Source organism: Ranitomeya variabilis, chromosome 6 (assembly GCF_051348905.1).
Source record: "Ranitomeya variabilis isolate aRanVar5 chromosome 6, aRanVar5.hap1, whole genome shotgun sequence".
NCBI lineage: Eukaryota > Metazoa > Chordata > Amphibia > Anura > Dendrobatidae > Ranitomeya > Ranitomeya variabilis.
Window position 1 is genome coordinate 265,993,186 of NC_135237.1, and position 72,089 is coordinate 266,065,274.

The following is a 72,089-nucleotide window of genomic DNA, read 5'->3' on the forward strand; positions in this document are numbered from 1 at the left end:
TGCTCCCTCTGGCTCCATCCCTCCTGGATCCTCATCTGGTCAGGCTGCTCCATCTGCCTCCGTCCCACACCCTGAGGACCCACATTTTGCCTCTTCTGCAGCACCACCACCTAGCCAGGATGACCCTGGAAATAGCAGCAGCCCAACTGTTGCCCTGGCTCCATCCCCACAGGCTGCAGGCAGACCACAGCGTGCACGCCGCAGAAGAGAATTGCTCCAAAGGCGCCAAAACGTGGATGCTGGGGTCCTGAGCTACTTGGCCCGTGTTCGAGACGATGATGGGGAGGAGGGATTTACCAGGAGCATGGCCCATTACTTAAGGTCCCTAGAGCGTGAGTTAAGGCTTCGTGTGAGAGGGTGTTTTCAGATCCTTGTTGACGCATGCACCCCCCCAAATAACCCATACAATCTCATGCATATGATTGAACAGTGGCAGATGTCACCAGAAAATCTTCTGCGGCCTCAGAGATTACAAGGCCTGCCAGCTCAATAAGGATCTGAAGCACCCCCTCCACGACAGCCAACACCTCAGCCCCAACCCCCATCAAACACACAATGGCCACCTCAGCAACATATGGCGGGATATCTTCAACCATCCCAATATGGCCACTTGTCCACACCCAGTGCTGGAGGCTGGTCCCAACCTGGGTTTGGACAATATGGTCATTTTGGGTTGGGTTATGATTCCCGGCAATATGGTTATCACCAGCAGGGGTATCTACCAAATCCTCGCCCCACTCTTCCAAGTTCCCAGCATCATAGCTTGGCAAATGTCCCTCAGGCCACTACAACATCTGCACAGGGTGCTGGACAGTTGGCCGTACAAATGCCACCTGATGCAGATAATGAGCAAGCTACTTCTCCTGCCCCAACCTACCAGGACTTATAATTTGGTTTTTTTGTGTTTTAATGTTATTTTAACCTTTTTTTTTTGTTTTTAAAATATGATTTGGATACAATATTTAGGCTTGTATTGTCACTACAGAGCATGTTTTACTGTGGTTGTTTACGCTATTTTTGTTAAAAAAGAAAAATAGGCCTTTAGAAGGCCAAAAAAAGGTTTGGAAAAAAAACAAACAAAGAAAGTAAAAAAAGTTATTCAGTAAAACGTTTTCTTACTACCAGTCACCGTCTGTATGCGCTGGATTCATTCTTCCATCACACACACATGATATGCTGATAACCATATGTGAAATAAGAAAATAAAACACACACAGCTGGAAACTTGATTAACACATACTTTATAGAGCTAATTAATTACACATGCAAAAATGCATAGTCTTGCCAGGGAGTAGCACCTTGAGGAGACATAAAATAATTTGTAAAGATATCACGAACTCTCAGTCCAGAAAGTGGCCGACGCGGAGGAGGGACATATGGGGTAGGCCTAGGAACATTGGTCATGAGGTTATCTTCAAAATTTGTAGAGGAACAATCATGTATTCTTGTGAAATTATGGAGAATGACACAGGCTTTGATCACCTCATTGATTGTAGCCTCACTCAGCTGGATGGCAGACTGAAGAACACGCCATTTGGCCACAAGAATCCCAAAGGCGCACTCAACCAGTCTCCGTGCCCTGGCAAGTCTCAAATTAAACACCCTCCGCCGGTGGTCAAGGTTGCGCCTGGGGTAAGGCCTCATGACGTGGCTCGACAGTTGGAAGGCCTCATCTCCCACAAAAACAAAAGGCACTGCTTCCGCATTGGAGCCTGGGAGTTGTTGTGGTGGTGGGAGGTTCAACAGGTTGTCACGTAGCCGCCGACCCATTATGGACGAATTGAAGACCCTAGAGTCTCCAGTTCGCCCATAGGCCCCAATGTCTACAATTACAAACCTGTAGTTACTGTCAGCAACTGCTAACAGAACTACAGAGAAAAACTGCTTGTAATTGTAGAATTGGGAACCAGAGTTCGGCGGCTTACGCACCCTGATATGTTTCCCATCCACAGCTCCAATGCAATTAGGGAAGTCACAATTATTTCTGAAACCTGTGGCGATTTTAAGCCAATCGTCCTGTTTTGGCTCCGGCAACACAGCTTCATGTAGTTTCTGCCAGATTTGGGAACAGGTTGTCCTAACAATGCCTGAAATGGTCGACCGCCCAATCAGAAACTCCATGTGTAGACCCGCATAGGACAATCCTGTCGCCAGGAAGCTGCAATACAACAAAAAGGGAAAAAAAAACAAACATGAGGACGATGAACAAAGGAATAAGCCAAAGTGTATATTTCATTTACTATTAAATTATTTACAGTATACAAATTTACAATTGACAAAATAACTAGACTAGAAAATTGGCAAAAATCTTTGATATGTGCTTGTGGCTTCATGTCAAAGTGAAGTTAATTAAACCTAGTAGGACAACACACATTTGGAAAGAACCCCCCAAAAAAACCAGTATTGGAAAATGTGGAATACATACCGTAAGGTTAGGAGCAGACGCTCCTCAGCAGAGATGGCTTTTCTCATCCAGGTGTCCTGAAAGGTGAGCCCAGGACGTAAGATCTCCAACAACATGTCAAAAGTCCGGATGGACATTCGAGTATACTGGTAAAACTTCTCTGGATGTGCCCTCAAAGCTGAATATAGTCTCTGGAAATGGCCTTTACTCTGGCGTTGGGTCAATAGAGGATGTACCCACAATCTTCGTCTCCTCCTTCGCGGATCCACATTGACCGGATATGGCTGGCCAAAGCGCCGAGACAACACCCAGTGAAGCAACACCCGCTGAGTTGTGCTTAAATACACAGGGCCAGACATGTTTGTAATCTCAAAGCAACACAGCCAAAATATGCTAGACAACATATAGGGCAGATGGGAGGGCTCCACCTGTTGTAGAGGTCTTAAATAGTGTTGTTAATGATGGTTTAAATGATTTGCAGGCCTGAAAACCGTTAAATGTCCATTTTGTGATGGTGCGTGCTAAATACGCCATACGGATCACATACGGATTACACACGCACAAGCACATGCGCAAAATACGCGACCACACCTAAGCAACGCAGGAACTACGGAAGTCGCTTACGGAGACATTTTGGCGTATTGAACGCGTAGTACGGACGTATAATACGTGGCGTATTGTCTTACGCCATGTGTGACCCCAGCCTAAGGCGTATCGGGGGTCGTTAAGGGGTTATATTAATCACTTACTGCAAATAGATAGACTGATAGTACAATAATTTTCAGACTACAAGATGCACTTTTTTCCTACAAAATTTTGAAGGGAAGTGTCGTATGTGTCTTATAGTCTCGATGTACCTTAGATCGGCTGTGGCCGTGGGGTGGAGCTATGGAGCAGCGGGTCACAGGAAGCAGGAGGCAGTAGCTACTGCTAACACGTGTGTCCACTGTTAAAATGAATGAATATTCACTGCTCGCCACAGCCATAGTCCCTCCCACCTCTATGCACTGAAGTCAGCGCTGAGAGGTGGGGAGACTATAATAATGGAGAGCAGTAAATATTCATCTTCTTTAGTAGCAGGCACACTGTTATCTGCAGCCACCGGCTTCCTGCAGCAGGAATGAATATTCACTGATCTGCACTCCTATAGTCCCTCCCACCTCTTGGTGTCAGCTTCAGTTTATAGAGGTGGGATGGACTGTGGGCATAAGGAGCAGGGGATATTCATTTTCTTTAATAGCATGCACACATGCTCACCCAGATGCTGCAGGAAGCTGGCTGCTGTGGCTAACATAGTGCCTGTTATTTAAAAACATGAATATTCACTGCTCTCCACTCCCATAGTCCCAGGTATGGGAAGCAGTGAATATTTGGACAGTTGATCTTGTTGTGTGAGTGCGCATAGCAGCGATGTCATGCGCTGATTACACGCTAAAATCAGCTGCTGGCATCAGCACAGGATGCACATGGAAAGTAAGTAGCATTGCTTATAATTGTTTATTTTTTTAATGTGTACACCGTAATGGGGGCCATGTATACCAGGATGGGGATGAGCGGACCATATATACCAGGATGGGAATGGGGTCATGTGTACCAGGATGGGGATGAAGGGACCATGTATACCAGGATTGGGATGAGGGGACCATGTATACAAGAATGGGGAAGGGGGCCATGTATACCAGGATGGGGATTAGAGGACCATGTATACCAGGATGGCGATGAGAGGGCCATGTATACCAGGATGGGGAAGAGGGGACCATGAACACTAGAATTGGGATGGGGAACCATGCATACCAGGATGGGGAAGGGGGCCATGTACACCCGGTTGGGGTGTATACCAGAATGAGGAGCCATATATTCCTGGATGAGGATCATATATACCTGGATTGGGACATATATATCAGGATGGGGGCCGTATATATTAGGATGGGGACATAAAAGGATGGGGGATATTAGTACAGAGTTGTGGAACATTAACCCTATAACAGTGTCAGCCGCAGATCCCACCCCATAAGAGGCCCCCCTTCATGACCAAATTTTTTTTATTCATTTTTTTCTATTTTCATCCACTAAAACATAGCTGCGTCTTATGGTCCGGTTCTTCTTATAGACAAAAAAATATGCTAATCATTATTTGATGTGTGATGCAAAATTGATTTGTTTTTGTTTTGTATGTAACATTTTAAATCAAAACTTGTTTTATCCAACTGATTATGTGTCATGATACTGGTGCATATGCCTAATGTATATTGACTTGTATATTTTGGAAATGTCTTTGCATGAACATATGAATATACAGTATGCACATGATATCTTGCAACACTCATGCATATATGCACATCCAATACTTTGAGCATATTATAGAGTATTTATGGTTTTTCTACTTGAGTTTTCTGAAGAGGAAAGTATGAACATTTGTTGCATTGAGTATTTAGTAAATGCTATTTATATAAAAAAAATATCTTTTTGTCCTAAAACATTTTGCAAGGATAGGGTTTAATGAGCAACCGTGACTAGTGTAGATTTCATTTTCTGGCAAACAAGCAGCTCATGATTGCAATAAATGTATTAGGAAACATAAACTTACTAATCTTACTTCAGCAGCCTATGAAATGTCAGCCTTAATAATTCCTCCCAATATCCTTTGTTGTTTTGCTCTAAGTGATGATCTTCGTAGATGTGTACTGTATTTTTTGAATTATAAGACGCACTTTTCTCCCCCAAATTTGGGGGGAAAATGGGGGTGCATCTTATAATGCGAATATACCATATTGGTACCATTGCTGCAGGCCGCAAGCTGGGATGAAGGGGTGTCTGCGGTGCTGCGGGTGTCTGGCGCTGTTAACCAGTGCTCTGCGGGTGTCTCCGGTGCCCGACGGTGCTGCAGTGGTGTCCGGCATTGCTGCTGCGGGTGTCCGATGCTGCTACCCGGTGCTCAGCTTGTGTCTCCGGTGCTGCGGGTGCATGGCCGGCGCTGCGAGATGCTGCTGTGGTGGTCTCCGGTGCTGCCAGTACTCCTGGAAAATAGTTGCGGGGCGGGGCAGCACATGAGCAGATGGAGATGTCGGCACCAAGATCTCGGGAGATGAGATTTCAGCACTGATATCTCATCTCCCGAAATTTCAGTACCGAGATCTCCAACTGCGCATGTGCCGCTCCCCCAGTGGCCATTTTTCCGAAGTCCACCGCGCAGGAAATCAAGGGACTGCCGGGGCTCTGGCCTTTTACAAATTGTCGGCAGAGCACTGGAGACTGCCGCAGCAGCATCGGGCAGCAGAGCCAGACACCAGCAGCACTGCCGGACACCCCTTCATCCCAGCCTGTGGCCTGCAGCATCACCCCACTCCTGCCTCCTCCAGCAGCATCCCTGGGTCCCCGCTTCACTGCAGCCACCACCCCTGGTAAGCAATAAGACGCACCACCATTTTATTGAAAACATTTTTTTCACTATTTTTCTCCTCAAAATTTGGGGTGCGTCTTATAATCCGGAGCATCTTATATAGCGAAAAATATGGTATTTAACTGAAGTATTGTGCATTCAGTGAACATAGCATTCTCTGCATCCACTTTGGTGGTAAATGTTGCTTCTGGTAGTTGACACTGTTGCTTGCTACCCTCCTAGCTATAAACTTTCTTTACACATTATTCTGTAATCTTATAGAGCGCCAACATATTCCAAAATACTTTACAGACGTTACCATCACTGTCCCCGTTGGATCTCATAACCTGCATTCCCTATGTGTATGTCTTTGGAGTTGTAGTAGGAAACCCAGGCAAACATTGGGAGGACAAACTCCATGTTTCCATGTTGTCTTTGGTGGGAATTGAACTCAGGCCTCAAGTGCTGAAAAGCAACAGTGCAATCTATTGAGCCACTTTTTTGACCTAAACTTACATTCCTATTATAAAAATATTTAATATAATGATCTGGCTAAATCAATAACAATAAAAAGACTTCACTTGTGATATGGAATTAAAGTTATATGAGATTTCAAAATTATTCAGCAAGCTATATTGTTTTTTTGACAGTTTGTCCATAATTTTTATATACGGTATGGAAAAAAAAAAATATTTTTATATGGTATATGGCTTTGTCTGCTGAAAGTTGCCTATTGAATTTTGCATGCCCATTGTAGAAGATGTATTTGCTTGTCTGGCAGAGGAGTCATTCTGATCTGTTTCTGGTACTTCAGCACCGTCACTCACTGTTACCTGTACTCACACTTTTTGTAAATTTTGCTTGTTTGCCATCTGTCCAGTAGGCCTCCACAGAGAACTGCTGCTTTAAGTCAGTCCAGTAATTGTCCTCATTCTCTCTTAACTGACTAAGTTGATGCTGATCAAACTGAATCATAATTTTTTTGACTACTAGTGATGAGCGAGCATTCTCATCACTACTCATTACTCGCTCGAGCATTAGTGTGCTTGAGATGCTCGTTACTCGGCGAGTATTTTTTTAATATTCAAGTGGGAGCTCAACTCCCCGCCCTGCATGTCTGGTGCTTTACAGACAGCCATTGAACATGTGGGGAATGCCTGACAGCACTGTAATGCTGTAGCCATGTTGCATGCAGCATTGCTGTGATTGGCTGGCCGCATAGTGTCATCAGGTCTAGACCCATGACGCCATGCTCGGCACACTGTACCCAGGACCCAGGAATCGTAAGGGGAGGTGCTGTGATAGAGGGACAGAATTGTAGATGTGTATTAGCCAGGGATTGAACCACATTTATATTTCTGTGAAGTGCAACAAAAGCCCATCTTAGGGCTAATTATAATCATCAGTAATACTGATGTTAGCAGCACTTAGGGAGAGATTGAAACTGAAGGGATCGTGTTGGACAGGATAGTAATGCAGTCTTTTTTTAACCTGTGAAATTTTAGACGGCATTTGGCATGCTACAGTTAGGCCCCTAGCTCCCATAAAAATAAATTATTTGCTCAAAAAATCGCATATTGCTGTATTTATACTGCAGTCTCATACATCTGTCTGAGGTGTGCAAATTTGCCAGGCATTGCAATACAGAATTTTTTTGAGCTGTGAAATTGTATACTACATTTATCGTGCTAGATTGGGGCATCAAATGCCCCCCCAAAAAAAGTTTGTTAAAAACAATTGTATTGTGGTACAGTCTTATTCCTCCATCTGAAATGGGCAAATTTTGTTGACATTGTAATACAGCCTTTTTTCGATCTCTGAAATTTTATACGGCACTTAGCATGCTGAAGTTGAACCGCAAACTCCCATCCCCCAAAAAATAAATTGTTAAAAAAATTGCATTGCTATATTGATACTGCAGTCTGATACATCCGTCTGAGGTTTGCAAATTTGGCTGGCATTGTAATACAGACTTATTTTTGACCAGTGAAATTGTATGCACTACTTAGCATGCTACAGTTGGGCCTCAAAACCCTCAAAAAAGAAATTGTTAAAAAAAAATGCATTGCTATATTTATACTGGAGTCTCCTACGTCAGTCTGATGTGTAGAAATTTGGCTTGCATTGTAATATAGCCTTTTTTGAGCTGTGAAATTTTATATGGCATTAATCGTGCTAGAGTTGGGTCTCAAAACAACAAACAAGGAAATTGCCCAAAAAATTGCATTGTCATATTTATACTGCAGTCTCATACGTCCGTCTGAGGTGTGCAAATTTGCCTGTAATTCTAATACAGCCTTTTTTTAGCTGTGAAATTTTATGCGGCATTTATCATGCTATAGTTTAGCCTCAAACCCCTTCCTCCCAAAAGTTTGTTAAAAAATTGCATTGCTACATAAAAATCTGAAGTTGGAAAATTTTGCTGGCATTCTAATACTGCCATTTTTTTAGCAGTGATATTTTATACTGCATCTATCATGCTAGAGATGAGCCTCAAAAGACACAAAAACACTTTGGTTACAAATAACTGCCATATTGATACTATACTATATATATATATATATATATATATATATATATATATATATATATATATACCTAATAGGAATATACTCACCCTCGGACTCGCCCTGCTTCTTTCCGGCAGCCTTCCTCCCTAAGAATGAGCGCGTGAAGGACCTTAGATGACGTCGCGGCTTGTCCATGTGACCGCTCGCGACCAATCACAAGCCGCGACGTCACCGCAAGTCATTCACGCGCTCATTCTTAGGAAGGAAGCCTGCCGATTAGTACCAGGGTGCGTCCGAGGGTGAGTATAACAATATTTTTTATTTTGATTCTTTATTTTACACATTAATATGGATCCCAGGGCCTGAAGGAGAGTTTCCTCTCCTTCAGACCCTGGGAACCATAGTATCCCATTGCACTGCATTGGGTTTTGTGTTTCGGCCGACCCCGACCCCGACTTTTTTATAGGATCGGCCGATTTCACTCGTGAAACCCGACCCGATCCTATAAAAATTTAAGTCGCTCAACCCTAGTAATCAACTCAAAGAAAATACAAGATAAAACTTATCTTGCAGCTTCATGCACAAAGAGTTCATGGAGTAGCAGCATTATTCCGAAGCATTTCGACTTGATGTCTTAATCATGGTTTGTCTGAATTGAGACTGAGCGAACCTCCTGTTCTTCAAGCTGCACAGCTGTACTCAGTTTAATTGATTGTCTCTCAAAACAACATCTTCAGATCACTGCAGCATTGAATGTTCCAAGATAGGAACTTTCTAGCGCAAAATATGAAAAAAATGAAGGAAAAAAATCTAATTGTGTATATACAACAAATAAAAACTATACGAAAATTGTGGTACAAAAAAAATAAATGGAACATAAATACAAAAAGAAAAATTATTGGCATTGTAATATCATATCTAGTGTTGAGCTATACCTTCCGATATCCAAAAGTATCGATATCGGATTGGATCGGCCGATATTCGAAAAATATCGGATATCGCCGATACCGATACCCGATACCAATGCAAGTCAATGGGACCAAAATATCGGAAATAAAATAAACCCTTTCTTTCCTTGTAGGTTCTTTCTACATGAAGGAAAACAACTAAGAATAATGTAGGATGTATTGGGGGAGGTGGAGGAGACATTAAAGGCATAGAGGTTTAGCCCAATCAAATGGAATAGCATGAATTATTATTTATTTTTTTAAGACGTTCGGAGGTACAAAGATATTGACTATGTTAAGATTTTTTATATTTTGTCAGATATTGATGTTTCACTAATTCCATGCTCTTCACCTTCATTTTTACTTCTCCGACACTTTCTTCTTCATCATTCTCAGCAGCAGCTTCTTTTACATTAACTTCTTCTTCACCTTATTCATCTTCTTCTTCACCTTCTTCCTATTATTCTTTTTTGTTACATTCTTCATATTCTTTTTATTAAACTATTATTCTTCTTCATATTCTACTTCTTCATCATATTGTTATTTGTGACAGGCATTCCTGTAGTTGTTATCTATAAAAGTTTGAAGATTACACCTTCCGTTCTGCCTGTCACAAAAGAGTTACAAAACGATTGTCCGCATTCAGTTTGGCCTGCAGTAGCAGGCTTTATCCAGGGGCACCACGAGGAGAAACGGACTCACCCCCATACACTGCTTAGTCTTCTTCTGCTTATAATTTAGATAATATATTTTGCTCTGATGTTTAGTCTTATGCTTAATATTCTTCTGCTCTTTGTTCTGCAGCATCTTGTTCTTCTGCTTCTCGGTCTTAAGGGTTGTCGCCTCCAGGGTCGTCGTCTCCGGGGTTGTCGTCGTCATCGGGGTGGTCTTCAGGGTCATCGTCTCCAGGGTCGTTGTCTCAGGGGTTGTCGTCTCTGGTGTCATCGTCATCTTAGGGGTGGTCTTCAGGGTTGTCATCTTTAGGGTCTTGAACTTGGAAATGTAGCAGAGGGAACAAGAAGGCTGAGAAAATGCCGAGAACCAGCTGATGGAACTGGAACCCGGATGGCTACCCGAATGTCCAAGAGCCAATGGAACTACCGAGGACCAGCTGATGTTACTGGAACCCGGTTACTAATCAGGTGGTACCCATGCCAGAAAGCACTACCAAGGACCACCTGACATTGGTGGAACTCGGATAACCAGAAGGAGGCACCTAAGCCAAAGGCTCTGACCAGAACCAGCTGACGTTACTGGAACCAAGGGGACCTATTCAAGATTGTCTTCCTAGAGCCCCAACTAGCGGTGTTGGAGCCAAGGGTAAGCAGGAGGAGCAGAGTGTAGGCCGAAGCCTGCACTCGAGGCAGTTTAATATATGTTGTTGTGTCTGCATGGCGGTCGCAGGACACATTGCCAGCTACACAGCAGGGGAACAGCTGGCGTTACAGAACCCCACTGACACAGTGGTGAGGCAAGTGTTTTTCTCTGTGCATCCAGCACTTCTGAGCACCAACTAGTGGTGTTGGAGCCCAGGGTTAGCAGGAGGAGCAGAGAGTAGGCCGAAGCCTGCACTGGAGGCAGTTTAATATCTGTTGTGTCTGCGTGGCGTTTGCAGTACACGTTGTGGGCTACACAGCGAGGGAACAGCTGGCGTTGCTGAACCCCACTGACACAGTGGCGAGGCGACTGTTTTTCTCTGTGCAGCCAGCACTTCCGGGCACCAACTGGCGGTGTTGGAGCCCAGGGTCAGCAGGGGGAGCAGAGTGTAGGCCAAAGCCTGCACTCGAGGCAGTTTAACATCTGTGTGAGTGTCGGCGTGGCGGTCGCAGGACACATTGCCGGAATCACAGCTGGGGATCAGCTGACGTTACTGAAACCCAATAACACGGCAGCAAGTGTTGACTGTGCAAACAGCACTTCCGAGCATCAACTAGCGGTGTTGGAGCTCAGGGTCAGCAGGAGGAGCAGAGTGTAGGCCGAAGCCTGCACTCAAGGCAGTTTAATATATTTTGTTGTGTCTGTGTGGCGGTCGCAGGAAACATTGCCGGCTACACAACAGGGGAACAGCTGGCGTTACTGAACCCCACTGACACAGTGGTGAGGCGAGTGTTTTTCTCTGTGCAGCCAGCACTTCTGAGCACCAACTGGTGGTGTTGGAGCCCAGGGTTAGCAGGAGGAGCAGAGAGTAGGCCGAAGCCTGCACTGGAGGCAGTTTAATATCTGTTGTGTCTGCGTGGTGTTTGCAGGACACGTTGCCAGCTACACAGTGGGGGAACAGCTGGCGGTGCTAAACCCCACTGACACAGTGGTGAGGTGAGTGTTTTTCTCTTTGCAGCCAGCACTTCCGGGCACCAACTGGCGGTGTTGGAGCCCAGGGTCAGCAGGGGGAGCAGAGTGTAGGCCGAAGCCTGCACTCGAGGCAGTTTAACATCCGTGTGAGTGTCAGCATGGCGGTCGCAGGACACATTGCCGGATACACAGCTGGGGATCAGCTGATGTTACTGAAACCCAATAACACGGCAGCAAGTGTTGACTGTGCAAACAGCACTTCTGAGCAGCAACTAGCGGTGTTTGAGCTCAGGGTCAGCAGGAGGAGCAGAGTGTAGGCCGAAGCCTGCACTGGAGGCAGTTTAATATCTGTTGTGTCTGCGTGGTGTTTGCAGGACACGTTGCCGGCTACACAGCAGGGGAACAGCTGGCATTGCTGAACCCCACTGACACAGTGGCGAGTCGAGTGTTTTTCTCTGTGCAGCCAGCACTTCCGGGCACCAAGTGGCAGTGTTAGAGCCCACGGACAGCAGGAGGAGCAGAGTGTAGGCCAAAGCCTGCACTGGATGCAGTTTAATTACTGTTGTGTCTGCATGGCATTTGCAGGACACGTTGCTGGCTACACAACAGGGGAACAGCTGACGTTGCTGAACCCCACTGACACAGTGGCGAGTCGAGTGTTTTTATCTGTGCAGCCAGCACTTCCGGGCACCAAGTGGCAGTGTTAGAGCCCACGGACAGCAGGAGGAGCAGAGTGTAGGTCGAAGCCTGCACTGGAGGCAGTGTAATATCTGTTGTGTCTGCATGGCGTTTGCAGGACACGTTGCCGGCTACACAGCAGGGGGACAGCTGGCATTGCTGAACCCCACTGACACAGTGGCGAGTCGAGCGTTTTTATCTGTGCAGCCAGCACTTCCGGGCACCAAGTGGCAGTGTTAGAGCCCACGGACAGCAGGAGGAGCAGAGTGTAGGTCGAAGCCTGCACTGGAGGCAGTGTAATATCTGTTGTGTCTGCATGGCATTTGCAGGACACGTTGCCGGCTACACAGCAGGGGGACAGCTGGCGTTGCTGAACCCCACTGACACAGTGGCAAGGCTAGTGTTTTTCAATATGCAGCCAGCTCTTCCGGGCACCAACTGGCGGTGTTGGAGCCCAGGGTCTGCAGGGGGAGCAGAGTGTAGGCCAAAGCCTGCACTCGAGGCATTTTAACATCTGTTGGAGTGTCAGCGTGGCAGTCGCAGGACACATTGCCGGATACACAGCTGGGGATCAGCTGACGTTACTGAAACCCAATAACACGGCAGCAAGTGTAGACTGTGCAACAGCACTTCCAAGCAGAAACTAGCAGTGTGGGAGCCCAGGACCAGCAGGGGGAGCAGAGCGTAGGCTGAAGCCTGTACTGGAGGCAGTTTAATATCTGTTGTGTCTGCGTGGCGTTTGCAGGACACATTGCCGGCTACACAGCAGGGGAACAGCTGGCTTTGCTAAACCCCACTAACACAGTGGCGAGTCGAGTGTTTTTCAATATGCAGCCAGCTCTTCCGGGCACCAACTGGCGGTGTTAGAGCCCAGGGACAGCAGGAGGAGCAGAGTGTAGGCCGAAGCCTGCATTGGAGGCAGTTTAATATCTGTGGTGTCTGCGTGCCGTTTGCAGGAAATGTTGCCGGCTACACAGCGGGGGAACAGCTGGCGTTGCTGAACTCCACTGACACAGTGGCGAGGCGAGTGTTTTTCTCTGTGCAGCCAGCACTTCCAGGCACCAACTGGCAGTGTTGCAGCCCAGGGTCTGCAGGGGGAGCAGAGTGTAGGCCGAAGCCTGCACTTGAGGCAGTTTAACATCTGTTGGAGTGTCAGCGTGGCCGTCGCAGGACACATTACCGGATACACAGCTGGGGATCAGCTGACGTTACTGAAACCCAATAACACAGCAGCAAGTGTTGAATGTGCAAACAGCACTTCCGAGCATCAACTAGCGGAGTTGGAGCCCAGTGTCAGCAGGGGGAGCAGAGTGTAGGCCGAAGCCTGTACTGGAGGCAGTTTAATATCTGTTGTGTCTGCGTGGTGTTTGCAGGACACGTTGTCGGCTACACAGCAGGGGAACAGCTGGTGTTACTGAACCCAACTGACACAGTGGCAAGTGTTTTTCTCTGTGCAGCCAGCACTTCCAGGCACCAACTGGTTGTGTTGCAGCCCAGGGTCAGCAGGGGGAGCAGAGTGTAGGCCAAAGCCTTATTGGAGCACATTGAAAGGGAACCTTTAACCCCCCCCAGGCGTTAGTAACTAGAAGAGCCACCTTGTGCAACAGTAATGCTGTACAAGGAAAAGGTGGCCATTTTAATTATGTTCCTTGCACACGCTGAATGAAACACTTATAAAATTTTGCCCCTCATACTGTGAAACCGTCTCGGAGGCGGGACTTTCCTTCTTATTGAGATGAAGAACAGCTGTCAAAAATACCCCCTTGGTGCTGGGCGTAGCTTCCTGAGCGTTGTTTTTTTGTGTACTGGAGTCTGCGCTGTTGTGTTATCCCTTGGCCTTGCGCTGTTAGCGCTGCCCGTCTTCTGACATCATTTGATATCAGCCGGTGCGGTCGCACTGCCCATGAATCCCAGCTCCGCAGTGTCTTCTGATTTATTCAAAATGCGGGGCTGGGATTAATGGCTTTGCGCAGTAAATATCTTTGCCTCTCACTCATGTCCTTACGCCTACTTCAGACTGTGCGGCGTCAGCTGATCCCTTATCGCATGCCACGGCTGTGAAGCTGCACAGTCTGATCAAGGCGGAAGGAGATGAGTGAGAGGTGAAGATATGCCCTGTGCATGCCCATGAATCCCAGCCCCGCAGTGTCTTCTGATTTATTCACACTGCGGGGCTGGGATTCACGGCCTTGCGCAGTAAATATCTTCGCCTCTCACTCATGTCCTTACGCCTGCTTCAGACTGTGCGGCATCAGCTGATCCCTTATCGTATGCCACGGCCATGAAGCCGCACAGTCTGAAGAAGGCGGAAGGAGATGAGTGAGAGGCGAAGATATGCACTGTGCATGCCCATGAATCCCAGCCCCGCAGTGAGAATAAATAAGACACTGTGGGGCGTGATCTCGGTCAGGGCGGCCGCACAGGCGCTGCCAGCCTGACAACAAATGATGTCAGAAGACGGGCAGCGCTAACTGTGCATGGCCAAGGGATAACATAACAGCGCAGGCTCCAGGACAGATTCAAACAACGCTGAGGAGGAGGCGCACGGCGCCAAGGGGGTTGCTGCGTGTCATTACGAAGGAAAGTCACACCTCCGGGACGATTAAACGATATCAGGGGACACATTTTAAAACTGTTTAGTTCTGCGTGTGCAAGGAGTATAACTAAAAGAGTCACCTTGTCCAAATGCAGCACTAGTGCTGCACAATGTGGCTCTTTTACTTACAAATGCCTGGGGGGGCAGGTTCCCTTTAATTTTTGTTGAAGTGTCTGTGTGGCGTTTGCAGGACACATTGCCAGCTACACAGCAGGGGAACAGCTGGTGTTGCTGAACCCCACTGAAACAGTGGCGGGTGTTTTTCTCTGTGCAGCCAGCACTTCCGAGCACCATCTGGCGGTGTTAGAGCCCAGGGTCAGCAGGAGGAGCAGAGGAGCAGAGTGTAGGCCGAAGCCTGCACTGGAGGGAGGCAACTTAGTGTCTATTGTGTCTGCGTGGCATTTGCAGGACACGTTGCCGGCTACACAGCAGGGGAATAGCTGGTGTTGCTGAACCCCACTGACACAGTGACGAGTAGGGTTGAGCGAAACCGATCGGTCATTTTCATAAGTCGCCGAATTTTGGCAAAGTCGGCGTCTCATGAAATGCGACCCGATCCCTTTTGTTTGCAGGGACAGTGGAAGCTACATTTTTTTTCCCTCAGCGCTGTAGCTCATTGGGCTGCCCTAGAAGGCTCCCTGATAGCTGCGTTGCTGTGTGTGTACGCCGCTGTGAAAACCAACTACTTTTTTCACAGCAGAAATCCTGTTGTTCCTTCCTTTCTGCCCAGCTATCTTGTTTGTTTGTCCACACTTTTGTGTGCAGCAGTCCTTTTTATAGCTGCCTGCCATACTTTTCTGAGATTACTGCAGGGAGATAAAGATTGGCAAGTCTGCCTGTGTGCCAGTGCTGTGTGTGGCATCTGTCTCTCATTGTGTGCCACAGAAAACCTAGTGTGTAATACTCGGCCATTTTTTTTTTTTTTATTCTCCCTGAAAATAAATAAATAAATAGTGGGAGATAAAGATTGGCAAGTCTGCCTCTGTGCTAGTGCTGTGTGTGGCATCTGTCTCTCATTGTGTGCCACAGAAAACCTAGTGTGTAATACTGGTCCATTTTTTTTTTTTTTTTTATTCTCCCTGAAAAAAAAATAAAAAATAGAGGGAGATTAAGATTGGCATTTCTGCTTGAGTGCCGGTCCTGTGTGTGTTATCTGTCTCAAATTATGGGGCACAGAAAACCTAGTGTGTCATACTGTTAATTATTATTTTTTTTTTAATTCTCCCTGAAAACAAAAAATAGTGGAAGATTAAGATTGGCATTTCTGCTTGAGTGCCGGTCCTGTGTGTGCCATCTGTCTCAACTTATTGGGGCACAGAAAACCTAGTGTGTAACATTGGGCCTGGTTTTCCTTTCAGTGTCAGCCACCTATAAAGGTGTATATAAATCCTACAGAAGTTAGAGTTCACCTTATAAGTTGTTTTACAGTAACAAATACTGTTACTTTGGTTACGTTTTGCAAACAATGAGGAAGTCTGGTGGAAGAGGTCGTGGCCGTGGGCGGTCATTGTCAGCTGGTAATGATGGTAGTGGTGGTGGAGCATCAGGTGGTCGTGGTAAAAGCAGTACAGCACCTGTTGTGAATTTGGATTCTGGGCTCCCCCGGTGGCTACTGGTGGAATTGAACTTGTGACATCATCTTCCCTGTTCACCTGTTCTGATTAGATCTGGGTGTCGCTATATAACCTGGCTTCTCTGTTAGATGCTTGCCGGTCAACAATGTTATCAGAAGCCTCTCTGTGCTTGTTCCTGCTCCCAGACATCTACTAGATAAGTTGGACATTCGTCCATGTTTTGTTTTTGTATTTTGGTTCCAGTTCACAGCTGCAGTTTCGTTACTGTGTCTGGAAAGCTCTTGTTGATCAGGAATTGCCACTCTGGTATTATGAGTTAATGCCAGAGTCCTAAAGTAATTTCTGGATGTGTTTTGTTAGGGTTTTCTACTGACCATGAAAGTATGCTTTCTGTCTTCTGCTATCTAGAAAGCGGACCTCAAATTTGCTAAAACTATTTTCCTGCTGCGTTTGTTGTTTCATCTCATATCACCGCCAATATATGTGGGGGGCCTCTGTCTCCTTTCGGGGTATTTCTCTAGAGGTGAGTCAGGTCTTATATTTCCCTCTGCTAGCATTATTTAGTTCTCCGGCCGGCGCTGGGCATATAGGGATAAAAAGTAGGACATGCTACCTGGCTGCTTCTAGATGATGCGGTAGGTTTAGTTCATGGTCAGTATAGTTACATCTTCCAAGAGCTTGTTCCTGTTGAGGCTTATGCTAGTTCTCTGGCCATGGAGATCATGACAGTTTGACCGGCCCACTAAAGGGTTAAAATCCTTGGCTGAGAAAGGAGAGAAATAAAGAAGTCTGCTGAAAATTTTTTTTTTTTTTTTTTTTTCTCTAGTAGTTAGTGTGCTCTTAATTGGATCACTTGCCAGTCTGTCTATGCTGCAGTCTTTCTTTTTTTTCTCTCTCCTTCTAATCTTTGAATGGCTCTATGTTCACCTGTCTATAATGGATCTACAGAGTGTAACTGCAGGTTTGAATAATCTCGCCACGAAAGTACAAAGTTTGCAAGATTTTGTTGTTCATGCTCCGGTATCAGAGCCGAGAATTCCTTTGCCGGAATTCTTCTCAGGGAATAGATCTAGCTTTCAGAATTTTAGAAATAATTGTAAGTTATTTTTGTCCCTGAAATCTCGTTCTGCTGGAGACCCTGCACAGCAGGTTGGGATTGTGATTTCCTTGCTCCGCGGCGACCCTCAAGATTGGGCTTTTGCATTGGCACCAGGGGATCCTGCATTGCGCAATGTGGATGCGTTTTTTCTGGCCTTGGGCTTGCTGTATGAGGAACCTCATTTGGAACTTCAGGCAGAAAAAACTTTGATGTCCCTATCGCAGGGGCAAGATGAAGCTGAAATTTACTGCCAAAAATTCCGTAAATGGTCTGTGCTTACTCAGTGGAATGAGTGTGCCTTGGCGGCTACTTTCAGAGAGGGTCTTTCTGATGCCATTAAGGATGTTATGGTGGGGTTCCCTGTGCCTGCAAGTCTGAATGAGTCCATGACAATGGCCATTCAGATCGATAGGCGTCTGCGGGAGCGCAAACCAGTGCACCATCTGGCGGTGTCCACTGAGAAGACGCCAGAAAACATGCAGTGTGATAGAATTCTGTCCAGAAGCGAGCGGCAGAATTTTAGACGGAAAAATGGGTTGTGTTTCTATTGTGGGGATTCTACTCATGTTATATCAGCATGCTTTAAGCGTACTAAAAAGCTTGATAAATCCGTTCCCATTGGCACTTTACAGTCTAAATTTATTTTGTCTGTGACCCTGATTTGCTCTTTGTCATCTATTACTACGGACGCCTATATCGACTCTGGCGCCGCTTTGAGTCTTATGGATTGGTCCTTTGCCAATCGTTGTGGGTATGATTTAGAGCCTTTGGAGACTCTTATTCCTCTGAAGGGGATTGACTCCACCCCATTGGCTAATAATAAACCACAATACTGGACACAAGTGACTATGTGTATTAATCCGGATCACCAGGAGACTATTCGTTTTCTGGTGCTGTATAATCTACATGATGATTTGGTGCTGGGATTGCCATGGCTGCAGTCTCACAACCCAGTCCTTGACTGGAGAGCTATGTCTGTGTTGAGCTGGGGATGTAAGGGGACTCATGGGGACGTACCTTTGGTGTCCATTTCATCATCTATTCCCTCTGAAATCCCTGAGTTCCTGTCTGATTATCGTGACGTCTTTGAAGAACCCAAGCTGGGTTCACTACCTCCGCACCGTGAGTGCGATTGTGCTATAGATTTAATTCCGGGTAGTAAATACCCAAAGGGTCGTTTATTTAATCTGTCTGTGCCTGAACATACTGCTATGCGAGAATATATAAAGGAGTCCTTGGAAAAGGGACATATTCGTCCATCGTCATCTCCCTTAGGAGCCGGTTTTTTCTTTGTGTCAAAAAAAGACGGCTCTTTGAGACCATGTATTGATTATCGGCTTTTGAATAAAATCACGGTTAAATATCAATACCCATTGCCGTTGCTGACTGATTTGTTTGCTCGCATAAAGGGGGCCAAGTGGTTCTCTAAGATTGATCTCCGTGGGGCGTATAATTTGGTGCGGATCAGGCAGGGGGATGAGTGGAAAACCGCATTTAATACGCCCGAGGGCCACTTTGAGTATTTGGTGATGCCTTTTGGTCTTTCTAATGCCCCTTCAGTCTTCCAGTCCTTTATGCATGATATTTTCCGCGATTTTTTGGATAAATTTATGATAGTGTATCTGGATGATATTCTGATTTTTTCGGATGATTGGGACTCTCATGTCCGGCAAGTTAAGAGGGTTTTTCAGGTTTTGCGGTCTAATTCTCTGTGTGTCAAGGGTTCTAAGTGCGTTTTTGGGGTTCAGAGAATTTCCTTTTTGGGATATATTTTTTCTCCCTCTTCCATTGAGATGGATCCTGTCAAGGTTCAAGCTATTTGTGATTGGACGCAGCCCTCTTCTCTTAAAAGTCTTCAGAAATTTTTGGGCTTTGCCAACTTTTATCGTCGATTTATTTCTGGTTTTTCGGATGTCGTTAAGCCATTGACCGATTTGACTAGACAGGGTGCTGATGTTGCTAATTGGTCCCCTGATGCTGTGGAGGCCTTTCAGGAGCTTAAGCGCCGTTTTTCTTCTGCCCCTGTGTTGCGTCAGCCTGATGTGACTCTTCCTTTTCAGGTTGAGGTCGACGCTTCTGAGATCGGGGCTGGGGCAGTGTTGTCGCAGAAAAGTTCTGACTGCGCCGTGATGAGGCCTTGTGCCTTCTTTTCCCGTAAATTTTCGCCCGCTGAGCGGAATTATGATGTTGGGAATCGGGAGCTTTTGGCCATGAAGTGGGCGTTTGAGGAGTGGCGCCATTGGCTCGAGGGGGCCAGACATCAGGTGGTGGTATTGACTGACCACAAAAATTTGATCTATCTTGAGACCGCCAGGCGCCTGAATCCTAGACAGGCGCGCTGGTCATTATTTTTCTCTCGGTTTAATTTTGTGGTATCGTACCTACCGGGTTCTAAGAATGTTAAGGCGGATGCCCTTTCTAGGAGTTTTGAGCCTGATTCACCCGGCAACTCTGACCCCACAGGTATTCTTAAGGAGGGAGTTATCTTGTCAGCCGTTTCTCCAGACCTGCGGCGGGCCTTGCAGGAGTTTCAGGCGGATAGACCGGATCGTTGTCCGCCTGATAGGTTGTTTGTTCCTGATGATTGGACCAGTAGAGTCATCTCTGAGGTACATTCTTCTGCATTGGCAGGTCATCCTGGAATTTTTGGTACCAGGGATTTGGTGGCAAGATCCTTCTGGTGGCCTTCCCTGTCACGAGATGTGCGAGGCTTTGTGCAGTCTTGTGACGTTTGTGCTCGGGCCAAGCCTTGTTGTTCTCGGGCTAGTGGATTATTGTTGCCCTTGCCTATTCCTAAGAGGCCTTGGACACACATCTCGATGGATTTTATTTCAGATCTGCCTGTTTCTCAGAAGATGTCTGTCATCTGGGTGGTGTGTGACCGTTTTTCTAAGATGGTCCATTTGGTTCCCCTGCCCAAATTGCCTTCTTCTTCCGAGTTGGTGCCCCTGTTTTTTCAAAATGTTGTTCGTTTGCATGGTATTCCTGAGAATATCGTTTCTGACAGAGGAACCCAATTTGTGTCTAGATTTTGGCGGGCATTCTGTGCTAGGATGGGCATAGATTTGTCTTTTTCGTCTGCTTTTCACCCTCAGACTAATGGCCAGACCGAGCGGACTAATCAGACCCTGGAGACATATCTGAGGTGTTTTGTGTCTGCTGACCAGGATGATTGGGTTGCTTTTTTGCCATTGGCGGAGTTCGCCCTCAATAATCGGGCCAGCTCTGCCACTTTGGTGTCCCCGTTTTTCTGTAATTCGGGGTTCCACCCTCGATTTTCCTCCGGTCAGATGGAATCCTCGGATTGTCCTGGAGTGGATGCGGTGGTGGAGAGATTGCATCATATCTGGGGGCAGGTGATGGACAATTTAAAGTTGTCCCAGGAGAAGACTCAGCTTTTTGCCAACCGTCACCGTCGTGTTGGTCCTCGGCTTTGTGTTGGAGATTTGGTGTGGTTGTCTTCTCGTTTTGTCCCTATGAGGGTCTCATCTCCTAAGTTTAAGCCTCGGTTCATCGGTCCGTATAAAATATTGGAGATTCTTAACCCTGTTTCCTTCCGTTTGGACCTCCCTGCATCCTTTTCTATTCATAACGTTTTTCATCGGTCGTTATTGCGCAGGTATGAGGCACCGGTTGTGCCTTCCGTTGAGCCTCCTGCTCCGGTGTTGGTTGAGGGTGAGTTGGAGTACGTTGTGGAAAAAATCCTAGACTCCCGTGTTTCCAGACGGAGACTCCAGTATCTGGTCAAGTGGAAGGGATACGGCCAGGAGGATAATTCTTGGGTCACTGCATCTGATGTTCATGCCTCTGATCTGGTTCGTGCCTTTCATAGGGCCCATCCTGATCGCCCTGGTGGTTCTGGTGAGGGTTCGGTGCCCCCTCCTTGAGGGGGGGGTACTGTTGTGAATTTGGATTCTGGGCTCCCCCGGTGGCTACTGGTGGAATTGAACTTGTGACATCATCTTCCCTGTTCACCTGTTCTGATTAGATCTGGGTGTCGCTATATAACCTGGCTTCTCTGTTAGATGCTTGCCGGTCAACAATGTTATCAGAAGCCTCTCTGTGCTTGTTCCTGCTCCCAGACATCTACTAGATAAGTTGGACATTCGTCCATGTTTTGTTTTTGTATTTTGGTTCCAGTTCACAGCTGCAGTTTCGTTACTGTGTCTGGAAAGCTCTTGTTGATCAGGAATTGCCACTCTGGTATTATGAGTTAATGCCAGAGTCCTAAAGTAATTTCTGGATGTGTTTTGTTAGGGTTTTCTACTGACCATGAAAGTATGCTTTCTGTCTTCTGCTATCTAGAAAGCGGACCTCAAATTTGCTAAAACTATTTTCCTGCTGCGTTTGTTGTTTCATCTCATATCACCGCCAATATATGTGGGGGGCCTCTGTCTCCTTTCGGGGTATTTCTCTAGAGGTGAGTCAGGTCTTATATTTCCCTCTGCTAGCATTATTTAGTTCTCCGGCCGGCGCTGGGCATATAGGGATAAAAAGTAGGACATGCTACCTGGCTGCTTCTAGATGATGCGGTAGGTTTAGTTCATGGTCAGTATAGTTACATCTTCCAAGAGCTTGTTCCTGTTGAGGCTTATGCTAGTTCTCTGGCCATGGAGATCATGACAAGCACCTAAGTCTCGAGTTGTTGAGCCAGGTTCTTCGTCTGGCTACACAAGGCCTCGAACGCTCCCTTTTCTGGGAGTAGGAAAACCGCTTTTAAAGCCGGAGCAGCAAGAACAAGTTTTGGCTTTCATTGCTGACTCAGCCTCTAGCTCTTTTGCCTCCTCTTCTGAAAGTGCTAAATGTAAAAGCAGCGCGTCGTTAGTGGATGTTCACGGTCAGGGACAAGTCGCTTCCTTGTCCTCTTCACCCAGAACAAGAGAGAAGGATGAATCAGGAGACACAACGGGTTACTCCATGGAGCTCTTTACACATACCGTTCCTGGGTTAGACAGTGAAACAGTTAACAGGCCATGCCCATTAGAAGTTGAATCGGACATGGAGTGCACTGATGCACAGCCACAGCCAGATTACTATGCTGTTCACTTGACTCAGACCAGAACATTGCCCTCGCAATGTACTGAGCCAGAATCAAACCCAGCTGAGACTATGGTGCCCCGTCACGTATGCTATACCACCGGCTTACACGGTGACACAGACGAAGTTGCACACGAGATAGAAGAGGAGGTCATAGATGACCCAGTTGTTGACCCCGATTGGCAGCCATTGGGGGAACAGGGTGCAGGCGGCAGTAGTTCTGAAGTGGAGGAGGAGGAGGAGCCGCAGCAGGCATCAACATCACAACAGGTTCCATCTACCGGGCCCGTATCTGGCCAAAAACGCATGGCAAAACCAAAACCAGTTGGAGGACAGCATGGCCATCCGGTTAAAGAAGCTCAGTCTGCAATGCCTGAAAAGGTATCCGATAGTAGAAAGAGTGCAGTCTGGCATTTTTTTAAACAACATCCAAATGATCAGCGCAAAGTCATCTGTCAAAAATGTTCAACTACCTTAAGCAGAGGTCAGAATCTTAAAAGTCTAAATACAAGTTGCATGCATAGACATTTAACCACCATGCATTTGCAAGCCTGGACTAACTACCAAACGTGCCTAAAGGTTGCAGCACCCTTGGCCAATGAAGCTAGTCAGCAATGCTACATCCCTTCCCTCACTGTAAGCCCACCATTTCCCGCACCACCTGCAGTATCTGTGCAGCTTTTGTCTCCAGGCCAAAGCAGTCAGGGAATCACCAGGTTCGTAGTAGGAAACACTGCATGTAGGGCACCGGCAAGAATACCATCTCCAACCCTCTCTCAGTCTGCCATGTCCACCGGCACCACCGCTAGTTCCACGATCTCCAGCTCTCCAGTCCAGCTCACCCTACATGAGACTCTTGTTAGGAAAAGGAAGTACTCATCCTCGCATCCACGTACACAGGGTTTGAACGCCCACATTGCTAGACTAATCTCATTAGAGATGATGCCCTACCGGTTAGTTGAAAGCAAAGCTTTCAAAGCGCTGATGGACTACGCTGTACCACGCTACGAGCTACCCAGTCGACACTTCTTTTCTAGAAAAGCCATCCCAGCCCTCCAACAGCATGTTAAAGACCGCATCGTCCATGCACTCAGGCAGTCTGTGACTACAAAGGTGCACCTGAGAACAGATGCATGGACCAGTAGGCATGGCCAGTAACGTTACGTGTCCATCACGGCACACTGGGTGAATGTGGTGGATCCAGGGTCCACAGGGGACAGCAATATTGGGACAGTTCTGCCTAGCCCACGGTCAAGGAAACAGTTGGCTGTAGGCGTTCGCCCCCCCTCCTCGTCCTCCTGCAGAAGCGAGAGCTCGTCCACAGACCGCAGTCGCACATCCACTCCATCCGCAGCTGCCACTGTTGCACACCAGGTGTGCCATTATGGGACAGCTAGTGGCAAGCGTCAGCAGGCTGTATTGGCAATGAAGTGTTTGGGCGACAACAGACACACCGCGGAAGTTCTGTCCGAGTTCTTGCAGAAAGAAACTCAGTCATGGCTGGGCACTGTACATCTTGAGGCAGGCAAGGTAGTGAGTGATAACGGAAGGAATTTCATGGCTGCCATAGCCCTTTCCCAACTGAAACACATTCCTTGCCTGGCTCACACCTTAAACCTGGTGGTGCAGTGCTTCCTGAAAAGTTATCCGGGGTTACCCAACCTGCTCCTCAAAGTGCGCAGACTTTGCTCGCATATCCGCCGTTCGTCCGTACACCCCAGCCTTATGCAGAACTATCAGCGGTCTTTGAACCTTCCCCAGCATCGCCTAATCATCGACGTTGCAACAAGGTGGAACTCCACACTGCACATGCTTCAGAGACTGTGCGAACAGAGGCGTGCTGTTATGTATTTGTGGGAGGATACACGGGCAGGCAGTTGGATGGCAGACATGGAGTTGTCAGGTGTGCAGTGATCGAAGCTACAAGAGCTGTGTCAAGTCCTTCAGTGTTTTGAGGAATGCACATGGCTGATTAGTGCAGACAACGCCATAATAAGCATGAGCATCCCCCTAATGCGTCTGCTGATGCAAAGTTTGACGCACATAAAGGAGCAGGCTTCTGCAGCCGAGGAAGAGGAAAGCCTTGATGACAGTCAGCCATTGTCTGGTCAGGGCCGTGTAGAGGACGCGGTAGCGGGCGAAGAGGATGAGGAGGACGAGGAGGATGATGGGGATGAGTACTTTTTTAATGAGGAAGCTTCTCCTGGGCCAACAGAAATTAGTGGCGTTGCAAGGCCGGGTTCTGTTTTTTTAAGGGAGACAAGTGATGTAGATTTGCCTGTAACTGCCCCTCAAACCAGCACAACCGCAGATTTGACAACTGGAACTTTGGCCCACATGGCGGATTATGCCTTACGTATCCTCAAAAGGGACCCACGCATTATTAAAATGATGACCGATGACGATTACTGGTTGGCCTGCATCCTTGACCCTCGCTATAAAGGCAAATTGCAAAATATTATGCCACATGAGAACCTCGAACAAATATTAGCAACCAAACAAGCAACTCTTGTAGACCGTTTGATTCAGGCATTCCCAGCACACAGCGCCGGTGATGGTTCTCACACGAGCTGCAGGGGGCTACAGGGCAGAGGTGTTAGAGGTGCACAAATCAGAAGTGGCGTTGGACAGAGGGGTTTTCTGACCAGGTTGTGGAGTGATTTCGCAATGACCGCAGACAGGACAGGTACTGCAGCATCTATTCAAAGTGACAGGAGACAACATTTGTCCAGTATGGTTACTAACTATTTTTCATCCCTTATTGATGTTCTCCCTCAACCGTCATTCCCATTTGATTACTGGGCATCCAAATTAGACACCTGGCCTGAATTGGCTGAATATGCATTGCAGGAGCTTGCTTGCCCAGCAGCTAGTGTGCTATCAGAAAGAGTATTCAGTGCTGCTGGTTCAATATTAACCGAAAAAAGGACTCGTCTGGCTACCCAAAATGTGGATGATCTAACCTTCATTAAAATGAACCACTCCTGGATTTCAAATTATTTTGCCCCACCTTTCCCGGCTGACACCTAGCTTTCCTATAAAAAGGTCTTGCTTGTGGACTGGTCTTACTGAGTGTTCCAATCTCTTAATTTGCAGCAGCTGTTTGTCCAGCATATGACATGTTTACACCTCCCTCAATGGGAAAACTCCCCCCACGGGGCCGTGGTCTCGCTACTTGGTGCAAGCACCCGTTAGAGTGCCGTTTGTCTGAAGAGGTGGGTGTGCCCGCTTTTGCTCAACGGCACTGCCACTGGGGCCCTCATAGTACAATAAAGTGTCTCTGGCGGTGGTGGCGCGCACCCAGCGTCAGACACACCATTGTAACATGAGGGGCCCTGGGACGGTACAGCCGGCCACAAGAGAGTTCACCCCGCCCCAGCTCAAACTGTGCTCTACCACGTGCAAAATTATCTCTCACAGCTCCACCAATGTTTAGTCTATGCGCTGACATCATTCAATGCCTGGCACTGACAATACCAATTTGTTGACATCTATGATGCTAGTTAAAATAGTCTGGGTCAGTGTCCTATATTGACACCAATAAATACTTACTGCCAAATTACTATGTCAGAAACTAAGCAGATGAGCCCACCCCTGTACCTAAGTATGCCACACTTTTGTTTTTTTGTTTTGTTGTTTTGCGAGACATTAACATCTATTTATTTTTTGGGAGTACTAACTGTGTCAGACACTCCTGGCAATCGTCCTCCGCTGACCACACCAATGCTGCCTGTGTACCCATGTAACCTATTTAAAACTGCATAGAGCCTATTTTTATTTATTTTAGGCCCAGTAAGCCTGTCTGCGGTCCCTCCTTGCAATCCTCCTCCGCTGACCACACCAATGCTGCCTGTGTACCCCTGCGAGATAACTCTAAGTGCCTTGAGCCTATTTTTATTTATTTTAGGCCCAGTAAGCCTGTCTGCGGTCCCTCCTTGCAATCCTCCTCCGCTGACCACACCAATGCTGCCTGTGTACCCCTGCGAGATAACTCTAAGTGCCTTGAGCCTATTTTTATTTATTTTAGGCCCAGTAAGCCTGTCTGCGGTCCCTCCTTGCAATCCTCCTCCACTGACCACAACAATGCTGCCTGTGTACCCATGTAACCTATTTAAAACCGCATAGAGCCTATTTTATTTATTTTAGGCCCAGTAAGCCTGTCTGCGGTCCCTCCTTGCAATCCTCCTCCACTGACCACAACAATGCTGCCTGTGTACCCATGTAACCTATTTAAAACTGCATAGAGCCTATTTTTATTTAATTTAGGTCCAGAAAGCCTGTCTGCGGTCCCTCCTTGCAATCCTCCTCCACTGACCACAACAATGCTACCTGTTGTGGATTCTGTTTTTGGGCTCCCTCTGGTTGTTACAACTGGTACTGGGTGACTTTGGTGGGTTGCGGTTTCTGGTTTCCACCTGTCCATCAGAGGCTGGGTGTTTCCTATTTAACCTGGCTTCCCTGTCATTCCCTTGCCGGCTATCAATGTTCTCAGATGTTCTCAGTTTGGTTCTGACTACCTGCTTCCAGATCTCTCAGGATAAGCTAAGTTATGCTTTTCAGTTGTTTTGTTTTTTGTCCAGCTTGCTAAATATTACTCTATGCTAGTTGGAAGCTCTAGTGGGCTGAGGTGCTCCCCATGTGCCATGAGTTGGCACATGGGTGCTTGTAATCTCAGGATGGTTTTTGATTAGGGTTTTTTGCTGACCGCTCAGACCCCTTTTGTATCCTTCTGCTTTCTAGTTATAGCGGGCCTCGTTTTGCTAACTCTATTTTCATATCTATGTGCGTGCCTTCCTCTCATTTTCACCGTCAATACATGTGGGGGGCAACTATACCTTTGGGGTTTATTTCTCTGGAGGCAAGTTAGGTCTTTATTTTCTCTGCAGTGCTAGTTAGCTCTTAGGCTGGCGCGAGGCGTCTAGAATCAACGTAGGCACGCTCCCTGGCTATTTCTAGTTGTGTTTGTCAGGAGTAGGGCAGCGGTCAGCCCAGGTTCCATCACCCTAGAGCTCGTCCGTTATTTTAGTTATTTTTGCTTGTCCAGTGCGATCCCCTAGCCATTGGGATCCATAACAGTATAGCCGGCCTACAAAGTGTTAATTGTTTGGGCTGAAGCAGGAGAAAAAGAAGTGTTGAAGGGAATTTTTTTTTTTTTCCCTCAGAGTTTTGCTGCCTAGCCTTTAATTGCTGTCTAGCTGCTTCTTACCTCCTCTTAACCCTTGAATGGCTCTGACCTTAGCTGTTTAACATGGATGTCCAGAGTTTGGCTTCCAGCCTGAATAATCTCGTTGCAAAAGTTCAAAACATACAGGATTTTGTTGTTCACACTCTTATGTCTGAACCTAGAATTCCTATTCCAGAGTTTTTTTCTGGAGATAGATCTACCTTCCTGAATTTCAGGAACAATTGCAAATTGTTTCTTTCTTTGAAATTTTGCTCCTCTGGAGACCCTGCTCAGCAGGTCAAGATTGTAATATCTTTCCTGCGGGGCGACCCTCAGAATTGGGCATTTGCATTGGCACCAGGGGATCCTGCATTGCTCAGTGTGGATGCGTTTTTTCTGGCACTGGGATTGCTCTATGAGGAACCTAACCTGGAGATTCAGGCTGAAAAGGCTTTATTAGCCCTCTCTCAGGGGCATGATGAAGCGGAAGTATATTGTCAAAAATTTTGGAAATGGTCGGTACTTACTCAGTGGAATGAGTGCGCACTGGCTGCAAACTTCAGAGATGGTCTTTCTGAGGCCATTAAGGATATTATGGTGGGGTTCCCTGCGCCTACAGGTCTGAATGAGTCTATGACTATGGCCATTCAGATTGATCGGCATTTGCGGGAGCACAAACCTGTGCACCAGTTGGCGATGTCTTCTGAACAGAGGCACCTGAGACTATGCAATGTGATAGAATTCAGTCCAGAAGTGAACGGCAAAATTATAGGCGGAAAAATGGATTGTGTTTTTATTGTGGTGATTCAGCTCATGTTATATCAGCATGCTCTAAACGCACAAAAAAGGTTGATAAATCTTTTGCCATTAGTACTCTGCAGTCTAAGTTCATTTTGTCTGTAACTCTGATTTGTTCACTGTCATCCATTTCCGTCGATACCTATGTGGATTCGGGCGCTGCCCTGAGTCTTATGGATTGGTCATTTGCCAAACGCTGCGGTTTTAGTCTGGAGCCTCTGGAAGTTCCTATTCCTTTGAAGGGAATTGACTCTACACCATTGGCTATGAATAAACCGCAGTACTGGACACAAGTGACCATGCGCATGACTCCCGTTCATCAGGAGGTGATTCGCTTCCTTGTACTGTATAATTTACATGATGTACTAGTGCTTGGTCTGCCATGGTTACAAACTCATAATCCAGTCCTGGATTGGAAAACAATGTCTGTGTTAAGCTGGGGATGTCAGGGGGTTCATGATGATGCACCTCTGATTTCAATCGCTTCATCTACTCCTTCTGAGGTCCCTGCGTTTTTGTCTGACTGTCGGGATGTTTTTGAGGAGCCTAAGCTCAATTCGCTCCCTCCTCATAGGGATTGTGACTGTGCTATAGAATTAATTCCTGGCAGTAAGTTCCCTAAGGGTCGTTTATTTAATCTGTCAGTGCCAGAGCATACTGCTATGCGGAATTATATTAAGGAGTCCTTGGAAAAGGGACATATTCGTCCATCTTTGTCCCCTCTGGGAGCAGGGTTTTTTTTCGTGGCTAAAAAAGATGGTTCCCTGAGGCCTTGTATAGATTATCGCCTTCTGAATAAGATTACAGTCAAATATCAGTATCCATTGCCATTATTGACTGATTTGTTTGCTCGCATTAAGGGGGCTAGGTGGTTCACTAAGATAGATCTTCGCGGTGCGTTCAATCTTGTGCGGATAAAGCAGGGTGATGAGTGGAAAACCGCATTTAATACACCTGAGGGCCATTTTGAGTATTTGGTAATGCCTTTTGGACTTTCTAATGCTCCTTCAGTCTTTCAGTCCTTTATGCACAATATTTTCCGTGAATATCTGGATAAGTTTATGATTGTGTATTTGGATGATATTTTGGTGTTTTCTGATGACTGGGAGTCTCATGTTCTACAGGTCAGGAAGGTGTTTCAAGTCCTGCGGGCCAATTCTCTGTTTGTGAAGGGCTCGAAATGTCTCTTCGGAGTCCAGAAGATTTCTTTTTTGGGGTACATTTTTTCTCCTTCTACTATTGAGATGGATCCCGTCAAGGTTCAGGCGATTTGTGACTGGACACAACCTACATCTGTTAAGAGTCTTCAGAGGTTCTTGGGTTTTGCTAATTTTTATCGTCGGTTCATTGCTAATTTTTCCAGTGTTGTTAAACCTTTGACTGATTTGACTAAAAAGGGTGCTGATGTTGCTAATTGGTCTCCTACGGCTGTGGAGGCCTTTCAGGAACTTAAGCGCCGGTTTTCTTCTGCTCCTGTGTTATGTCAACCAGATGTTTCACTTCCTTTTCAGGTTGAGGTTGATGCTTCCGAGATTGGAGCGGGGGAGGTTTTGTCACAGAGAAGTTCCGATGGCTCGGTGATGAAGCCATGTGCGTTCTTTTCTAGAAAATTCTCGCCCGCCGAGCGCAATTATGATGTGGGTAATCGGGAGCTTTTGGCCATGAAGTGGGCATTTGAGGAGTGGCGTCATTGGCTTGAGGGTGCTGGACATCGTGTGGTGGTCTTGACTGATCACAAAAATCTGATTTACCTTGAGTCTGCCAGGCGTCTGAATCCTAGACAGGCTCGTTGGTCGTTGTTTTTTTCTCGTTTCAATTTTGTGATTTCATACCTGCCAGGTTCAAAGAATGTGAAGGCAGATGCTCTTTCCAGGAGTTTTGTGCCTGACTCTCCTGGAGACTCTGGGCCTACTGGTATCCTTAGGGATGGGGTAATATTGTCCGCCGTCTCCCCAGACTTGCGACGTGCATTGCAGGAGTTTCAGGCGGATAAACCTGATCGTTGTCCACCAGAAAGACTGTTTGTTCCGGATGATTGGACCAGTAGAGTCATCCCCGAGGTCCATTCTTCTGTGTTGGCTGGTCATCCGGGAATATTTGGTACTAGAGACTTGGTGGCCAGGTCTTTTTGGTGGCCTTCCTTGTCAAGGGATGTGCGTACCTTTGTGCAGTCTTGTGAAGTGTGTGCTCGGGCTAAGCCTTGCTGTTCTCGGGCCAGTGGGTTGTTGTTATCCTTGCCTATCCCGAAGAGGCCTTGGACGCACATTTCCATGGATTTTATTTCAGATCTCCCTGTCTCACAGAAAATGTCCGTTATCTGGGTTGTGTGTGACCGCTTTTCTAAGATGGTTCATTTGGTACCCTTGCCTAAGTTGCCTTCCTCCTCTGAGTTGGTCCCTTTATTTTTTCAGAACGTGGTTCGTTTGCATGGGATTCCGGAGAATATCGTTTCTGACAGGGGATCCCAGTTTGTGGCTAGATTTTGGCGGACGTTTTGTGCTAAGATGGGCATTAATTTGTCTTTCTCATCTGCATTCCATCCTCAGATGAATGGCCAGACGGAGCGAACTAATCAGACCTTGGAAACTTATTTAAGGTGTTTTGTTTCTGCTGATCAAGATGACTGGGTTGCCTTTTTGCCACTGGCCGAATTTGCCCTTAATAATCGGGCTAGTTCTGCTACTTTGGTTTCTCCTTTCTTTTGTAATTCGGGGTTTCATCCTCGTTTTTCCTCTGGTCAGGTGGAGCCTTCGGATTGTCCTGGAGTGGACGTGGTGGTGGACAGGCTACATCAGATTTGGAATCAGGTGGTGGACAATTTGAAGTTGTCTCAGGAGAAGGCTCAGCAGTTTGCTAATCGCCGTCGCCACGTGGGTCCCCGACTTCGTGTTGGGGACTTGGTGTGGTTGTCTTCTCGTTTTGTCCCTATGAAGGTCTCTTCTCCCAAGTTCAAGCCTCGGTTCATCGGTCCTTATAAGATCTTGGAGATTCTTAACCCTGTATCTTTTCGTTTGGATCTCCCAGCATCGTTTGCTATTCATAACGTGTTCCATCGGTCGTTATTGCGGAGGTATGAGGTGCCCGTTGTTCCTTCGGTTGAGCCTCCTGCTCCGGTGCTGGTGGAGGGAGAATTGGAGTATGTTGTTGAGAAGATCTTGGATTCTCGTGTTTCCAGACGTAAACTCCAGTATTTGGTTAAGTGGAAGGGTTATGGTCAGGAGGATAATTCCTGGGTGGTCGCCTCTGATGTTCATGCAACTGATTTGGTCCGCGCCTTCCATAGAGCTCATCCTGATCGCCCTGGGGGTTCTCGTGAGGGTTCGGTGACCCCTCCTCAAGGGGGGGGTACTGTTGTGGATTCTGTTTTTGGGCTCCCTCTGGTGGTTACAACTGGTACTGGGTGACTTTGGTGGGTTGCGGTTTCTGGTTTCCACCTGTCCATCAGAGGCTGGGTGTTTCCTATTTAACCTGGCTTCCCTGTCATTCCCTTGCCGGCTATCAATGTTCTCAGATGTTCTCAGTTTGGTTCTGACTACCTGCTTCCAGATCTCTCAGGATAAGCTAAGTTATGCTTTTCAGTTGTTTTGTTTTTTGTCCAGCTTGCTAAATATTACTCTATGCTAGTTGGAAGCTCTAGTGGGCTGAGGTGCTCCCCATGTGCCATGAGTTGGCACATGGGTGCTTGTAATCTCAGGATGGTTTTTGATTAGGGTTTTTTGCTGACCGCTCAGACCCCTTTTGTATCCTTCTGCTTTCTAGTTATAGCGGGCCTCGTTTTGCTAACTCTATTTTCATATCTATGTGCGTGCCTTCCTCTCATTTTCACCGTCAATACATGTGGGGGGCAACTATACCTTTGGGGTTTATTTATCTGGAGGCAAGTTAGGTCTTTATTTTCTCTGCAGTGCTAGTTAGCTCTTAGGCTGGCGCGAGGCATCTAGAATCAACGTAGGCACGCTCCCTGGCTATTTCTAGTTGTGTTTGTCAGGAGTAGGGCAGCGGTCAGCCCAGGTTCCATCACCCTAGAGCTCGTCCGTTATTTTAGTTATTTTTGCTTGTCCAGTGCGATCCCCTAGCCATTGGGATCCATAACAGCTGCCTGTGTACCCATGTAACCTATTTAAGACTGTATAGAGCCTATTTTTATTTATTTTCGGCTCAGTAAGCCTGTCTGCAGTCCCTCCTTGCAATCCTCCTCCGCTGACCACACCAATGCTGCCTGTGTACCCCTGCGAGATAACTCTAAGTGCCTTGAGCCTATTTTTATTTATTTTAGGCCTAGTAAGCCTGTCTGCAACTCCCTGGTGTTGTCCTCCACTGTATAAATCTGAGCTTCAACCTTCTGGCTCTCATTAAGTATCTGTTGGAAAAAATTGGTGGTTGGGGCCTACTAACGGTGTCTGCCGCTCCCTGGTGTTGTCCTCCACTGTATAAATCTGAGCTTCAACCTTCTGGCTCTCATTAAGTATTTTTAAATGTAACACTACAGTTGCCATACTACTTGGGTTGGGGCCTAGTAACGGTGTTCTCCTCCTCCTTGGTGTTCTCCTCCTCCTTGGTGTTCTCCTCCAGGTTTCTTTGTCTGAGCTTCAACCTTCTGGCTCTCATTAAGTATTTGTTGGTAAAAATTGGTGGTTGGGGCCTACTAACGGTGTCTGCCGCTCCCTGGTGTTGTTTTCCACTGTATAAATCTGAGCTTCAACCTTCTGGCTCTCATTAAGTATTTGTTGGTAAAAATTGGTGGTTGGGGCCTACTAACGGTGTCTGCCGCTCCCTGGTGTTGTCCTCCACTGTATAAATCTGAGCTTCAACCTTCTGGCTCTCATTAAGTATTTTTAAATGTAACACTACAGTTGCCATACTACTTCGGTTGGGGCCTAGTAACGGTGTTCTCCTCCTCCTTGGTGTTCTCCTCCTCCTTGGTGTTCTCCTCCAGGTTTCCTTGTCTGAGCTTCAACCTTCTGGCTCTCTTTAAGTATTTGTTGGTAAAAATTGGTGGTTGGGGCCTACTAACGGTGTCTGCTGCTCCCTGGTGTTGTCCTCCACTGTATAAATCTGAGCTTCAACCTTCTGGCTCTCATTAAGTATTTGTTGGCAAAAATTGGTGGTTGGGGCCTACTAACGGTGTCTGCCGTTCCCTGGTGTTGTCCTCCACTGTATAAATCTGAGCTTCAACCTTCTGGCTCTCAATAAGTATTTGTTGGTAAAAATTGGTGGTTGGGGTCTACTAACGGTGTCTGCCGCTCCCTGGTGTTGTCCTCCACTGTATAAATCTGAGCTTCAACCTTCTGGCTCTCATTAAGTATTTTTAAATGTAACACTACAGTTGCCATACTACTTGGGTTGGGGCCTAGTAACGGTGTTCTCCTCCTTCTTGGTGTTCTCCTCCTCCTTGGTGTTCTCTTCCAGTTTTCCTTGTCTGAGCTTCAACCTTCTGGCTCTCATTAAGTATTTGTTGGTAAAAATTGGTGGTTGGGGCCTACTAACGGTGTCTGCCGCTCCCTGGTGTTGTCCTCCACTGTATAAATCTGAGCTTCAACCTTCTGGCTCTCATTAAGTATTTGTTGGTAAAAATTGGTGGTTGGGGCCTACTAACGGTGTCTGCCACTCCCTGGTGTTGTCCTCCACTGTATAAATCTGAGCTTCAACCTTCTGGCTCTCATTAAGTATTTGCTGGTAAAAATTGGTGGTTGGGGCCTACTAACGGTGTCTGCCGCTCCCTGGTGTTGTCCTCCACTGTATAAATCTGAGCTTTAACCTTCTGGCTCTCATTAAGTATTTGTTGGTAAAAATTGGTGGTTGGTGCCTACTAACGGTGTCTGCCGCTCCATGGTGTTGTCCTCCACTGTATAAAGCTGAGCTTCAATCTTAAAGCTCTCGTTAAGTAGTTGTTTTTAAAATGGGTGGTTGGGCCCTTAAAACGGTGTCTGACGCTACTGGGTTTTCTCCTGTTTTGTTGTCACGACCTTCAATGTTCAGGCTTTCGGCTTACATTTTAAATAATTAAACTGCAGTTGGCCTACTACTTTGGTTGGGACTAGTAACGGTGTGTGCCGCACCTTGGTGTTGTCCTGTGTTATTTTCCTGACCTTTAATCTTCAGGCTTTCGGCCTTCATTTGTAATATTAAACTGCATAGGGCCTACTAGTGTGGTTCGGCCCTACTAATGGTGTCTGTCTGCCGCTCCTGGGTTTTCTACTCCATTGAACTAAGCAATGCCACCTGGTTAGTCCTGTTACCAATTTTGACCTGCATTTTACCCACTTTATTATTTGGGCCTATATCAGTGTTTCCGCCTCATCCTGCCCATTGCCCAGCCGGTGCTAGATGAGTCTTGTGGTACTTTGACCCAGACCACTACATTCCCCTTGCACGCTACACAGCCACAATCTGACCCTGCTGAAAGTCAGGTTCCCCTTCCCGCATACTATACAACCTTACACAGGGACAAAGAGGAAGGTGCAGATGAAAGTGCAGGTTTCTTCAACAGGTAGGGGGGCATACTCGTTGGCGACGTCACAGGCACAGGGCCCCTCAGAGTATGCAAAAGTGTCGCTGCCGGTGGGAGGCGCCCCCGCCGTGCAAACACACCACCGTACTTTGAGGGGCCCTGTGCCAGTGCCAATGCGAATGAGTGGGCCTTCCTGCTTGCTCAGAATCACAGCACTTGCAAAGTTGAAATACCTCTCACTGCTCCACCGCCATGACGTAGTCCACATTTCCTGGGCCCACTAAAACCTTGAACCAGCCCTACCCCCCACAACTTTTGCCAAATGACCCCCAATTTCCAATGCCCAACTATTATTATAAAGTTAATTAAGATTGACAAGCTTCAGAAACAAGAATGGATGTTTTTGGCATTAAAATGGGCACTGTAGCTGTTTTCCTGGCCTCCACTCACTGCCGACTATGCTTCCCCATTGACTTGCATTGGGTTTCGTGTTTCGGTCGATCCCCGACTTTTAACGATAATCGGCCGACTGCACTCGACTCGACTTTGGACAAAGTCGGGTTTCACAAAACCCGACTCGATCTTAAAAAAATGAAAGTCGCTCAACCCTAGTGGCGAGTGTTTTTCTCTGTGCAGCCAGCACTTCCGAGCACCAACTGGTGGTGTTAGAGCCCAGGGAATCAAGGAGGAGCGGAGGAGCAGAGTGTAGGCCGAAGCCTGCACTGGAGACAGTTTAATATCTGTTGTGTCTGCGTGGTGTTTGCAGGACACGTTGCCGGCTACACAGCAGGGGAACAGCTGGCATTGCTGAACCCCAATGACACAGTGGCGAGTGTTTTTCTCTGTGCAGCCAGTACTTCCGAGCATCAACTGGCAGTGTTAGAGCCCTGGGAATCAAAGAGGAGCGGAGTGTAGGCCAAGGCCTAATTTGAGCAAGTTGAAAGGGAACCTTTAACCCCGCCCAGGCGTTTGTAGCTGAAAGAGCCATCTTGTACAGCACTAATGCTGCAAAAGGAAAAGCTGGCTTTTTTTTATTATGTTCCTTGCAAACGCAGAACTAGACACTTATGAAATGTGTCTCTTGATACCGTAAAACCGTCCCGGAGGTGGGATTTCCCTTCGTAATGGGACGCAGCACAGCCATCATTCCTCTCACCTTGGCGACGTGCGCCGCCTCCTCAGCGTTGTTTGATTCTGTCCCGGAGCCTGCGCTGTTATGTTATCCCTTGGTCATGCGCACTTGGAGCGCCCCCAGATGCAGGGCCGTTGGGTACTCGGTACCCGGCTACTCTGTCTCAGGTCTGGGGTTGTCACGGTGGCTAGACCCGGTCCATGACCCTGCTAAGGGGCATGCAATGAAAGGTGTAGGTGCGTGGTGCGATGAAATAACAAGGACACAGGGTTGCAGTCTCTTTACCTCTTTACTGAAGGCTTCGAGATCCCCAATCCAGAGCACTGTTAACAGGGCTGGCTGAGTCCAGCCGGTCCGATGGCACATTCAGAGTTCCCTTTTGCAGGTGGGAATCAGTATCTACCTTCTAGCGCCTGTGTGTTGTAGTCCCTCCCTGCTGAGCACCACGGGATAGTCCTCACAACTGTTGTGTCTGTTTCTGATGTTCTTCTCTCCGTCCCCCAGGTGATATGGCTAGGACGCACCCGTATGACGGGGTAGGCCTGGAGTTCTTCCGGGACCCTAGAGTCGCCCCTCTCCCACAACTGCCTCCGTTGTCTGCTTAGGTGTTTTAGGTGAGACAGCCAACCTATAATTAGCTGCCCTGCCATTGGTTTGAAGTAATGCTTAAAGTCTCTTACTTTCTCAATGTTCCGGCCGCCGGCATCGCGCCTCAGAAGGATGTTGCTGATCTGGTGGCACTACTCCTTCTGGTTCTATCGCCTCTTTGCTGTATTCCCGTTTCTCACTCTTCACAATAAACCTCGCTTCTTGTCCTTTCTTAGGAGTCTGCCGCTGTAAGGCACAGGCACGGCTCCGTAACGCTCTGCCAGTTGTTCTAGGGCTCTGCCAGGATCCCACCCCTGGCAGATCCTCTCTTGAGCTCTTCCCAGCTACTTTGTCTCTAACTTCCTGTCCAACCCCCAGTTTTACCAAAGTGTGAGGAGTGGCCTAATAGATAGAACCACCCCCCCTGGTGGCCGGAGTGTGAAGTGTAGTGTGTGTGTGATACCTGGCCAGGTGAACTCCTTTAGTGCCATCAGACGTACCATCACTCCCCTTAGTGGCAGAGCAACAGTACTGCAACGACCAGGACTCTGGGGTGCTGCACACTTAGTGCTGCCCTTCTTCTGACATCATTTGGTGTCAGGCTGGCTGCGCCTGTGCGGACGCGCTGCCCGAGATTCCGCCTCGCAGTCTCTTCTGATTTAATCACACGACGGGCCTGGGATCCATGGGCATGCGTAGTGCATATCTTTGCCTCTCACTCCCCTCCTTCTGGCTTCTTCAGACTGTGCGGCGTCACGGCCGTGGCATGCTATTACGGATCAGCTGAAGGCGCACAGTCTGAAGAAGGCGGAGGGAGATGGGTGAGAGCCTGAGGTGAAGATATGCACTGCGCATGCCCTTGGATCCCAGGCCTGCAGTGTGATTAAAGCAGAAGAGACTGCGAGGCGGGATCTCGGGCAGCGCGGCAGCACAGGCCCAGTCCGCCTGACACCAAATGATGTCAGAAGATGGGCAGCGCAAACTGCGCAAGGCCAAGGTTGAACAAAACAGCACAGGCTACGGGACAGATTCAAACAACGCTAAGGAGGCGGCGCACGGCGCCAAGGGGGTTAGAATGCCGGCTATGCTGCGTCCCATTACGAAGGAAAGTCCCACCTCCGGGACGGTTTTACAGTATCAAGGGACACATTTTATAAGTGTCTAGTCTGGTGTCTGCAAGGAGCAAAACTAAAAGAGCTACCTTTTCTTTGTGCAGCATTACAGCTGCACAAGGTGGCTCTTTCAGTAACAAATGCCTGGGGGGGTGGACAGGTTCACTTACATTTCAGTTGTTGTGTCAGCGTGGCGGTCACAGGACACATTGCCGCAACACAGCAGGGGAGCAGCTGGCATTACTGAACCCCAATAACAGAGGAGCGACTGTTGACTTTGCAGACAGCACTTCCGGGCAGCAACTGGCGGTGTTAAAGCCCAGGGACAGCAGGAGAATCGGGCTACAGTTATTGCCGCAACACAGCAGGGGAGCAGCTGGCATTACTGAACCCCAATCACAGAGGAGCGACTGTTGACTGTGCAGACAGCACTTCCGGGCAGCAACTAGCGGTGTTAAAGCCAAGGGACAGAAGGAGGGGCAGGCTAGAGTTATTGCCACAACACAGCAGGGGAGCAGCTGGTGTTACTGAACTCCAATAACAGAGGAGCGACTGTTGACTGTGCAGACAGCACTTCCGGGCAGCAACTGGCGGTGTTAAAGCCCAGGGACAGCAGGAGGAGCAGGCTACAGATATTGCCGCAACACAGCAGGGGAGCAGCTGGAGTTACTGAACCCCAATAACATGGCAGCAAGTGTTGACTGTGCAGACAGCACTTCTGGGCAGCAACTGGTGGTGTTAAAGCCCAGGGACAGCAGGAGGAGCAGGCTACAGTTATTGTCACAACACAGCAGGGGAGCAGCTGGCGTTACTGAACCCAAATAACAGAGGAGCGACTGCTGACTGTGCAGACAGCACTTCTGGGCAGCAACTGGCGGTGTTAAAGCCCAGGGACAGCAGGAGGAGCAGGCTAAAGTTATTGCCGCAACACAGCAGGGGAGCAGCTGGCGTTACTGAACCCCAATAACAGAGGAGCGACAGTTGACTGTGCAGACAGCACTTCTGGGCAGCAACTGGCGATGATAAAGCCCAGGGACAGCAGGAGGAGCAGGCTACAGTTATTGCTGCAACACAGTAGGGGAGCAGATGGCATTACTTAACCCCAATAACATGGCAGCAAGTGTTGACTGTGCAGACAGCACTTCCGGGCAGCAACTGGCAGTGTTAAAGCCCAGGGACAGCAGGAGGAGCAGGCTACAGTTATTGCCTCAACACAGCAGGGGAGCAGCAGGCGTTACTGAACCCCAATAACAGAGGAGCGACTGTTGACTGTGCAGACAGCACTTCCGGGCAGCAACTGGCAGTGTTAAAACCCAGGGACAGCAGGAGGAGCAGGGTACAGTTATTGCCGCAAAACAGCAGGGGAGCAGCTGGCGTTACTGAACCACAATAACACGACAGCAAGTGTTGACTGTGCAGACAGCACTTCAAGGCAGCAACTGGCGGTGTTGGAGCCCAGGGAAAGCAGGAGGAGCAGCGTGTAGGCTAAAACCTAATTGGAGCAAGTTAAAAGGTAACCTTTAACCCCCCAGGCGTTTGTAGCTGATAGAGCCACCTTGTGCAGCACCAATGATGCAAAAGGAAAAGGTGACTCTTTTAATTATGCTCCTTGCAAACGCAGAACTGAACACTTACAAAATGTGTCCCCTGATACTGTGAACCCATCCCAGAGGTGGGACTTTCCTTTGTAATGTGACACAGCACAGCCGTCATACCTACCCCCTTGGCGCCGTGCGCCGCCTCCTTAGCATTGTTTGAATCTGTCCCAGAGCCTGCGCTATGTTCAACCTTGGCCATGCGCTGTTAGCGATGCCAGTCTTCTGACATCATTTGGTGTCAGGCTGGCTGCGCCTGTGCGGCCACCCTGCCCGAGATCTTGCCTCGCAGTGTCGTCTAATGTAATCACACTGTGGGCCAGGGTTCCATGGGCATGCGCAGTGCATATCTTAGCCTCTCACTCACCTCCTTTTGGCTTCTTCACAGTGCGCGGCGTCACGGCCGTGGCATGCTATTAGGGATCAGCTGACGGCGCACCATCTGAAGAAGGCGGAGGGAGATGAGTGAGAGCCTGAGGTGAAGATATGCACCGTGCATGCCCATGGATCCCAGGCCCGCAGTATCATTAAATCAGAAGAGACTGCGAAGCGGGATCTCGGGCAACACGGCCGCACAGGCCCAGTCAGCCTGACACCAAATGATGTCAGAAGATGGGCAGCGCAAACAACGCATGGCCAAGGTTAAACATAACAGCGCAGGCTAAGGGACAGATTCAAACAACGCTAAGGAGGCGGCGCACAGCGCCAAGGGGTTAGGAATGATGGCTGTGCTGCGTCACATTACGAAGGAAAGTCCCACCTCCGGGTCAGTTTCATGGTATGAGGGGACACATTTTATAAGTGTTAAGTTCCGCGTGTGCAAGGAGCTAAACTAAAAGAGCTACCTTTTCCTTGTGCAGCATTACTGCTGCACAAGGTGGCTCTTTCAGTAACAAACGCCTGGGGGGGAAAGGTTCCCTTAAATTAGAGTTGTTGTGTCAGCGTGGCGGTCGCAGGACACATTGTTGGCTACACAGCTGGGGATCAGCTGACGTTACTGAAACCCAATAACACTGGGTCATGTGTTTTGACTGTGCAGCCTGCACTTCTGAGCATCAACTGGCGGTGTTGGAGCCCAGGGATTACAGTTCAGGTGGTAGAAACATGAACGCAACAGGAGACCTGGATACTGTAACCAACCAGTTATTTAATCAGGAAGAGGAGTGGCAAATTCCTGCGAGATCCAGGCCTTGTTCATTTTCAGAAAAGTAAGCCGGTCAAAGTTATCGGAGGATAGTCGCATGTGACGGTCTGTTAGTACACCACCTGCGGCACTAAAGACACATTCCGATAATGCACTAACAGCAGGGCAAGCCAGCACCTCCAATGCATACTGGCTTAGCTCTGGCCATGTATCCAGCTTAGAGTCCCAAAATTTGAAGGGGGAAGAGCCGTCTGGGAGTACAGTAAGAGGGCAAGACATGTAGTCTGTCACCATCTGACGGAAACGTTGCCCCCTGCTGACTGGAGCCGTCTGTGATGGTGTAGACATGTGTGTCGGGCACACAAAACTGTGCCACAGTTGGGCCATACTGGTCTTCCCTTGTGCTGAGGCACTGCTTCTGCTCCTTCTTTGTGCAGAGCTTCCTCCACTGTCTCAACGCACTGAGCTGCTTTGTAAAGCACTAGCAGCACTGCTCTCAGTTGGACTGGAGAAGATGATGGAATTCACCAGTGTGTCTCGGTACTCCCGCATTTTATGCTCCCGCTTCAACAGTGTTATGAGGCTTTGTAAGTTGTCCCGGTAGCGAGGATGTGGGCGATGTGGCGGTCGTTTCTCAGGCACTGCAGCATGTAATCAGCCATGGGCTGCAGACTGCCAACTGGCCAAGTAACGCTGTCCCCTGCTTGAGGCGTGATCTCTGCCTGCTCTGCATCACCGCACCCTCGCTCTACACACTGACTATTGGAGAATTGTGTAACTCCCTCCTCTGGACCGATGTCTTCCTCCCCATTGACTCCTCCTCATCCTCCTCACAAAGTGTCCCCTGCCTAGGCCTTTGTGAGTAACCAAGTAGTGCTGACTGTCCAGAAGCTGATGGAATTGGCGACTCCTCATCCTCCACCTCTTCCACAACATCATCCCTTAGCGCTTGCAGTGTTTGTTGAAGCAGGCAGATAAAGGGGACAGTCATGCTGACTAGTGCATAATCTGCACTCACCATGCGCATGGAATCATCGAAGGAACGCAAAACCTGGCAGACATCTTTCATAGTGGCCCACTCAGTGGTTGTGAAGTCTGAACGGCGCGGAGTGCGACTTCGTTGCGCCTGATGCAGCTGGTACTCCATTACTGCTGGCTGCTGCTCACACAACCGTTCCAACATATGTAACGTGGAATTCCACCTGGTGGGTAGATCACATATGATGCGATGTTCCGGAAGGCGGAATCGGCGCTGCAGAGCTGCAATGCGCGATCTTGCCATGATGGAACGCCGCAAGTGAGCACACTCTAGGCTGACCTTGTGCAGCAGTGCATCAAGATCTGGATAGTCCCTCAAAAAACTCTGCATGACCAAGCTGAGCACATGTGCCAGACATGGGATGTGAGTGAGGTTGCCTAGGGCCAGAGCTGCCACCAGATTTCGGCCATTGTCACACACTACCACGCCTGGCTGGAGATTTGCTGGCACAAACCACATGTCGCTCTCCTGCTTGATGGCATTCCAGAGCTCCTGTGCTGTGTGGCTTCGATTCCCCAAAGAAATTAATTTCAAGACGGCCTGTTGACGTTTGGCCACAGCTGTGCTCATGTCTGTCGTAACAGGTAAACGTTCACGTGTCCATGTGGAGGTGGACTGTGACGGCTCCTGCAGCGATGATTCTGAGGAACTTGTGTATGAGGAGGAGTCAATGCGGACAGTCTGGATTCCTGCAATCCTTGGAGTTGGCAGAACACGTCCTGCGCCACTCGCACGATCTGTACCCGGCTCAACAACATTAACCCAATGTGCTGTGAGGGAAAGGAATCGCCCCTGTCCATGGTGACTGGCCCACGCATCTGTGGTGAGGTGGACCTTGCTACTGATGGCATTCAGTAGCACGTGTTTTATTTTTCCCTTCACATGCTTGTGCACGGCAGGGACGGCTTGCCTGCTGAAATAAAAGCGGCTGGGCACATTGTATTTTGGGACTGCCAATACCATCAAGTTACGGAAGCTGTCAGTCTCCACCAGCCTGAATGACAGCATTTCAAGGGACAGTAGTTTTGCAATGCCAGCATACAGAGCCTGTGCTCGGGGATGGTTTGCCGAGAATGGCCTCCTTTTCTCCCATGCCTGTACTACCGATGGCTGTGGACTGGGCTGGGAGTGTGAGGATGACTGGGAACGTGGTGCTGCGGGTGGAATTACTGTGGGTCTCTGGACAACAGTGCCAGAGGTTCTTCCATGGCAATCCTGTGAGGAAGCCGAACCAGCTGTGTGTGAGCTGGAGGAAGAGGCAACAACACGAGCTGAGGTGGTATGTGCCGCAGTTGGTTGGCCTAGGTCTTCAGTGTGTTTTTGTAACTCCACCGCGTGCTTGGTCCGCACATGTTTCCACATATTTGTGGTATTGAGGTTGCTGACATTTTTCCCTCTTTTGACTTTCTGATGACACACCTTGCATTTGACAAAGCAAATGTCATCTGCAACTGTGTCAAAAAAAGGACCAGGCACTGCAAGTCTTGGGAGCGCCCGTTTTGGCTTTTGGAAGAGGCATGCTCCTTACGGGTGCCAAAGTGGAGGCTACAGGAACCGCAGTCTTCCCCCTCCCTCTCCCTCTTTGGCCCGTTCAGGGAATCTCTTCCTCAGAGCTGCTCCCACTAGGGTTGAGCGAAACGGGTCGATCATTTTCAAAAGTCGCCGACTTTTGGCTAAGTCGGCGTCTCATGAAACCCGATCCGACCCCTGTGCTTGTCGGCCATGCGGTACGCGACTTTCGCGCCAAAGTCGCGTTTCAATGACGCGAAAAGCGCCATTTCTCAGCCAATGAAGGTGAACGCAGAGTGTGGGCAGCGTGATGACATAGATCCTGGTCCCCACCATCTTAGAGAAGGGCATTGCAGTGATTGGCTTGCTGTCTGCGGCGTCACAGGGGCTATAAAGGGGCGTTCCCGCCGACCGCCATCTTACTGCTGCTGATCTGAGCTTAGGGACAGGTTGCTGCCGCTTCATCAGAAGCAGGGAGAGCGTTAGGCAGGGTCCACTAACCACCAAACCGCTTGTGCTGCAGCGATTTCCACTGTCCAACACCACCTTCGGTGTGCAGGAACAGTGGAAGCTATTTTTTTTTTTTTTTCCCCTCAGCGCTGTAGCTCATTGGGCTGCCCTAGAAGGCTCCGTGATAGCTGTATTGCTGTGTGTACGCCACTGTGGAAACCAACTGCTTTTTTCAAAGCACATATCCTCTTGTTCCTTCCTTTCTGCACAGCTATCTTTTTTGTTTGTCCACACTTTTTATTTAATTTGTGCATCAGTCCACTCCTATTGCTGCCTGCCATACCTGGCTTACATTACTGCAGGGAGATAGTAATTGTAGGACAGTTTTTTTTTTTTTTTTGTTTTTTTTTTGTGGGAGATTAAGATTGGCATTTCTGCTACAGTGCCATCCCTGTGTGTGCCATCTCTCACTGAGTGGGCCATAGAAAGCCTATTTATTTTTTCCGTGATTTGTGTTCTAAAATCTACCTCAACACAGAAACACTACATCAATCAGTGGGAGAAAAATATTGGCCTCAGTCAGGGCTTGTGTGCCACTGCTGTGTGTGCGCTATCTCTCATTCAGTGGGCTATAGCAAGCCTATATTTTTTTTTTTTTTTTTTTTTTAATATTATTTGGTTTCAAAAGTCTCCCTGAAAAAAAAAAAAAACCTAAAAAAACAGTGGGAGAGTAATATTGCCCTTTCAGCTTGTGTGCCAGTCTTGACTCCTGGGTGTGCCACCTCTCTCCCTTTCATTCAGTGGGCCATAGAAAGCCTATTTTTTTTTTTTTTAATATTATTTGGTTTCTAATTCTCCCTGAAAAAAAAAAAAAAACCTAAAAAAACAGTGGGAGAGTAATATTGCCCTTTCAGCTTGTGTGCCAGTCTTGACTCCTGGGTGTGCCACCTCTCTCCCTCTCATTCAGTGGGCCATAGAAAGCCTATTTATTTTTTTTTTTAAATATTATTGGGTTTCTAAAGTCTCCCTGAAAAAACAAAAAATACATAAAAAAACAGTGGGAGAGTAATATTGCCCTTTCAGCTTGTGTGCCAGTCTTGACTCCTGGGTGTGCCACCTCTCTCCCTTTCATTCAGTGGGCCATAGAAAGCCTATTTTTTTTTTTTTTTTAATATTATTTGGTTTCTAATTCTCCCTGAAAAAAAAAAAAAAACCTAAAAAAACAGTGGGAGAGTAATATTGCCCTTTCAGCTTGTGTGCCAGTCTTGACTCCTGGGTGTGTCACCTCTCTCCCTCTCATTCAGTGGGCCATAGAAAGCCTATTTATTTTTTTTTTTAAATATTATTGGGTTTCTAAAGTCTCCCTGAAAAAACAAAAAATACATAAAAAAACAGTGGGAGAGTAATATTGCCCTTTCAGCTTGTGTGCCAGTCTTGACTCCTGGGTGTGCCACCTCTCTCCCTTTCATTCAGTGGGCCATAGAAAGCCTATTTTTTTTTTTTTTAATATTATTTGGTTTCTAATTCTCCCTGAAAAAAAAAAAAAAACCTAAAAAAACAGTGGGAGAGTAATATTGCCCTTTCAGCTTGTGTGCCAGTCTTGACTCCTGGGTGTGCCACCTCTCTCCCTCTCATTCAGTGGGCCATAGAAAGCCTATTTATTTTTTTTTTTAAATATTATTGGGTTTCTAAAGTCTCCCTGAAAAAACAAAAAATACATAAAAAAACAGTGGGAGAGTAATATTGCCCTTTCAGCTTGTGTGCCAGTCTTGACTCCTGGGTGTGCCACCTCTCTCCCTTTCATTCAGTGGGCCATAGAAAGCCTATTTTTTTTTTTTTTTTAATATTATTTGGTTTCTAATTCTCCCTGAAAAAAAAAAAAAACCTAAAAAAACAGTGGGAGAGTAATATTGCCCTTTCAGCTTGTGTGCCAGTCTTGACTCCTGGGTGTGTCACCTCTCTCCCTCTCATTCAGTGGGCCATAGAAAGCCTATTTATTTTTTTTTTTAAATATTATTGGGTTTCTAAAGTCTCCCTGAAAAAACAAAAAATACATAAAAAAACAGTGGGAGAGTAATATTGCCCTTTCAGCTTGTGTGCCAGTCTTGACTCCTGGGTGTGCCACCTCTCTCCCTTTCATTCAGTGGGCCATAGAAAGCCTATTTTTTTTTTTTTTTTAATATTATTTGGTTTCTAATTCTCCCTGAAAAAAAAAAAAAAACCTAAAAAAACAGTGGGAGAGTAATATTGCCCTTTCAGCTTGTGTGCCAGTCTTGACTCCTGGGTGTGTCACCTCTCTCCCTCTCATTCAGTGGGCCATAGAAAGCCTATTTATTTTTTTTTTTAAATATTATTGGGTTTCTAAAGTCTCCCTGAAAAAACAAAAAATACATAAAAAAACAGTGGGAGAGTAATATTGCCCTTTCAGCTTGTGTGCCAGTCTTGACTCCTGGGTGTGCCACCTCTCTCCCTCTCATTCAGTGGGCCATAGAAAGCCTTTTTTTTTTTTGGTTTTTTTAATATTATTTGGTTTCTAAAGTCTCCCTGAAAAAAACAAAAAAAACATAAAAAACAGTGGGAGAGTAATATTGCCCTTTCAGCTTGTGCGCCAGTCTTGACTCCTGGTTGTGCCACCTCTCTCTCTCTAATTGTGGGCCATAGAAAGCCTTTTTTTTTTTTTTTTTTAATATTATTTGGTTTCTAAAGTCTCCCTGAGAAAAAAAAATAAATAAATTAGGTGGGAGATTAATATTGACATTAGTGCTTGAGTGACAGTCCTGCGTGTGTGTCATCTCTGTGATTTTGTGCCACAGAAAACAGAGTGTGTAACATTGTGCCTGATTTTCCTTGTGGTCTCACCAACCTGTTAAGGGATATTGAAATCATACTGAAGTTATAGCTCACCGTGTAAGTTGTTTGATAGCAACAAATAAAGTTACTTTGGTTAAGATTTTAAAACAATGAGGAAGTCTGGTGCAAGAGGTCGTCGTGGGCGTTCATTGTCAGCTGGTAATGATGGTAGTGGTAGTGGAGCATCAGGTGGTCGTGGGGATAAAAATATTCCACCTAAGTCTGGAGCTGTGGAGCCAGTTTCGTCGTCAGGCTACACAAGGCCTCGAACGCTCTCTTTTCTGGGAGTAGGAAAACCGCTTTTAAAGGCGGAGCAGCAACAGCAAGTTTTGGCTTACATTGCAGACTCAGCCTCTAGCTCTTTTGCCTCCTCTTCCGAAACTGGTAAATGTAAAAGCAGCGCGTCGCTTGTGGATGTTCACGGTCAGGGACAAGTCGCTTCCTTGTCCTCCTCAGCAAAAACTACAACAAGAGAGAAGGATGCAGCAGGCGACACAACGGGTCACTCCATGGAGCTCTTTACACATACCGTCCCTGGCTTAGAAAGTGAAACATTTAACAGGCCATGCCCATTACAAGTATATTCTGACATGGAGTGCACTGATGCACAGCCACAGCCAGAGTACTATGCTGCTCCTTTGACTCAGACCACCACATTGCCCTCTCAGGGTACAGATCCACAATCAGACCCTGATGAGACTATGTTGCCCCGCCACGAACGCTATACCACCGACCGACACAGTGACACAGACGAAGTTGCACACGAGCTCGAAGAGGAGGTAATAGATGACCCAGTTATTGACCCCGATTGGCAGCCATTGGGGGAACAGGGTGCAGGCGGCAGTAGTTCAGAAGCGGAGGTGGAGGAGGGGCCGCAGCAGGCATCAACATCGCAACAGGTTCCATCTGCCGGGCCCGTATCTGGACCAAAACGCGTGTCAAAGCCAAAACCTGTTGGAGCACAGCGTTGCCATCCGGTTAAAGCTCAGTCTGCAATCCCTGAAAAGGGATCAGAGTCTAGGAAGAGTGCAGTCTGGCATTTTTTTAAACAACATCCAACTGATCAGCGCAAAGTCATCTGTCAAAAATGTTCAACTAGCTTAAGCAGAGGTCAGAATCTGAAAAGTCTAAATACTAGTTGCATGCATAGACACTTAACCACCATGCATTCTCAAGCCTGGACTAACTACCAAACGTCCCTCAAGGTTGTAGCACCCTCGGCCAATGAAGCTAGTCAGCAACGCAACATCCCTTCCGTCACTGTAAGGCCACCATTTTCCGCACCACCGGCAGTATCTGTGCAGGTTTCTTTGCCAGCCAAAAGCAGTCAGGGTCAGGGAATCACCAGTTTTGTAGGAGGAAATATTGCATGTAGGGCACCGGCGGAAACAATACCGTCTCCAACCGTCTCTCAGTCTGCCATGTCCACCGGCACACCCGAAAGTTCCACGATCTACAGCTCTCCAGTCCAGCTCACCCTACATGAGACTCTGGTTAGAAAAAGGAAGTACTTATCCTCGCATCCGCGTACACAGGGTTTTAACGCCCACATAGCTAGACTAATCTCGTTAGAGATGATGCCCTACCGGTTAGTTGAAAGCGAAGCTTTCAAAGCCCTGATGGAGTACGCTGAACCACGATACGAGCTACCCAGTCGACACTTTTTTTCCAGAAAAGCCATCCCAGCCCTGCACCAGCATGTTAAACAGCGCATCGTCCATGCACTCAGGCAATCTGTGAGTACAAAGGTGCACCTGACTACAGATGCATGGACCAGTAGGCATGGCCAGGGACGTTATGTGTCCATCACGGCACACTGGGTGAATGTGGTGGATGCAGGGTCCACAGGCGACATCAATTTAGGGACAGTTGTGCCTAGCCCACGGTCTAGGAAACAGTTGGCTGTAGGCGTTCGCACCCCCTCCTCCTCCTCCTCGTCCTCCTGCAGAAGCTACAGCTCTTCCACAGAACGCAGTCGGCCAACCACTCCATCGGCAGATGACACTGTTGCACACCAGTTGTCCCATTATGGGCCAGCTACTGCCAAGCGTCAGCAGGCTGTATTGGCTATGAAGTGTTTGGGCGACAACAGACACACCGCGGAAGTTCTGTCCGAGTTCTTGCAACAAGAAACGCAGTCGTGGCTGGGCACAGTAGATCTTGAGGCAGGCAAGGTAGTGAGTGATAACGGAAGGAATTTCATGGCTGCCATCTCCCTTTCCCAACTGAAACACATTCCTTGCCTGGCTCACACCTTAAACCTGGTGGTGCAGTGCTTATTGAAAACTTATCCTGGGTTCTCCGACCTGCTCCTCAAAGTGCGTGCACTTTGCTCACATATCCGACGTTCGCCTGTACACGCCAGCCGTATGCAGACCTATCAGCGGTCTTTGAACCTTCCCCAGCATCGCCTAATCATAGACGTTGCAACAAGGTGGAACTCAACACTGCACATGCTTCAGAGACTGTGCGAACAGAGGCGTGCTGTTATTTATTTGTGGGAGGATACACGGGCAGGCAGTAGGATGGCAGACATGGAGTTGTCAGGTGTGCAGTGGTCGAAGATACAAGACATGTGTCAAGTCCTTCAGTGTTTTGAGGAATGCACACGGCTGGTTAGTGCAGACAACGCCGTAATAAGCATGAGCATCCCCCTAATGCGTCTGCTGATGCAAAGTTTGACGCACATAAAGGAGCAGGCGTCTGCACCAGAGGAAGAGGGAAGCCTTGATGACAGTCAGCCATTGTCTGGTCAGGGCAGTGTACAGGACGAGGTAGCGGGCGAAGAGGAGGTGGAGGACGAGGAGGATGATGGGGATGAGTATATTTTTAATGCGGAAACTTTCACGGGGGCACAGGAAATTGGTTGCGTGTCACGGCCGGGTTCTGGTTTTTTGAGGGACACAAGTGACGTAGATTTGCCTGCAACTGCCCCTCAACCAATCACAACCGGAGATTTGACAAGTGGAACTTTGGCCCACATGGCGGATTATGCCTTACGTATCCTACAAAGGGACACACGCATTACGAAAATGATGAACGATGACGATTACTGGTTGGCCTGCCTCCTTGATCCACGCTATAAAGGCAAATTGCAAAATATTATGCCACATGAGAACTTGGAACTAATATTAGCAACCAAACAATCAACTCTTGTTGACCGTTTGCTTCAGGCATTCCCAGCACACAGCGCACGTGATCGTTCTCACACGAGCTCCAGGGGGCAGCAGACTAGGAGTGTTAGGGGTGCACACATCAGAAGTGGCGTTGGACAGAGGGGTTTTCTGACCAGGTTGTGGAGTGATTTTGCTATGACCGCAGACAGGACAGGTACTGCTGCATCAATTGAAAGTGACAGGAGACAACATTTGTCCAGTATGGTTACTAACTATTTTTCATCCCTTATCGATGTTCTCCCTCAACCGTCATTCCCATTTGATTACTGGGCCTCCAAATTAGACACCTGGCCAGAATTGGCAGAATATGCATTGCAGGAGCTTGCTTGCCCGGCAGCAAGTGTCCTATCAGAAAGAGTATTCAGTGCTGCAGGGTCAATATTAACCGAAAAAAGGACTCGTCTGGCTACCCAAAATGTTGACGATCTAACATTCATTAAAATGAACCACAACTGGATTTCAAAATCTTTTGCCCCACCTTGCCCGGCCGACACCTAGCTTTCCTATGAAAAGCTCTTGCCTGTGAATTACTTTTCTAATGTCTAATTTGCTGCTGCAGATTGTACAGCATACGACATGTTTACACCTCCCTAAATGGCCAAACTCCCCACACGGGGCCGTGGTATCGCGACTTGGCGCAAGCACCCGTGAGACTGCTGTTTGTCTGAAGAGGTGGGTGTGCTCGCTTTTGGTTGACGGCATTGCTACTGGGTCCCTCATAGTACAATGTAGTGTCTCTGGCGGTGGTGGTGCGCACCCAACGTCAGACACACCGTTGTAACATGAGTGGCCCTGGGGCGGTCCCGCCGGCCTCAAGAGAGTTCCCCCCTACCCCAGCTCAAACTGGGCTCTACTACGTGCAAAATTATGTCGCACAGCTCCACCAATCTTTAGTCTATTCGCTGACATCATTCAATGTCTGGCACTGACAATACAAATTTGTAGACATCTATGATGCAACTTAAAGTAGTCTGTGTCTGTGTCCTATATTGGCACCATTAAATAGTTACTGCCAAATTACTATGTCAGAAACACAGCAGATGAGCCCACCCCTGTACCTAAGTATGCCATCTTTTTTTTTGTTTTGGTTGTTTTGCGAGACATTAACATCTATTTATATTTTGGGAGTACTGGGACAGACACTCCTTGCACTACTCCTCCACTCAGCACCAAGCTGCCTGCCCGTGTATCCATGTAACCGCTGTAAAACTGCCATGAGCCTATTGTTTGTTATTTTAGGCCTTTGATAGCCTGTCTGCGGTCCCTACTCCTCCACTGACCACCAAGCTGCCTGCCCGTGTATCCATGTAACCGCTGTAAAACTGCCATGAGCCTATTGTTTGTTATTTTAGGCCTTTGAAGCCTTTCTGCGCTCCCTCCTTCCACTAGTCCTCCACTGACCAGACCACTGCTGCCCGTGTACCCCTGGAACCAATTTTAAAGTGCCTACAGCCAGCCCATTTTATTGTGTTAGGCCTTCGAAGCCTGTCTGCGGTCCCTCCTTCCACTAGGCCTCCACTGACCAGACCACTGCTGCCCGTGTACCCCTGGAACCAATTTTAAAGTGCCTACAGCCAGCCCATTTTATTGTGTTAGGCCTTCGAAGCCTGTCTGCGGTCCATACTTCCACTAGTCCTCCACTGACCAGACCACTGCTGCCCGTGTACCCCTGGAACCAATTTTAAAGTGCCTACAGCCAGCCCATTTTATTGTGTTAGGCCTTCGAAGCCTGTCTGCGGTCCCTCCTTCCACTAGGCCTCCACTGACCAGACCACTGCTGCCCGTGTACCCCTGGAACCAATTTTAAAGTGCCTACAGCCAGCCCATTTTATTGTGTTAGGCCTTCGAAGCCTGTCTGCGGTCCATACTTCCACTAGGCCTCCACTGACCAGACCACTGCTGCCCGTGTACCCCTGGAACCAATTTTAAAGTGCCTACAGCCAGCCCATTTTATTGTGTTAGGCCTTCGAAGCCTGTCTGCGGTCCATACTTCCACTAGTCCTCCACTGACCAGACCACTGCTGCCCGTGTACCCCTGGAACCAATTTTAAAGTGCCTACAGTCAGCCCATTTTATTGTGTTAGGCCTTCGAAGCCTGTCTGCGGTCCATACTTTAAATACTCCTCCACTCAGCACCAAGCTGCCTGCCCGTGTATCCATGTAACCGCTGTAAAACTGCCATGAGCCTATTGTTTGTTATTTTAGGCCTTTGATAGCCTGTCTGCGGTCCCTACTCCTCCACTGACCACCAAGCTGCCTGCCCGTGTATCCATGTAACCGCTGTAAAACTGCCATGAGCCTATTGTTTGTTATTTTAGGCCTTTGAAGCCTTTCTGCGCTCCCTCCTTCCACTAGTCCTCCACTGACCAGACCACTGCTGCCCGTGTACCCCTGGAACCAATTTTAAAGTGCCTACAGCCAGCCCATTTTATTGTGTTAGGCCTTCGAAGCCTGTCTGCGGTCCCTCCTTCCACTAGGCCTCCACTGACCAGACCACTGCTGCCCGTGTACCCCTGGAACCAATTTTAAAGTGCCTACAGCCAGCCCATTTTATTGTGTTAGGCCTTCGAAGCCTGTCTGCGGTCCATACTTCCACTAGTCCTCCACTGACCAGACCACTGCTGCCCGTGTACCCCTGGAATCAATTTTAAAGTGCCTACAGCCAGCCCATTTTATTGTGTTAGGCCTTCGAAGCCTGTCTGCGGTCCCTCCTTCCACTAGGCCTCCACTGACCAGACCACTGCTGCCCGTGTACCCCTGGAACCAATTTTAAAGTGCCTACAGCCAGCCCATTTTATTGTGTTAGGCCTTCGAAGCCTGTCTGCGGTCCATACTTCCACTAGGCCTCCACTGACCAGACCACTGCTGCCCGTGTACCCCTGGAACCAATTTTAAAGTGCCTACAGCCAGCCCATTTTATTGTGTTAGGCCTTCGAAGCCTGTCTGCGGTCCATACTTCCACTAGTCCTCCACTGACCAGACCACTGCTGCCCGTGTACCCCTGGAACCAATTTTAAAGTGCCTACAGTCAGCCCATTTTATTGTGTTAGGCCTTCGAAGCCTGTCTGCGGTCCATACTTCCACTAGGCCTCCACTGACCAGACCACTGCTGCCCGTGTACCCCTGGAACCAATTTTAAAGTGCCTACAGCCAGCCCATTTTATTGTGTTAGGCCTTCGAAGCCTGTCTGCGGTCCCTCCTTCCACTAGGCCTCCACTGACCAGACCACTGCTGCCCGTGTACCCCTGGAACCAATTTTAAAGTGCCTACAGCCAGCCCATTTTATTGTGTTAGGCCTTCGAAGCCTGTCTGCGGTCCATACTTTAAATACTCCTCCACTCAGCACCAAGCTGCCTGCCCGTGTATCCATGTAACCGCTGTAAAACTGCCATGAGCCTATTGTTTGTTATTTTAGGCCTTTGATAGCCTGTCTGCGGTCCCTACTCCTCCACTGACCACCAAGCTGCCTGCCCGTGTATCCATGTAACCGCTGTAAAACTGCCATGAGCCTATTGTTTGTTATTTTAGGCCTTTGAAGCCTTTCTGCGCTCCCTCCTTCCACTAGTCCTCCACTGACCAGACCACTGCTGCCCGTGTACCCCTGGAACCAATTTTAAAGTGCCTACAGCCAGCCCATTTTATTGTGTTAGGCCTTCGAAGCCTGTCTGCGGTCCATACTTCCACTAGTCCTCCACTGACCAGACCACTGCTGCCCGTGTACCCCTGGAACCAATTTTAAAGTGCCTACAGTCAGCCCATTTTATTGTGTTAGGCCTTCGAAGCCTGTCTGCGGTCCATACTTCCACTAGGCCTCCACTGACCAGACCACTGCTGCCCGTGTACCCCTGGAACCAATTTTAAAGTGCCTACAGCCAGCCCATTTTATTGTGTTAGGCCTTCGAAGCCTGTCTGCGGTCCATACTTCCACTAGTCCTCCACTGACCAGACCACTGCTGCCCGTGTACCCCTGGAACCAATTTTAAAGTGCCTACAGCCAGCCCATTTTATTGTGTTAGGCCTTCGAAGCCTGTCTGCGGTCCCTCCTTCCACTAGGCCTCCACTGACCAGACCACTGCTGCCCGTGTACCCCTGGAACCAATTTTAAAGTGCCTACAGCCAGCCCATTTTATTGTGTTAGGCCTTCGAAGCCTGTCTGCGGTCCATACTTCCACTAGGCCTCCACTGACCAGACCACTGCTGCCCGTGTACCCCTGGAACCAATTTTAAAGTGCCTACAGCCAGCCCATTTTATTGTGTTAGGCCTTCGAAGCCTGTCTGCGGTCCATACTTTAAATACTCCTCCACTCACCACCAAGCTGCCTGCCCGTGTATCCATGTAACCGCTGTAAAACTGCCATGAGCCTATTGTTTGTTATGTTAGGCCTTTGATAGCCTGTCTGCGGTCCTTACTTTAAATACTCCTCCACTCACCACCTAGCTGCCTGTGTATCCATGTAACCGATGTAAAACTGCCATGACTGCCTACTGTTTGTTATTTTAGGCCTTTGATAGCCTGTCTGCGGCCCCTACTTGCAATACTCCTCCACTGACCACAATGCTGCCTGGAGTGCCTGCCTGTGTATCCATGTAACCGATGTAAAACTGCCATGACTGCCTACTGTTTGTTATTTTAGGCCTTTGATAGCCTGTCTGCGGCCCCTACTTGCAATACTCCTCCACTGAGCACAATGCTGCCTGGAGTGCCTGCCTGTGTATCCATGTAACCGATGTAAAACTGCCATGACTGCCTACTGTTTGTTATTTTAGGCCTTTGATAGCCTGTCTGCAGCCCCTACTTGCAATACTCCTCCACTGACCACACCAATGCTGCCCGTGTACCCCTGGAACCTATTTAAAAGTTCATAGAGCCTAGTTATATATTTTATTTACTATTAATAAGGCCATGATGGACTACGCTGTACCACGCTACAAGCTAACCAGTCGACACTTCTTTTGCGAGAAAAGCCATCCCAACCCTCCACCAGCATGTAGAAGACCGCATTGTCCATGCACTCTGGCAATCTGTGAGTACAAAGGTGCACCTGACAACAGACGCATGGACCTGTAGGCATGGCCACGGAAGATTACGTGTCCATTACGGCGCAATGGGTTAATGTGGTGGATGCATGGTCCACAGGGGACAGCCTACTAAGTCTGTCTGCAGTCCCTAATTCAAATTGTCCTCCACTGTCTAAATCGGAACTTCCACCTTCTGGCTTTCGGCCTATAGTATCAGAAATTAAACTGCATTTGGCCTTCAACTTTGGTTAGGGCCTACTAACGGCTTCTGCCCCTCCCTGGTGTTGCCCTCAACTAAATAAAGCTGAGCTTCAACCTTCCGGCTCTCATTATGTGGTTTTAAAAAAAAAAATGGTGGTTAGGGCCTACTAACGGCTTCTGCCCCTCCCTGGTGTTGTCCTCAACTAAATAAAGCTGAGCTTCAACCTTCCGGCTCTCATTATGTGGTTTAAAAAAAAAAAATGGTGGTTAGGGCCTACTAACGGCTTCTGCCCCTCCCTGGTGTTGTCCTCAACTAAATAAAGCTGAGCTTCAACCTTCCGGCTCTCATTAAGTGGTTTTAAAAAAAAAATGGTGGTTAGGGCCTACTAACGGCTTCTGCCCCTCCCTGGTGTTGTCCTCAACTAAATAAAGCTGAGCTTCAACCTTCCGGCTCTCATTATGTGGTTTTAAAAAAAAAAAAAATGGTGGTTAGGGCCTACTAACGGCTTCTGCCCCTCCCTGGTGTTGTCCTCAACTAAATAAAGCTGAGCTTCAACCTTCCGGCTCTCATTAAGTGGTTTTAAAAAAAAAATGGTGGTTAGGGCCTACTAACGGCTTCTGCCCCTCCCTGGTGTTGTCCTCAACTAAATAAAGCTGAGCTTCAACCTTCCGGCTCTCATTATGTGGTTTTAAAAAAAAAATGGTGGTTAGGGCCTACTAACGGCTTCTGCCCCTCCCTGGTGTTGTCCTCAACTAAATAAAGCTGAGCTTCAACCTTCCGGCTCTCATTAAGTGGTTTTAAAAAAAAAAAAAATGGTGGTTAGGGCCTACTAACGGCTTCTGCCCCTCCCTGGTGTTGCCCTCAACTAAATAAAGCTGAGCTTCAACCTTCTGCTCCAAATTACCATTTTAAAAAATGCAATAGGCTTTTCCGGCCTACTAAAGGTGTCTGCCCCTCCCTGGTGTTGTCCTCAACTGAACAAAGCTGAGCTTCCACATTCTGGCTTTCGCCCTATACTATCAGATATTAAACTGCATTTGGCCTACTAGTGTGGTTAGGCCCTTGAAACAGTGTCTGCTGCTCTTGGGTTTGCTACTCCACTGAACAAAGCAATGCCGCCTGTTTAGTCCTGTTACCAATTTTGAACTGCATGTAGCCTACTTTATTCTTTGGCCCTATATCTGTTTCCTCCTCATCCTGCCCATTGCCCAGCCACTGCTAAATGAGTCTGCTGGTACATTGACCTAGACCACTACATTCCCCTTGTACTCTACACAGCCAGAATCTGTCCCTGCTGAAAGTAAGGTTCCCCTTCCCGCATGTTATACCACCTTACACAGGGACAAAGAGGAAGGTGCAGATGAAAGTGCAGGTTCCTTCATCAGGTGGGGGGGCATACTCGTTGGCGACGTCACTGGCACAGGGCCCCTCAGAGTACGCAAAAGTGTCGCTGCTGGTGGGAGGCGCCCCCGCCATGCAAACACACCGCCGTACTTTGAGGGGCCCTGTGCCAGTGGCAATGCGAACGAGTGGGCCCCCCCTGCTTGCTCAGGATCACAGCACTTGCAACTTTTAAATACTTACCTTTCCCTGCAACACCGCCGTGACGTAGTCCGCATTTCCTGGGCCCACGAAAAACTTGAGCCAGCCCTACTCCCCCCACAACTTTCCCCCAATTCCCTATGCCCAACTATTATTATACAGTTAATTAAGATTGGCAAGCTTCAGAAACAAGAATGGATGTTTTTGGCATTAAAATGGGCACTGTAGGTGTTTTCCTGGCCTCCACTCACTGCCGACTATGCTTCCCCATTGACTTGCATTGGGTTTCGTGTTTCGGTCGATCCCCGACTTTTAGCGATAATCGGCCGACTGCACTCGACTCGACTCTGGACAAAATCGGGTTTCCCAAAACCCTACTCGATCTTAAAAAAATGAAAGTCGCTCAACCCTAGCTCCCACCACCTTCCTGTACCTCACACCATGATGGGTCAAGGACCTCATCATCTACACTACCCTCTGCCACCAACTGCTCCTCCTGGGTAGTCTCGGCAGCACAGTACGCACCAGAAAGTGGCACCTGAGTGTCATCATCAGATGCGTACTGCGGTGTGGTGACCGGAGGCACTGGCCCACCCACCTCTTCAGAGTCAGAGAGACAAAGCTGTTGGGCATCACTGCACACTGCCTCTTCTTCCATTTCTCCAATGCTGCTTGGCTGGCCCCCTGTTTCTAAGCCAAGAGATTCAGAGAACAGAAGTAGAGATGGCTCCTGTCCTGGGCTCTCTGACTGCCTGGGCAATTTGGCAGGTGGTGAAGAGACAGATGGGTGCTCTCCAGTGCTCTGTGCCTGAGAGCATGTGGCACTAATTGAAGTCGATGCATTAGCTGCCATCCATCCGACAACAGCTTCAATTTGTTCTTCATGCAGCAGCGGTGTACAGCGATCTCCTACAAAGCTGCACATGAAGGACTGTTCCCTGCTGAAACTGGGTGATGATGAGTCACCGGTGCCCGCAGCAGGCACAGAATCCCCACGTTCTCTCCCTGCTCCACGCCCACGCCCACGCCCATGTGCCTTACTCCCTGTCTTCTTCATCTTGGTTGACTGATAAAGATAAGCAGAAAAGTACTAAGGGCTTAGTGTGCTTATTCCTGAACAGCTCCTAACAGGTATAAGAAACACTAATTTTCTAAAGTGTGGACAAGACTTCACTATGAGCTAATGTGGCCTACACAACTGTTAAGTGGTGTGTTTGGTGAACTTTATTATTGTTTTTTTTTTGGGGGGGGGCAGAAATGACTACGGAGCAATGTTCACTCACACAGAGACCGTGCAGACAGCCGTAAACGGCGCTGCAAGGCCAAAAAAAGCTTCTCAATGTAATCCTATGTAATGTTTTTCCACAATTTAGCTGGATTCAGGTGGAAAGTCACTAATAGGAAATATTTGAACAAAAGTTCAGCAGGCTGCACTAATAGCAAAAAAGGACAATGGATAGAATGGTGTTAGGGGCCGAGTTCCCACTTCTGCACAGGGGGAATCTCGGGCCGTTTCTGCTGCAGTCTCCCATTCTTCTTCTGCCGCAGTGGAGCCTGCTCAGCAGAGACGTCCCAGCGTCTGGGTCAGTCTCACTCTGTGCTTAGCGTTGCTGGTGTTAGAGCACATGGGATGCGTGTGTTCTCATCTTAGTTGTCTGCTGCCAAATTGAATGTGAGATGTTACGGCCGGAGAAATCAGGACACAAATGCAAGCAATTGTCTCGAAAGATTTCCTGATCTTTAATGGTCGGACCGCTCTTTTTATAAGAGAAATCGGGTGGTTTCAGCACATTACATCATGGGTTTTTCCAACTTATCAATTATCACAAAACTCTTTTGATCTTACATGTTCTATGTTATTATCTTTATTACTATAGTATCATTATTCTAATGATTATTGCTTTTAGTCTAATTCTGTACCGCTATCGGCCTAATGGCTGTTTTGGGTCAAGCTGACATCTGTCTATGCACGCATTCTACTTATCTTTGGTTTATTGGGGATCAATTCACCTACGTGCAGGTACATTTACTCTCGATAAGACTAGGGGATTTACATGGATCTTGGTACATCCTGGTACAGAGTAACAAACAGAATTTAGTCTTATAACAGTGAATTAGAAAACCTTAAAGTGACATGAATCTAATGTTCAGCAAAGCGTCCATATAAGTTTGATTCCAGTATATCTTCATATGCCATACATTCTCCCCTTAACAGTCCCCCCTTTGGAGATATGCAAAATCAAACTCTGATCTCGTCGAGCCTATCGATCTGTCCTCCCGGCCTACCTGACTCAAAATTCTGGACCTTAACTAACTAATCTTCACCGTATAGACGAGACGACCCATCTCTAGTAGATGGACCCCCTCCTAATGGACTTTGCACAGGAGGAAGTCAGATCCTGGTCTCTCCCTCATCGGTGTGCTTCAGGCAGACATATTCCGGGGGATGTGGATATGACATTCCTCTCGTTGTTTCACAGCAGCATCTTTCATCTAGGGGATCTTTGAAATCAGCATGTATGGTCATCATCACTTTGGTTTCCATGGTCCTCATCATCATTTTCTTAAGGCATGTAGTTATGCTGGTAAAGAATTAAGGCTAATACAGTTAAAACAGATAGAATAGTTATTGAAAACTTAATCGGTCAATAAGTGCCTTTATGGTATCCCCAGTGTATTTTATAAAACGTTGTTGATTATAGTATAGGTAGTTTATCCACTGTATGTTCTTATTTATGGGATTGATAGGTTTAAGCCCAACTGCTGTCTCGTTCCTCGCTTTGAATGTATCAGGTACCCCCTGTGTGCCCCCACTGGTATCTATGCTTCTTAGCAAAAATTTACCTTTTGTGCCACCATTCTCCCTCCCAAGTTTAGAACTTGAGCCTAGTACATATAACCCTTGGTCATTCTCTGAGGGGTTGTCAATGGTGAGGTACAGGACTATGCATCCCTCCTTGGGGCAATGAGTTGCAGGGATGTGGAGTATTGAAACTGGAAATGGGGCTTTGGACAGGGTCATGCGGGTTAATAGGCTGATTCCCCATTTGTCTCTGCATTGCAGGGCCTGGACTGGTTGATATCCCCAGTCACTTTCACCAGTTTGCCACCCAACAAGTGACCAATCCTCACAGTTTGAACCTTCCCCTGTTTCAGCAATGGTGACACAGATGAATTGTTTATTTAGCCATATGTCAAACTGTGCCATGGGGCCTGGGCATTCTACTATGAGGCAATAGTCAAATTGATATGTTACTCTTGGGGAGGAGATATTATACCAAAATGTCACTATACCCTCCTCATGAGTGACTACCCCTTGGTGACTGGCTACCCCTTGGACTAGGTGAAGGATAAGTGTCAGACGGATGAAGAGTGGCAGCCGCCACTGGACTCTGGATCTGGCATCTCATTGCAGTGGGAAGCGTGGACCCATGGACTTCTGTGGTAGTAGACAGGACTTGGAACGGGCTGTCATCTCTAGGTTTGAGGGTACGTCTGTTGAACCTCTTGGTGATGAGGAATCAGTCATCGGGCAGGATCTGGTGGGCACCTTCTAGGTCCTCAGGATCTGGGATGGATGGAACTTGAGAACAAATTTAGTCACATGCCTCATTTAACAATAAACTTAGTCTGCATATAGACAACTGTAGTTAGAAAAGGTATAACCCTAAACTGGGAATATTAGTAGGATCCTATAGTGCTGAGTTTGTAGGACCTGCTAGCGTGTCTGTGTGTGTGTACATGCGTATGTGAGACCTAAGGGAAAGACTAAAACTCCTTATGCTATAGCTTCACTGTTTCCTGTCTAGCATTAAGTATGTAGGGTCTTTTGTTCAAGGCCTTCAATTTCCCTTGTTCATCCGTAGGCGTGTTTTCTTCGGTGTGGCTCCATCTTGGTTCCTTTTGTTCTTCTTTTCTTTGGATGCTTGCTTCTGGAATGTTGGGACATCTTTTTCCAGGGGTAGCCCTTTTTTCCTCTGTTTCTGGATCCATATTAGAGTACAGATGAGATGTTTCTGTGTCAAGTAGTATCATTGCTGCTTCTTTTGCTGTTGCTTCAGTTAGTCTGCTGCCCACTGCTTCCCTTGAGGTGTCTCCAGTGTGTGTGTGTCTTCACCTTTTACCACCGCAACTCTTCCTGGCATCAACAAGGACTCCATTAACTCTTGTATGGCTTTGTGGGGTCTGACCGGCGTTCCATTAGCCACGATGAAGTCTCTTTCCCGCCAGATTGGTCATAGCTTCGGGTTGAGTGGACCTCTTGCATGCTTCTGTCAAGGCCCGCAGTCCTGCTTTTGGGTGGAGGCAGCGGTTTTGCTGGCAGCGGGTATCTTCTGTAGCTACTGCTATACCAGTGTGCGAACGGCCTTCTTGGTATGCATACCTTGGTCAAACCACAAAGAGCATCAGGTCAGGAGCTTCCAGAGCTTTTCTTGTCTCATGACAGTGAGACAATCGCAATGAGCCATTTCAGAGTCGACTACCTCTTCCACTGATATGTAAGAGATGTGATCTTCACCCTCTCCCCCCTTGGCAGAGGTAGGAGAGTAGCTAGGTTATGGACAGCACATCTGGAGATGGTGACGTTGTCCGGGAGCAGAATAGGGCATTGCAGACATAGGACAGCAGAATAGGGCTTTGGGCCAGGATCTTCAACTTGTGACTGGCTCTCATGAAGGTTTGGACTCCCCGGGCCACTGGTTTAATAGTAGTACCCAGGAGAGGATGTGCGTGCAGATTAGCATGTCAAACCAATCAATGGCTTCCTTAGTTGAACTGAAAGGCGTGTCCTTGAGGCAATCATACAGGGGTTCATGTGTAGAGGCATCCAGGCTCCAGGGACGACAGGAAACTAGTCTAATGAAGGACTGTAACTGTGTTGGCTTGGCTGCCAGAGGTATGCTGCTTTCCTGTTTTCCTGTCTTCAGCCAGAGTGGCAGTGGGATGTGTCATCTTTCCGGTGACGGCTGCAGTTTCCATGGCAGCAGGGCTCCTGACTCCAGTTCCATCTTTATAGACTGGACTTTGAGCCTGCCAATTTCTTCTGGGCCTCGTGTCCGCAGTAAGTCTGGGATCAATGCCATCAGTTCAAAGTCCACATGATCTACAGGTGTGTCCTTGTAGAGAGAAGAGACCGTACACTTCTGCAGACTGCTCCTGTGAAAGTGACAGTTCGTCCTTATGAAACAGACTGCTGGCTTGAAGTTTTGGTAGTGGATCTGATCCTAGTAAACTGACAGGGTAGGTAGATGAGACAACTAATTGAGACAGCATACGCTGTAGGTTGTAGGCCTTTGTGTAGGGGTCTGGTCCTTGGAGTGTACCGTGTGTTACCATTCACCCCTACAAAAGGCACTACTGCATCCGTGAGAAAGTCTGGGTCGGGTAAGTCAATGTTCCTGATTATGCTTCTAGCTGCTTCAGGTCCTCACCTGGAAATTGGAGGGTATACCCTCAACCTCTATATGGGTGAGAGGTGTTGCTTTTCTCGGGTATTTTTGTGGACTGTAGGAGTATACGTACTTTCATGGGTTGCAGAATCAGTATGCCAATACCCTATTAGGGTCTGGAGCTCGGTAGTGGTGGATGTCAAAGTTTCTTCTAATTGACTAACTTGCATTTCAAATCTGAGATTCTGAAACTTTTGATTACATCGATGGAAGAAACTATCCACAGGTTCTCCTTTCCCCTGCATGACATCCTGGAGAGTGGGGGTCTGGGCTGGCAGGCGGTTCTTAGCCCAGACGTAAAGCTTACGGAGGAAATATTCTCCGGATACACGTGACTCAAGCCATTCTACATGGAAGTTATCAGGCTCAAGGGCTAGTCGCATCCTTGGCCAAAGGGAATATCCTGCTGTAATTTGAGTGAGCCTTTCTAAATCTGCCCATGAGGCAGAGTGTGCCTTGTGTATTTGACGCATCCTTTTATAAAATGGCATGGGATGTTGCACTGGGTCTGGCAAGCTGCTCACTAGGGTGTCTGTCTCCTGGTATTTCCAGGGGTTCTTGTGTGGAGTAGGTTGTATGCGAGAGTGCAAGCTTTGAGGTTTAGAAGATGATGATAATGTACTCCCACCATATATTGGTGGATGCTGTGGATTATCAGTCTGAGCTGTTGATTCCTGTCTTCCCTCTTCTGCTTGATTATGTACCTCCATGTCATGTTCATCTTCTCCTTCATTATTCTTTTTATAGACTGCATTAATTAGTGGAGCTATAGTGGATGCTGGACAGGATGTAGCATAAGGTATTCCGTCTACATATATAGTTGGATAGAAAGTAGGGCTATTTGGGTTGGTCATCTGACAGTCAGAACAAGTCTCACGGTATTCTGCATTCTGTGTCTGACAGATGGTACATGTCCAGTCGTCGGGAATGTATATGGGCGGTATCAATGACTGTAATGCAGATGTTGTAACTAACACATTTTCCGTAGGCGCCTGTTTGGCATAAAATTCAGTATCCTTATCATATTCCTCTCTCCATACCTGTCTTCTAACTTCCTTTACCATCTTATAAAATTCTTCAGGGTTCTGTAGGATTTCATAATACCTAAGCCTAGGACCCTGCTCTCTACTCATTAACACATTCTTCCATACCTTCTTATCTAATCCTCCCCCCTTTGGGGTCAGAGGGTTCTTCTTAACATGCGTTTTCTTTCCTTGCTCCCCTATGGGTCGTGTCTGTCTTATGTGTGTTGACTGACTACTCCCACCCATTCTATCATCTGAATTCTGAGTGCGCCTGAGGGACATGTGTTTCTATCTCTTGAGACAAGTTCCCACGGGGTTTTAAACAGTTGGATATATGTGACTGTGAAAGCTGTATGTACTCCTTATGTCAAAGGAAAGGGGTCTTTAGTGATATTGTGATGTCTAGTATTTTGAACACAGTGATATAGGAAGTTAGCTAACAATTACCACCAGGGTATTTAACAATTCTTGTATACCCAGAAAATGCATAGTCTAAAAACACCAGATAAACTGCTAGAATATCTGCTTCCACAACACTTTCACTTCAACAATAATCATTTTAAAACTGTTCACAGAAAAATGCAGTGACGTTAGTCAAACATTAACTAAAGAGTAGTGTTGAGCGATACCGTCCGATACTTGAAAGTATCGGTATCGGATAGGATCGGCCGATACCCGAAAAGAATCGGATATCGCCGATACCGATACCCGATACCAATACAAGTCAATGGGACACCAAGTATCGGAAGGCATCCTGATGGATCCCAGGGCCTGAAGGAGAGTTTCCTCTCCTTCAGGCCCTGGGATCCATATTAATGTGTAAAATAAAGAATTAAAATAAAAAATATTGATATACTCACCTTTCCGGAGGCCCCTGCACCTCACCGCTGTTAACCGGCAGCCTTCTTTGCTTAAAATGAGCGCGTTCAGGGCCTTCCATGACGTCACGGCTTCTGATTGGTCACGTGCCGCTCATGTGACCGCCAGGCGACCAATCACAAGCCGTGACGTCATTCTCAGGTCCTAAATTCCTAGAATTAGGAATTTAGGACCTGAGAATTACGTCACGGCTTGTGATTGGTCGCGTGGCGGTCACATGAGTGGCACGCGACCAATCAGAAGCCATGACGTCATGGAAGGTGCTGAACGCGCTCATTTTAAGCAAAGCAGGCTGCCGGTTACTACCAGGGCGCGTCAGAGGGTGAGTATATCCCTATTTTTTATTTTAATTCTTTATTTTTTACATGGATATGGATCCCAGGGCCTGAAGGAGAGTTTCCTCTCCTTCAGACCCTGGGAACCATACACTGGGAACTTCCGATTCCCGATACCACAAAAGTATCGGATCTCGGTATCGGAATTCCGATACCGCAAGTATCGGCCGATACCCGATACTTGCGGTATCGGAATGCTCAACACTACTAAAGAGTAACAATGGACTTCGGATCTCACACTACCAGAGATATCTGTACAAGTGAAAGCAGTTACCATTCAAGGAATTCTCTTCCTACATGAACACATTGTAACAACTAACTTTATAATTCTAAAGTATGCAAAACAAAACCGGTTGACTAATTCTCTAATCTCACAACATATATATATACAGAATGAATTCAAACCTTTAACCATATGCTAGTACGCCTCCTGCCGGCAAACCATACACTATACAAACAGACAAAAGACAGCTTAAACTGGCACTGATGTCAGATACCGTGAATCCCTGACAACAAAACACTTCACAATCTACCAATCTATATGCCAGCCTGATCTGTAGAGATAAAAAGTCTATACCTGGGCAAAACACACTTTAGGTAGACAGGGAGAGAGCAATCACTCAGTCACATCAATACGGTAATTGTAATTACCCTTCCACCCTTATAGAATAAAACCTATGAACTTATGCTGCAGCCAAAACATCATCACCATAGCCAGGTGATCTCCGGTGGGCATCCGCAAGAAGTCACCAACCACTTAGAGGTTGTAAAATCACTCAGAATAATCAAGCCGCTTCTCCCACTCCCACTAGTCCACTGGGAGAGACACAGTTCAGACTTCTGCGACCATCGGTCAAGCCGAGAGCAGGACCGGAACCAGAGTGACAGTGAAATTGCTCAGTACGTCTCCCTATCTCTTTCAGGCTGGCTGAGGTAGTACCACATATGCAAACAAAATGCAAACAAACAAAACAGCAAAGCAGAGAGGCAAAAGCAAAAACAGATAAGGCAGACAATTAAGGAAATCGTGACCAGGGTGGGTTTTTGGTGCTAGGACTTGTCAGAACGGTCACTATGTCCGAGTCTGACAGCCGACTGACCTTTATCTCAGCATGGAAACACTGGAGGGTTATGGGTAAGATGAATGATTTTCTTACCTAGTAGGAGGTGCACTTCTCCACCCTCGAGTGGTCCGGTCCAAGATTGGGGGTCTTACTTGCGGCTGGTCAGGTTCGAACTTTCGTCCTAGCCCCACGTTGGGCGCCAAATGTTAGGGCACACGGGATGCGTGTGTTCTCATCTTAGTTGTCTGCTGCCAAATTGAATGTGAGATTTTACGGCCGGAGAAGTCAGGACACAAATGCAAGCAATTGTCTTGAAAGATTTCCTGATCTTTAATGGTCGGACCGCTCTTTTTATAAGAGAAATCAGGCGGTCTCAGCACATTACATCATGGGTTTTTCCAACTTATCAATTATCACAAAACTCTTTTGATCTTACATGTTCTATGTTATTATCTTTATTACTATAGTATCATTATTCTAATGATTATTGCTTTTAGTCTAATTCTGTACCGCTATCGGCCTAATGGCTGTTTTGGGTCAAGCTGACATCTGTCTATGCACGCATTCTACTTATCTTTGGTTTATTGGGGATCAATTCACCTACATGCAGGTACATTTACTCTCGATAAGACTAGGGGATTTACACGGATCTTGGTACATCCTGGTATAGAGTAACAAACAGAATTTAGTCTTATAACAGTGAATTAGAAAACCTTAAAGTGACATGAATCTAATGTTCAGCAAAGCGTCCATATAAGTTTGATTCCAGTATATCTTCATATGCCATACATTCTCCCCTTAACACTGGTGCTTTTCCAGCTTCTACCTTTAAAGTCAGTGCTGGGCAGCGGCGAGCAGATGCTTTTGGGACTAAGTCCTGCTTTTTCCCTTCTGAGCATGCCCAGGGTGAGATCTCCCATTGGAGATCGAGGGTCACATGCTCAGATACTGCAGCAGATCCCATTGGTCCTCCAGGAAGGTCCTGAAGGTGCTGAACTTCTGTGGCAGCTTCCCATTGGTCCTTTTTTGGAAGGTCCTGTTCGTGCTGCAGCTATATAAGCTTCGCATGACTGCACGGCCATGCGCTAGTGTACAATTGTATACATGTGTTTGTTGATGAGTGCAAGTTGTTCCTTAAATATCCCATCCCTAAAGTATGACTGCTCGCGTATGGCTGCTATCTAGCGCTCGACTAACTCACAACGTGTTACACACGATACAGCGTCTATTGTTGTGACCGCCAGTGCAGTGCCACGCGCCAGGAGAGCGCTTCCTAACCCACGTGATTAGTGGTGTCAGCCTGCACGGCACATCTCGCACTGTGCTTTATACTATTTCTGTTTAGTTACCTTTTACACCCAGTTGCGGTGTTGTGCGCAAGTAGTCTGTACGGACTTCAATCCCGAGTCTAGGGACTGAATTCGGCGACTCCTTGCTTGTGCTCTTTAGTGCGGTATTGCGGCCCTGTGAAGTAACAGGGTTCGCTTCCACCACCATGTAGCGCAGCCATTTACTAGCAGCAGGTTTCTCCTGCACGGTGGACCCCGGTGTGCGAACACACCTAATACTATTTCACCTTATACTTGGTGCATTCCGCCAGCCCTAACAGAACACTAGCGCCAGGGTCTGGCTAGTAAATGGCGGATGATCAGCGTCTTCAGCGGTACATCCAGCAGCTGGAGGGAAGGCTCTTGAGCGTACAACCTCAGGTGTGGATGTCACTGCTGTCACTGTTCAGGCTGCAAGTGCAGCTGCAGCCAGTTTGTCCGCTGCCACCCCTGCTCCGACTATATCCTGTCTCCCGCTTCCTGACAAGTTTGCTGGTGACAGTAAGCAATGTCGCGGATTTGTGAGCCAGTGCTCCATACACCTCGAGCTCTTGGCGGCACGTTTCCCTACGGAACGGGCGAAAGTGGGATTTATTCTATCTCTCTTGTCGAGCAGGGCGTTGGAGTGGGCAACGCCGCTTTGGGAGCGTGATGATCGTGTGGTACAGAGTTCTCCTCTCTTTCTGGATGCTCTGAAGCTGGTCTTTTTGGGACCTCTTGTTACCCACGATACCGCGCTCCAGTTGTTGACAATTACTCAGGGCTCGTACATGGTCAGCCAGTTTGCCATCCAGTTCCGGACTCTAGCCTCAGAGTTAGAGTGGCCAGATAAAGTTCTTATCCCGGTATACTGGAAAGGACTGGCAGACCACGTGAAGGATGCCTTGGCCACCAGGGAGATTCCTGCCACACTGGAGGAGCTTATCTCTGTTTCTACCCGTATCGACCTCCATTTTAACGAGCGGAGGTTAGAGCGGACCCAGTGTAGGCAGAGGTTTCGGCTGGCTCCCACCTTTGCCAGACCTCTTGAATCTCCTGATCTGGCGTCCGACTCCCATGAGGCCATGGAGGTTTCTCGAGCGGGGCCTAAGTCTCTGACCACTCGAGTACCCATGGTTTGTAATAATTGCCATCAACCAGGACATTACGCCAATAAATGTCCACGGCGATCGGGAAACGATCGCGTCTAGTAACCGTTGGGGGAGGTTCACTAGACACAGCGGCATATTCCTCCAAACTGTCCTTTAAAGGGACAATCCTGATAGGCTCATCCAATCTTCCAGTCGAGCTTTGTGTGGATTCAGGAGCAGAGGTAAATTTTATGTCCTCTGCTTTTGCTCTGCGCCACGCTATACCACTGGTAATGCTCGCCAAACCTGTATCTGTTAGAGTTGTGAATGGGTCGACACTTCCACTGCAAATCACACACCAGAGCGTTCCTTTCTCATTGCCCATGTCTCCTTCCCACCAGGAGATTATTTCCCTTCTTGTCCTTCCAGAGGGAATGAATGAGATTCTGCTGGGAATACCCTGGCTCCGTTTCCACTCCCCACATATAGAGTGGTCCTCAGGGAGAATATTGGGTTGGAGTGAGTCTTGTATGGGCAGGTGTGTGAGTGAGTGTGTACAGCTTTCCACTACCAAGATACCCGCAGATCTTTCTTCTCTTCCCAAATGCTATTGGAGCTATGCAGAAGTTTTCTCCAAAAAGGCTGCAGAAACTCTTCCGCCTCATCGCCCTTATGACTGTCAATTGACCTGTTGCCTGGAGCTGAACCTCCTCGGGGAAGGGTTTATCCGCGCTCTCTCCCTGAGATGGAGGCTATGTCTCAATACATCCAGGAGAATTTGGCAAGAGGGTTCATTAGGAAGTCAGTGTCTCCTGCAGGGGCGGGGTTCTTCTTCGTGCAGAAGAAGAATGGGGAATTACGTCCTTGCATCGATTACAGGGGTCTTAATGCCATCACCATTAAAAATAAGTACCCGTTGCCCCTGATTTCGGAGCTCTTTGACAGGCTAAGAGGAGCAAGGGTATTCACCAAACTAGATCTGCGGGGTGCTTACAACCTGATTCGCATCCATGAGGGGGACGAATGGAAAACGGCTTTTAATACCTGGGATGGGTACTATGAGTATCTGGTGATGACCTTCGGGCTCTGTAATGCCCCAGCCGTTTTTCAGGACTTTGTCAACGATATCTTCCAGGATATGCTTTCCACCTTGGTCGTAGTCTCTCTGGATGATATTCTCATCTTCTCTCCAGATATTGACTCCCACCGGAGAGATGTTGGCCGAGTTTTCGATCTCTTACGGGCGAATTCCCTTTATGCAAAGTTGGAGAAGTGTGTGTTTGAGCAGGAGTCTTTACCTTTCCTGGGCTATATCATCTCCGCCCAGGGATTGGCTATGGATCCTGCCAAACTACAGGCTGTGATGGACTGGCAAGAACCCCATTCTCTTAAAGCGGTGCAGCGCTTTATGGGGTTCATAAATTACTACCGCCAGTTCATTCCCCACTTCTCAACTTTGGTAGCTCCCTTGGTATCCCTCACCAAGAAGGGAGCGAATCCCAAATTGTGGTCGGAAGAGGTCTCCAAGGCCTTCACTTCTATAAAGTCTCATTTTGCTAGTGCTCCCATCTTACATCGTCCCGATGTGGATAAGCCATTCATAATGGAGGTGGATGCCTCATCCGTTGGTTCTGGAGCAGTCCTCTTTCAAAAGGATGCTCAGGGTTGGAAGCATCTGTGCTTCTTCTTCTCTAAGACCTTCACACCAGTGGAGAGAAATTACTACATTGGGGATAGTGAGTTGCTAGCAATGAAGTTTGCCTTTTCGGAGTGGAGACATCTTTTGGAGGGAGCTCGGTTTCCCTTCCAAGTCTTCACGGACTACAAAAATTTGGTCTATTTACGTACAGCTCAGCGGCTGAATTCTCGTCAGGCCAGATGGTCCTTGTTCTTCTCCTGGTTCCACTTCACTCTCCATTATCTCGCCGGGGAGAAGAACATTCGTGCTGATGCTCTCTCTCGCTCCGTTGTGTCAACTGAGGAGGAGGAAGGGGAGCCTCGGCTTATTGTCCCTTCTGAGAGCCTGAGAACCGTAGCTCCGGTTTCGTTAGAGTCTGTGCCTCCGGGCAAGACTTTTGTTTCCATTAATTTACGACCGGAGGTGCTCTCCTGGGCTCATTTGTCCAGAGTGGGTGGACACTTTGGGGCAAAGAGGACATCTGAGTTGCTGGCGAGAATGTACTGGTAGCCATATATGGTCCGCGACGTTGGAGAATATGTTCGGGCGTGTGTCTCCTGCACCAAAAATAAGTCTTCTCGACAACGGCCAGCTGGGTTGTTATATCCCCTGCCGGTGGCAGACAGACCCTGGGAGATGGTCGGGATGGAGTTTGTGGTGGGTTTGCCCAAGTCTCGTGGCTGTACCGTCATTTGGGTAATCACCGATCATTTCTCTAAAATGGTGCATTTGGTGCCGCTTCCACGGCTACCTTCTGCACGGGTCTTGGCAGCGTTGTTTATAAAACATATCTTCCGCCTACACGGTATATCGGACAAAATTGTCAGTGACCGGGGTCCCCAGTTTGCGTCTCGGTTCTGGAGAGAGCTTTGTCATCTTCTCAGTATCGAGTTAAATCTCTCTTCTGCCTATCATCCCGAGACGAATGGGTTGGTAGAGAGAGCCAACCAGACCTTGGTCACATATCTGCGACATTTTGTCTCAGCTAGGCAGGATGACTGGGCATCTTTGCTATCGTGGGCAGAGTTTGCTCTGAACAATGCTGTAGCCGACTCCACTGGACAGACACCTTTCCTCCTTAACTATGGTCAGCATCCGCGGGTACCTGTGCCCATGCCCATGTCTTCCGCCGATTCCAGGGTGGCAGACTGGGCTATGGAGGCACGGGACATTTGGGACTGCATTTAGGATGCTATTCGGGCTTCCAAGGAGAGAATGAGGTCCTCCGCCGATGCACATCGGCGCCCCGCTCCGACCTTTGCTCCTGGCGACTTAGTGTGGCTCTCCACCCGTAACATCAGGCTGCGAGTTGAGTCTTCTAAGTTTGCACCTTGCTACTTGGGTCCTTTCAAGGTTCTCGAACAGGTCAATGCTGTGGTCTACCGTTTAGCCCTTCCGCCTCGTCTAGGTATCACCGACACCTTTCATGTGTCCCTTTTGAAGCCCGTGTACATGTCCTGGTTTTCCGAGTCATCAGCTGGGACATCGGGTTCGTCTACGGACGATTACGAGGTGAACACTATTCTGGGGTACAAGGTGGTACGTGGCAAAAAATTTTATCTGGTGGACTGTGGTCCTGAGGACAGGTCTTGGGAGCCAGCTGAGCACATTCGGGCTCCGCAGCTCATTGCTGCCTTCGAGCGTAGCGAGGTCCAAGGAGGGGGTAATGCTAGGGGCTGAGTTCCCGCTTCTGCACAGGGGGAATCTTGGGCCATTTCTGCTGCGGTCTCCCATTCTTCTTCTGCCGCAGTGGAGCCTGCTCAGCAGAGATGTCGGTCCCAGTGTCTGGCTCAGTCTCACTCTGTGCTTAGGGTTGCTGGTGCTTTTCCAGCTTCTACCTTTAAAGTCAGTGCTGGGCAGCGGCGAGCAGACGCTTTTGGGACTAAGTCCTGCTTTTTCCCTTCTGAGCTTGCCCAGGGTGAGATCTCCCGTTGGAGATCGAGGGTCACATGCTCAGATACTGCAGCGGATCCCATTGGTCCTCCAGGAAGGTCCTGAAGGTGCTGAACTTCTGTGGCAGCTTCCCATTGCTCCTTTTTTGGAAGGTCCTGTTCGTGCTGCAGCTATATAAGCTTCGCATGACCGCACGGCCATGCGCTAGTGTACAATTGTATACGTGTGTTTGTTGATGAGTGCAAGTCATTCCTTAAATATCCCATCCCTAAAGTATGACTGCTCGCATATGGTGTATGGCTGCTATCTAGCGCTCGACTAACTCACAACGTGTTACACACGATACAGCGTCTATTGCTGTGACCGCCAGTGCGGCGCCACGCACCAGGAGAGCGCTTCCTAACCCACGTCTGGGTGATTAGTGGTGTCAGACTGCATGGCACAGCTTGCACTCTTGTGCTTTATACTATTTCTGTTTAGTTACCTTTTACACCCAGTTGCGGTGTTGTGCGCAAGTAGTCTGTACGGACTTCAATCCCGAGTCTAAGGACTGAGTTCGGCGACTCCTTGCTTGCGCTCTTTAGTGCGATATTGCGGCCCTGTGAAGTAACAGGGTTCACTTCCACCGCCATATAGCGCAGCCATTTACTAGCAGCAGGTTTCTCCTGCACGGTGGACCCCGGTCTGCGAACGCACCTAATACTATTTCACCTTATACTTGGTGCGTTCCGCCAGCCCTAACAAACGGTATGAGGCAGTGACGCACCCTGAGCTGAATACAACCGGCTGTGGCTGCACACAGACTACAGTGCGATGTGCACTCATACACACAGAGACCTTGCAGACAGCTGTGAACAGCGCTGCAAGGCAAAAGCAAGGTTCTCACACAGCGGTTGCTAAATTAGCCTGGGTAAAGCACAATGAAGCAAATTGCTATCTCTAAACTGGCCCTCAGTCAGAACACAGCATCCTGTCCCTAACTGAATTCACAGCAGAGTGAGCCCTAAATGGCGGCAGCGACTTTTATAGTGCATCATGACATCATTTCAGCAGCCATTCACAGCCATGCCAGTACTTCCATGC